The sequence below is a fragment of the Gossypium raimondii genome, chromosome 4 (assembly GCF_025698545.1).
Source record: "Gossypium raimondii isolate GPD5lz chromosome 4, ASM2569854v1, whole genome shotgun sequence".
NCBI classification, from domain to species: Eukaryota; Viridiplantae; Streptophyta; class Magnoliopsida; order Malvales; family Malvaceae; genus Gossypium; species Gossypium raimondii.
The window spans coordinates 12434530-12506618 of record NC_068568.1 but is presented as its reverse complement, the minus strand read 5'-3'; the positions used below and the strand labels follow the sequence as shown (position 1 = coordinate 12506618).

The 72089-nt window shown below is 33.5% G+C and overlaps 2 protein-coding genes and 1 pseudogene across 2 annotated transcripts; 1 reads left to right on the top strand and 2 right to left on the bottom strand.

The window, feature by feature from the left end:
* Window positions 1–46559: 46559 nt before the first annotated feature.
* On the bottom strand, window positions 46560–48406 carry LOC105779974 (pyrophosphate-energized vacuolar membrane proton pump-like; annotated as a pseudogene).
* A 145-nt stretch (window positions 48407–48551) lies between these two features.
* Window positions 48552–51053, bottom strand: LOC105779973 (hypothetical protein). Its single transcript, XM_012604007.2, has 2 exons — window positions 50760–51053; window positions 48552–50354 (listed from the first exon to the last, which is right to left on the bottom strand). Exon 2 carries the CDS (start codon window positions 50194–50196, stop codon window positions 48682–48684), a length of 1515 nt encoding a protein of 504 aa, XP_012459461.1. The 5' UTR covers window positions 50197–50354; window positions 50760–51053; the 3' UTR covers window positions 48552–48681.
* Window positions 51054–62903: 11850 nt separating this feature from the next.
* On the top strand, window positions 62904–64036 carry LOC105780995 (RING-H2 finger protein ATL33). The gene has a single exon (XM_012605555.2). It carries the CDS (start codon window positions 63018–63020, stop codon window positions 63750–63752), a length of 735 nt encoding a protein of 244 aa, XP_012461009.1. The 5' UTR covers window positions 62904–63017; the 3' UTR covers window positions 63753–64036.
* Window positions 64037–72089: the final 8053 nt, after the last annotated feature.

Sequence of the window (72089 nt, the reverse complement as noted above, 5' to 3'; positions counted from 1 at the left end):
TACCTTAGAAACAGCTTTTAGGATAGGCCATTCTTTAATTGCCTTTACCTTCTCCTCATCCACATGGATTCCTGTAGAACTTATCACAAAACCCAAAAAAACAAGCTTATCCATACAAAAGGTGCATTTTCCAAGATTAGCAAAGAGTCGTTCATGCCTTAACACATCCAATACTAATTTAACATGCCCAACATGATCATTCAAAGTTTTTCTATAAATCAGTATGTCATCAAAATACACAACGACAAATTTTCCTAAAAAAGGTCTAAGTATGTGGTTCATTAATCTCATGAATGTGCTAGGAGCATTAGTTAAGCCAAATGGCATGACTAACCACTCATACAGGCCATACTTAGTCTTAAAAGCAGTTTTCCATTCATCACCTTGTTTCATTCTTATTTGATGGTAACCACTTTTTAAGTCAATTTTAGAGAAAATGCATGCACCATTAAGCTCATCCAACATATCATCTAATCGAGGAATTGGACATCGATATTTTATCGTAATCTTGTTGACAAGACGACAATCAACACACATTCTCCAAGAACCATCTTTTTGGGACGAGAAGTAGTGGACCGCACAAGGGCTTAGACTCTCACGAATCAACCCTTTCTCTAAGAGATTTTCAACTTGCCTTTGCAACTCCTTAGTTTCTTCAGGATTGCTTCGATAGACTAGTCTATTCGGAATACTCGAACCAGGCACAAAGTCAATTTGATGTTCAATCCCTCGTAAAGAAGGTAATCCTTAGGCATTTCGTAAGGAAATACATCCTCAAAATCCTGCAAAAAATCAACAAAACAACTAGGCAAATGTGTATTAGGGTTAGTCAAAACAAAGTTTTCCCTAAACCTAATAAATACAAATGTTTGTTTTGTACAAAAAACAAATTTGATATCTCGAAACCTAGTGAATAAACTCACTCTCTCATCTTGTGACTTGTGTGTGCAATCACTCACCAATGTTGGGCCTTTAAGTTGGCTTTTAACACTAAGGGCCTCTTTACTCTCAGCCTTTTTCAATGATTTTACCTCACTTCCCTTAACCATCTCACTAGCAAGTTTGAGTTGATCATTGTAGACTTCTTGAGGAGGAAGAGGAGCCAAAGTAAACTTCTTTCCAAGGAACACAAAGGTATATTGGTTAAGGAAACCATCATGATTTACTCGTCGATCAAACTGCCATGGTCGTCCAAGTAATATGTGCCCAGCTTGCATTGGAATAACATCACACAAAACTTTATCAGAGTATCTACCAATGGAAAATGAAACTAAGCATTGTTTAGATACTTTTACCTCCCTACTATCATTCATCCATTACAAGCGGTATGGCCTTGGATGCTTCACACAAGGTAGGCCAAGTTTCTCAACAAGGGAAGAACTCACCACATTGGTGCAACTTCCACTATCGATGATCAATAAACTAGGTTGTCCACCAATCAAACATCTCATGTGGAAAATGTTATCTCTTTGTTCGCGCCCTTCCTCTTTAAACTGGACATTTAAAGTCCTTCGAGCAACAAGTGCTTTCTCACCATACTCCAAGTATTCTTCATACTCATCATGAGTATGCACATCATCAGCATCTTCCAAAGGAGGCATCTCATCTTCGTTATCAGACTCAAAATCAACCTCGCCATCTTCTCGAATCACCAATGACTTTTTATTAGGGCATTCTAGAGCATAGTGACCGTTCCTTGGCATTTGAAGCAGGTAATATCTTTTGGCTGCTTAATGGCACTAGGAGGAGTAGAAGAAGAAGATGGAGCTCGATTAGTAGAAGTAGAACCTTTAAATGAATTAGGCATACCTCTATCTTTGGAGTAAGTGCTAGGCTCATTTGGCTTGAACCGTGCATCTCTCCCATTCCACAATCTATCATCTTGTTTTTGCCAATTTCCTCTCCAAGCAGGATTAGAAACTAAACTAGCACCCCTCGTTGTCCCTTTCTTTTGTAATTGCTTTTCAATGGTGAGTGCGGTTTGAAGCATCTCTTTAACATCCATGTAGTGTTGTAACTCAACTCGATTTGCAATCTCAAGCTTTAGGCCGGCAAGGAATCTAGCCATAGTCACCTCAGCCTCTTCAACAAGATTGGCTCTAATCTGAATAGTCTCCATCTCTTTGTAGTAGTCATCCACAGATCTATCTCCTTGAATAAGATGTTGGAGTCTTTGATGGAGTTCTCGATAATAGTATGGTGGAACAAACCGTTTTCACAAGATGCGCTTCATTTCAACCCAAGTAGTAACAGGTTGCTCTCGATAAAGACTCCTTCTTTTACATAATTGATTCCACCATGTTAGTGCATAATCAATGAACTCAGCGACAGCGTATGTTACCTTTTTCTCATCAGAGTAATTGTAACAAGCAAAGACTGCTTCCATCTTTTCCTCCCAATCAAGGTAAGCATCAGGATCATTCTTCCCTGAGAAAGAAAGAAATTTTGGTTTGGGGGTGTCATTGTTTTGTTCCAAACTTTCTCTAGGTACATACACGGACTCAAAGTCATCATCAAAAACATGGTCCTCCCTTCGTTTAAAAGTTCAATCTCGCGAATTTGATCAGCTTATAAAGGCTTCGTTCAACTTCTTGTAATTATCGGCAATGTATCTCTCTTGAGTTGTAAGTTTTGTATCAAGATACTCCCTTTGCTCTTGTAACATCTGGGTCATGCGATGTTCGAATTGAGTTTGCAACTTTTCATCTCTTTTTGTAACAAATCGACCAAAGGACCGTTCTCTCTTTTTTGCTCATCCTCTTCATTTTTACTAGTTTGGGATCTAGTGAGCGTCATGGTATCTGTGAAAGATCAAACAAACAGGAACAAGAAAGAAAAAATAATAATAACCTCACTCGTTAGCTCTCAAAAGAATAATGCTCTGAATGATTCAAAACTTGTAAATATGTTTGGAGAGGGTTACTAATCAAGATCAAATAACGGAGGTGCAAACTTCAAAGAAACAATGAAGACCCTAATTGCTCTAAGAGGCCAATAAACTTGACGAGGCAATTTGTAATGAAGGCTACACGGATGAAGGAATTATGCGTGCCTTTAATATCTGCTAACACAAGAAGAAACAAAGTGTTAGAAAGCGTAAGAGAAACAAAAAAAATGTAGACCTGCAACGATCCCTAACTCTAGAGTCAAAGAAAAGCTTTAATAAGAAGAACACTTAAGAAAACTCTACCCAATTTAAAAAAAACAAAAATCGGAAACGTTTGGTGTCTTAAGATTTTCAAAAATTGAAGCTTTAATTATACTTGAGTCAAGAAAAGAAGAAGGAAAAGAAATTCAATTTTGGGAAAAATAAAAAAATAAAAATAATAACAATAATAGGAAAAGAAGAAACCTACGTATGAAAGGTAGGAAACTTTTTTTTGCGGTTTTTTTGCGGTTTTTTTTGCAGTTTTTGCTTTTTTTCTTTTTTTTGTTGTTTTTTTTTTGCTTCAAAAATAACACCGAATGGCCTGAAACTGATACCAACTGATGCAGAAACCCGGATCTAGACACAAGAGAAACACAAATTAGAAATAAAACGAGAATAAATAAAATTAGTTAAATAATAATAATAATAATAAAGAAAAAAAAAAGATAGATTTGCCCTATGCCTTGGTTAACTTGTAATCAAAAAGCCAATGATTGAACGGCTCCCTACGAAACCCCTAGAAGAAGAACCTCTAGAAACACCGATGAACGGGAAAGAAATTTGAATATTTGTAACTCCGAAATACCCTCGAAAGTATTGGTTTTGGTGTTGGTTTTGATTCTGGTGTTGGTTTTGATTGCTAATATCTGTAGCCAATATGATTACATCATGTTGTACTCAAAGCATGAGTTGCAAAAGAAAATGATATGGATAATATGCATAACAGGTGGGATAAATAATATAATGATTCGTGGAAATGGTGTAAATTACTGAATTAGTACGTCTCAGGTACTATCATTGATCTACAAATGGAACTTGTGTATTATGGAAATCGAATGGTCTAATGGAAAAGAGTTTTCCATCATCTTTCTTTCGACATTCAAGCCATGCATCGAAGCATTCTGGTACTATAAGCCATTAGCCCAAATTTATGGCACATTCATGTATGGGAGATATGAGCATCACTTGTTGTTGGCTATTGCACAGGATGGTAATAAAAAAATCTAGCCAACAACTTTTGCAATTGTTGAACAAGAAACCACTAATTCTTGGGATTTATTTTTGACTAACTTTAGAAAGCATGTTGTTTCGCAACCCAATATATGCATAATTTTTTATAAGGGACCCAAAATACAGGTTGTAATTGATCGACATGGAAGCCTTTGGGGTCATGTACACCATAGGTATTGTATACTTCATACAGGGTCAAGTTACATGGGTCGATTTCATAAAGATGCTAAGTGGCAACATATTATTAACATGGGTACATAGTGAATATTATTTTATATATCATTCTTTAACATATACATTGTTTGCATTCATGGATATACTCTTTATTTTCTTCGATGGGTTATGAGCTCCTCCAACAGCGATTCCATGAAATGTTGAACTTTTGTAACACTCCCTACCCGATCTGAACACAAAATTCGAGTAGAGAGTGCCACAACTAGCACATACAGATTGAACAACTATATTTAAAGTTTATAAAGGATTTAAGAGCTAGACGTGAACCCCAATAATTAAATGAAACAATCAAATCAATGATACATTAAGAATACGTTTTTAAACAACACATGACAAAGGCCTTATACGATTTACAAGTTTAAATATATAAAACATAAGACAGGTTATCCCCGTACAATAGTTTCAATGTACATCATCAATGGTTAAAACAATATTTAAAATCATTTAGCATATATGTTCAAAAAGGCGAACTCATAGATCAAGGGATTTATATAAATTAGATTAAATGCAAGCATTGAAGGTTTATAAAGATTCTTATAAACGTTGTCTTAACCAAAAGCAATAACGCGTTATACAAGTCGATTTCAAAATATAATTACACGCCACAACCAAAATTGAATTTCTTCCTTCAATAAGCACACCTGAGAAAGAAAAGTTAACCAAGTAAATTCATACGAACTTAGTGAGTTCCAAAGTTAAGGAGAGAGCACATACAAGTCATACACATTAATACTCAAGATAACACCAAACCCTTTAGAAGGGTCAAAACAATGTGATCATAATAAACCCAATGGCTTTTGTAGACTACAAACAGATTCAATATGCCAACTTACATAACACATGGGCGGTTACTACCCGCCAACTTAACACGATGCATACAACCTACCCTTATGCCAGCCTTATACCCAGAATTCAGATTCAAAAGCATATCAGATAATCTGTAATACCCCGAAAATTACTACAGTAAGAAAGTAAGATAATATCCTTGATATAGTAAAATAAGGAAATAAAGTGATAAAAAGGGTAATATTGAGTTATGTCAACATTGGGAAGTATATTATGACATATTAATTCAAGAAAGGATTAAATTGCAAAAGTGAGAAAAGTTTTGTTGCCCAAGAGTAAATACTCAAAATTTGAGGGGTTAAAGTGTAAATCTAAAAAATTTGAAGGACCAATAGTGTAAGTATTTAAGGGTGGAATAATCTAGAAACTAAGAAAAATGGATGAATTAGGACCAAATTGAAAAGGTGAAGAATTTTGAGGGATTAAATTGCAATTTTACCAAATTAAGTGATGACTCAAGGATGAAATTTCAAAAGATTATGAAGGGCAAAATGGTCAAATAGAGAGAGAGAATTCTAGAAGGTAATGATGATGTTTGTGATATTTTTAATTAATTAATTAGATAAATGTTATTTAATTAATATTTTATTAAGATTTTTAGTATTATTTTATTATTAAATGATTAATATAAAAGGGAGGAAAGATGATGAAAAATCATCATCTTTCCATGCAACCAACGTTAGAGGAGAAGAGAAGAAAGAAAGTTTTGCTTTCTTTACAAATTGGTCATTTCACCAAAAATTCACTATTTTCACCTAAAAATAAAAAGAATTTCCATAGCTTCCAAGAGAGAAGAATAATAAGGAGACAATGGGGAGCTAGAATGTCAAGTTAGATTCAAGAAATAGAAGCTGGAGGAGAGAGAAAATCAAGCAAAAGATTGAAATCAATAGCATAAGGTAAGAACATCAAGATTTCAATATATTTTTAAGTTTGTTATTGTTGAAAAAGTATGGAAATGATGTTATAGTAGAGTTTTCTTAAATAAAGTCATATGTTCTTGATATATTAGTGAAGGGAAATAAGTGAAAATTATGGGAAATATTATAGAGAAAAGGAAAGGAGGGTGTTATAAATTTGATTATCAACATCTTGCATTAAAACAGCTTTTGGACAAAAGCGGTAGGTTAACTTTGAAATATCACCATAAATCGTGGAAATTGAATTAGAGGATGAAAAAAATATGGAATAAATTTTATTGAGTCTAGTTTCTCATAGAAGAAATGGTGTAAGTAATGGAATTGTAAATCATGAGTTATAATAAATTTTGTGAGATAAGGTCGAATGATTTCGGGTTCCCCTGTTTTGAATTTGGAAAATCATAAAAATTGAATAAAAAAATTATAGGCTTAATTTTATATGTTAAAAATCCTGAATGAGTATATTTTCAATAGAAACAAACAAAAACACCATCCAAATTATGTACAAAGAGATAATTAATTTTTAGTGAAGAGGGGTTGGAACTGTCAAATAGTGAAACAGGGGAAATTTAAAGAATAAACTGTACTTATTGGCTAAACTAAAAATTCTGAAAATCTTACTGTAAAAATATTTGTGAGTCTAGTTTCATATAAATTTAGCGGATCTTAATTTGGAGTTCTGTTCAAGATATAAATAATTTAGTGACTATGACTCAAGTGGACAGCTTTGAATTAATATATAAATAAATGGTGGAATTATAAATAATGTTACATATAAGCATATTATACATTAAGGATGTGGAATGGAGAGGAGGAGGAGAAAATAAATGATTATTCAACTAGCATGAGTTTTCATTAAAATGGCCAATTTGCATGTTTTAGGTTCAAGGACTAAATTGAATAAAAGTAATATTTTAAGGGTAAATTAGTAAAATGTCAAAAATGACTAAATTGCATGAAATGAATTGTTTTATTATTTAAATTAATAAATTGAATGAAATATTAATTTATATCAAGATTGGGTGGAAATTCGAGGAAAATAGAAAATTACCAAAATGTCCCTAAATTTTGGTATTTTTGCAATTTAGCCTGGTAAGTTCGTGTAACTTGAATTATATTCTTAGATGATTGAAATATATATATTGGATTGAGAAATTGATTTGAATTGTGAACATGAGAAATTGTGAATTGAATGAAATGGAAATGAAGGTTTGAATTACATGAGTAAATATCGGGTCTAGTAGGCCCTATTTGTTATGAATATAATATTTCGAGGATATGTTGTAAAGAATTATAAAAGCACGTTAATAATTTAAAAGTTTTATTTCAGATGAAATTTTGTAACTCGGTTTAATAGTATGCAAATGTATGTCTTCTAGTAATGCCTCGTACCCTAGTCTGACGTCGAATACAGGTAAGGGGTGTTACAATGTGACATCGCCAGATTCGGTCATAACGTTTAGATCGGGTTTGGTGTGTTACACAATCATATTCGTGCACATACTCCTCCTTAACTCCTCAAATCGTTTCAGTTCATCAAAGTATGTTTTATTGTAATATGCCAGTCCGGTTTGCACTATAATTGCCCTACTGGAGGCATCACAAACAACCACTCTTCATTATCATCACATATAACATCACACATACCACACAAAGATGGTATTGGCTTGAGTAAGAAGGATCGTATTTACTCCATAACACAGACAAACTATACTCATACTAATGACACTGGATTTTCCACCACCTATACCAACACTACCCAGGCGATACTAAAAGAGATTACTTACCATACACAATTTATACAACAATGGAATTCGCAGCACTTGGAAGTAAGAAGGAACTCACCTGAAACTTCTAATACAGTGATCTACACAACAGGTCCTTTGCCCTTGTCGCTGGGACCTTCATTAGTTTCTTATGCTAAAAGAAATATAAATATTCCAATCAGATTATTAAACTATCAAAACTTAAAATGCATGCAAGATTCAGTATCAAATAACTCAGAATCAGGAATTTTCCTTCCTCACAAAAACTTCCAAGGTCTAAGCATGTAATACTTTCATCTATAATAACCTAAGGGTTTACCAAAAAATACCAATAAGCTGGTACAAGTGTAGGTGTTAGCTAAACACAGCGAACCCTCGTCGATGCAGCTTTCTACGCTAAGGTTTTTCAAAAACTTATAGAGTAATTCAGGAAAGAAGAAGATGAAAAGGTAGTTCCTAATGACCCACATTATCCTTATATACTCATGCAACAGAGACAAGGTTTAGTGGGAAAATAAGATAATTCCACTAACACCCTTGATTCCCGTGAGTAAACGCACTTAACAAGTTTTAAGTCTAACCATCTACAGTATTCTAGTTCAGTTTTAACTAGGACTCAACCAAACCACAACATAACCAACTAAGTTATCATAATATGCACTAAATATAGAAATAAATCTACCAAACTGCGAACTTAATGAGTTCACCTAAACATTTGGGGTAGGCAAATACTTAATAGAAGAGTTCGCCAAAACTAAGGATTCGCCGTAACCTGGAATTTGCCAGCTAACAAAACCCACATAATGCATTACTTAGCCAAAATGAATATTTTACTTACTCAATTTTACCCTTGACTTTAACAACTATACCCAAAATAGTAACTAAATATTGGGTTGCTGCCGAGCGGACTATTATAACTTGCGGGCTATAAATAAAGTTGGTGCAGAATACCTCGATGGGATACCAAAGGAGCAGTGGACTCAATCATATGATGGATGTCTACGATACGGGCACACGACAATGGGCACATGACTCAATGCATAAATTCTGTATTGAAGGGGATGCGTCATTTTTTGATAATGTTGGTGGCCAAAGAAACATGTTTTTGTTTAGCAGCCTTATTTCCAAAGCGAGCGAAAAATATGTTGGACAGATAAAGGGTGGTCACATTTGGTCCGAATAGGTGATAAAATATATTAGAGAAAATACAGAGAGGGCGAACTCTATGTCTATAGTGTCACTTGTGTCCAAATCAAATATTTTGGGTTACAAGTTCCATATACTCGAAAAAGGTATTATCAGGGGATCATACCATGTATACCTGAGACGAAGGACATGTGACTATGGGAGATTTCAAGCACTTCTTTTTCCATACGCACATGCAATTACTGCATGTGCCTCGACACTTCTATATTGCATGAGCTATGTTGATGAAATTTACAAACTAAAACACATATATAAAGTATGGAAATTTGAATTCCCATCAGTCTCAAATGAAAGTATATGGTCACCTATCTCGAGTGCTCCATTCGAGTTGCTACCGGATATTATGTTGCGTTGCAAGACAAAAGTTCAACCAAATTCTAGTCGAATACAAAAAAATATGGACATTCGGGAGAAGATAAACCAACTGAGGTTATGTAGTCATTGTAGGAACCCAAGGCATAAAAAGTCAACATGTCCACACTTGGGGGCAACATTGAGGAAAGACCTAATTAAAATATTTATTCATATTTTTGGTAAACATACAAAAAAAAAACAAACAGTTTATTCAGTTTTTTTCATTTTTCATTGCTTCTCATTTTTTGGTAAATTGTAAATAAATATATATTATTGAAAAGGCATATGATAGAATACAATACAAACAATTTTTGATTTTTTTTCTTAGATTGTAAATAAGTGTATATTATTGATATAAAATACAATAGAGTACAATACAAACAATTTTTTTTAATTTCTTCTGTAGATTGTAAATAAGTATATTATTGATATAAAATACAATAGAAAAACTTTTTTGATAAAATTGGAATAAGTACATTATGGATGAAAAAAACTTAATACAATACAAATTAAAAGTTAACAAACTAAATGATGATTTACATGAGAAAATTTTAAAGAAAAAATTCATCGGTGTCGTCGACCTGGATGTGTGTCACAACCCGATGGGTGTCGATTACAAGGAGGATTTTGTCATAGTTGGGGTTTTGGCTCCTCATCTTCTTCAACGTCATCTTCACCTCCACCGCCATCTTGATTTTGACCTTCATCTCATTCCTCCATGCTAGATTGTGTTTGTATCTTAGGCTCCTATTGTATATCGTTAGTGGTATTAATAGGTGGTTGCGAAGATGACCGACCTTTGAATAACAATGAAGCTGGGGGTGTTTGTGACACTATCGACGAAGAAGTATATAGTGTCGAATAACCCAGTTGTGGACAGAATATGGAATTGTAGGCGATGGCGGATACATTAGTGTTGTTGTCAGTAGTGGCGTGTAATATGGTCCTGTAACACCCTTAGTCCGTATCTGTCGCCGGATTAGGGCTACAGAGCATTATCAAAAATTAACATCATACAATGAACATTTATTGAACATATACAAATCATAGCATAAAATATAGCAATATTATTCAAACTCAGCATATAGACCCTTATACGAGCCCTCGAGGCCCTAAAAACACATTAGAAACGAGTTGGGACTAAATCAGAAGTATATAGGATTTTTCGAAAAAAGATACAAATTTTTAAACTACAGGGGTCACACGGCTGTGTGGCCAGGCCGTGTGACTCACACGGTTGAGACACACACCCGTGTCTCAGGCCATGCGGGCATTTGAAGTAGAGACACACGATCGTGCCCGTGCCCGTGTAACTCTCTAACTTGGGTCACACGACCAAGCCACATGCCCGTGTGCCAGGCTGTGTACCCCTTGAAATTGCATCACACGCCCGTCTGTCAGGCCGTGTGCTGGGCCGTGTAACTGTCTGACTTGCAACCCTATGTAAGCTACAGGGGACACATGGTCGTGCAGCATGGACGTGTGTCACACACGGCTGAGACACACGTCCGTGTCTTTGGCCATGTGGATGAAAAATAGGCCATTTCCAAGCCATTTTTCTCAACCAAAGTCTAGCCACTTATACCTACCAAAGGTACCTATTTTCATGCATTCAAATGGCACCTATCATATGCATATACAAGCTAAAATATCATATTAACTAACCATTCAACCAATATGCCAAAATGGCACCTCAGTCTCAACAATCAAACTTGATTAAACACTTACTAAATTCATCCATAATTCAATCAACCATTTGAATAACCTAAATAATACATTTACCATAATGTTCACATACCATTCTTATGCACAACAAATACCATTATGACCATTTCCACATCTATCATCTACCCTAATTAAATTTACCAAATGCCAAACACATTCAAGGCTATCAAAACTATTCATTAACAACTTTATGTACTATCTCATTCCATATCAACCAACATTTCATAGCATACCACTATACTCACCATTTCACTACCATCATTTTAGTACTTAGATGCCAAAATAACAACCATTTAAAGTACCATATATACATGATATCATATCAACTATTTCATCAACCAAAATAGCATATTTACAAGCCACACATAATGGCTATTTTCATCAAACAAAGACGCCTATACATGCCATTATAACCATGACTCAAAATCATCAAAATCTACTGATATAGCCGATGGATAGTATGATATAACTCTGACAAGCTTCCAACCTGAACGAGCTTCCAGTTGACTACAAAACATTAATAAAGTAACACAAGGGAAGTATTTAATACTTAGTAAGTTCATAATTCATAAACAAAGCTTACCATTTCGATATATAAGCTTAAAGGCAATTAATAATCTAATCCAAAGCTTGGCATAAGCCTAAGCAACAACAACCATTCAATTTAGTGATAACCACATAACTTAGCAAATTCATTGCATAACATAATAGCTTTTATGTACATAACATATAAGGATTCATACTTTCATGAACATAGTTAGGCATATTTTAAGCATCACCAACTCATACCTTTTTCATGCTTTCATAGCATTACATATCAAAATATCTGTCCGTCCTTCCTTTTTTATACTTGTTGAACCACTAGAATAATATCAGATACGCGAGAATCTCACACACTATGTGCTAACATATGGTCAAAATCATTTCTTTCTCTTTTCTCATATAGATTCTCTCTCTCGAGCCATAAACGGGTATGCTCATACAAGCTATCGGTCAGAACGTAGCTACACGGTGCTACTCACACAATCTGTCAAGTAACCACAACACAAGTCAGAAACTCAGTCACCAGTAGGACGTTCAGGACTAGCACCTGAAACACGGTAACCCCTAATGACATGTCATTTGTATCCTATATATTCCTAAGGTTCAAACAGGATTCGAAAGTCATCAAAACTTCATTGGATATTTCTGTAAAGTCGTAATACAGCATAATAGCATTTAATTTAAAGTGTATTAAAACTTCAATTACATGTATGAACTTACCTCAATCACAAACGAAGAAAATTGATCAATTAATCCGACACTTTTTCCTTTCCCCGATCTAAATCCGTACGATGCTTTTCTTGGTCTAAAAAATCAAATTTAACTCAATTCTATTCTATTCAATCCAAACTCATATTTTATCAAAATTACATTTTTGCCCCTATAATTTTGATAACATTTCAATTTAATCCCTAGCTCATAAAATGAAAATTCAAGAAATTTTCCATTAACCCACCATAGCCGAATTTAATATAGGTCCCTAGCAAGCCCTACATTTCATTTATTTCATAATTTCACCATGTATATTTTCTATTTTTCAATTTAATCCCTAATTGATAAATTTATCAAAAATCTCTTAACAAAAGTTGTGTATCTAACAACAATCATTCATTTTCTTCTATCAAACATCATAAAAATACATATACATTCATGGTAAAACCCTAAACATTTAAAAATTTTGAATATTAGTCCTCAACCTAGCTAGATTAAGCTACAACAACTCTAAAAACATAAAAATCATTAAAAACTGGACAAAAATGCACTTACATGCACAAAGAGAGAGATGACCGAATGTTTGAGCTTGACTATGGCTTCCTTAAGCCCTCTTTTCAATTGAAGAAGAAGGAGAAATATGATATCTTTCTTTTACTTTATTTTAATTTAAGTTGTTTTATTAATTTACCTTTTTAACCTTACTAATTAACATCCAAATCACTTAATTTAATTTCCATATTTGTCCAATTAAATAAAAAATGGTCTAATTACCATTTAATTCCATTCATTTCCAATTTCATAGCAATTTTACACATTTTACTTATAGAACTCAAATTTTGCATCTTATGCAATTTAATCCTTTTATCAAATTAATCATGCAAACGATAAAATTTCTTCATGAGATTTTTATACGACACTACTAACATGCTATAAACATTAAAATATTAATAAAAAATTATTTTGACTTCAATTTTGTGGTCCCGAGACCACTGTTTTGATTTCACTAAAAGTAGGCTGTTACAGGTCTTGTGGATAAAGGTGGTGCATAATGTGGTGCTTGTGTTAAAAAAATAGGGTTAGTGAAAGCACAAAAAAATATGAACCATACTGATCGGGACATAGTGCACCCATATGTAACAGCCCATTTTCAGTAAAATCAGAACAGTGATTTTGGGACCACAAGTCTGACGATTAAATTATTATTATTTTATTATTTTATGTCTATGGGATGTTAGTAAGGTCGTATTAAAATTTTGTGAAGAAATTTGGATGTGTGCATGATTAATTAAGTGAAAAGGACTAAATCATAAAAACTACAAAAGTAGAGTTCTACTAGTTAAATGTGTCAAATAGCCATGAAATTTTAATCTAAGGGAATTGGATGGTAAATAGACCAATTGAGTTACTAGTGGGTGTTTATGGAGTTTTGTTGAAATTATTAAAGTTTTTAAAGGTTAATTTGGTAATTAAGTAAATTAAGGTTAAATTAAGTAAAACAAAAATGTCATCTTCTTCATTTCATCAAAACCTAACCAATTTTAGCCATTTAAGAAGAGGAGGTTTCGGCAAAGCTTGCTTCTCTTGCATGGTATGATTTTGAGTCTTGTTTTTAATGATTTCTATGTTTTTGAAGTTGTTTTAGCTTAATCTAGTTAGCCTGGGGATCAATTTGTAAAAATATTAAAGATTGAGGGTTATCCCATGAATGATTTTGTGTGATTCTTGATATTTAATGATAGATTATGACTCCTTGTTGATAAATAAACAAGTTTTGTAAAGTGATTTTTGATGAAAATTGTATTTAGGGACTTATTTGTAAAAATGGTAAAAGCTCATGGTAAATTTATGAAATGATGGATTGTATGGATTGATTTAATTCCCTAGAGAATTCGGCTAGCTCAAGAAAAGGATTAAAATGTTTAAGTTTCAATTTATGAGCTTAAGGATTAAATTGTGAAAAGTTAAAATGTTAGGGGAAAATAGTAATTTAGCAAAAATATGAAATTTGGACTAAATTGAATGCTAAAGATATTAAATGGATTAATTTTATCTGTTTAGATCAAAATAGACCACGTATGGATTTAGATTGGGGAAAAGCTAAAGCCTCGAATTAGTTCGACTTCGTTTCTATACCCTAGTCGTCGAGGTAAGTTCGTATGCACGAACTACTATACTCATATTATTCAATTGCATGTTATTATGTGTTTATAATGCTATTGAACATTGTATATCCAAGGCAATGCTATAACAATTATTGAGTCTTGGTTGAACCTTAAGAATTCGTAGGATACAAATGACATGTCATTAGGGATTTCATGTTTTGGGTGCTGGTCTTGACTGTCGTACCTATGGCTGAGGTCCTGCATTTGTTGTAGACACTCCACAGCTCATGTGAGCAGCATCGTGTAGCTTACATTCTAACCCATAGTTCGTGTGAGCAAGCCCATTTCACAGCTCGTGTGAGCAACAATGTAAAGGAAAGGTTACAATTATATGTTTAAACACAGTTCGTGTGAGCTTTCCCGGGTATCTGATGATATTTTAGATGGTTCAACGGGTATGAAAAGGAATTGAAAAGGTAAGTTTATGTGTACAAAAGGTCTATAGACGTATGCATGATTTCGTGTTGGAAATGGCTTGATTTTAGGCAAATTTATGTCTACGCGGCCTGAGACACGGGTGTGTGACTCAGTTGTGTGCGACACACGGCCTGGCGACACGAACGTGTGTATCCTGTAGGTTCCTTTATATGCAAGTCAGTTAGTTACACAGCCTGGCACACGGGTGTGTGACACGACCATGTGACCCTACTCAGAGAGTTACATAGGTTAGGACACGGGCTGGGGCACGACCATGTGTCCCTAGTTCGATTTTATATGCCTTGAGACATGGGCGTGTGTCTCAACTATGTAAGGCACACGGTTTGGTTACACAGCTGTGTGACCCCTGTATTCCAAAATTTGTAATTCTTTTATAAACTTTCCACATGATTACAAGTTGGTCCTGATTTGCTCCCAAGCTATTTTTAGGGCCTCAAGGGCTCGATTTAGGGACGATGTGTATGTGAATGGTTGGTTTGTATTATGTTTATAACAATGTATGAAATGTATGTTTTATTGTTCTGTTTGTACAGTAATGCTCCGTAACCTTAATTTGGTGACAGATATGGGTTAGGGGTGTTACACCATTGGTATAGTATTTGGGGTTAGACCTGATAATGATGAAATCGACACATGTACTCCCGATTGCTGCCTCATGTGTAACACCCCTTACCCGAGACCATTGCCGGAGTCGAGCACGAGGCGTTAACTGACTTAACTTACTAGTTCGAAGCATAAAAAATTACTTTTAAAATTAATTCACTCACATTCAATCAATACGTCCCTAAAAGAACTCTCGAGACCCTAAAAATGCAACGAAAATGGTTCGGGTCCCAACCGGGAACATTAAAAATTTTCCGATTACTTAAACAAATAAAAATAATTTATTTCACTATTCACAATAAAAATGTCCACCTGCACAATAGTCACTAAATTAATAATAACTCGAGTTACAAAACTCTAAATTTAGATCTGTAAATTTTATCCAAAACTAGACTCATATAAATTCTTACCATAAAATTTTCAGAATTTTTGGATTGGTCAATTAGTACATTTTATTAGTTAAAGTCTCCCTATTTCACTATTTGACAGTCCCGACCTCTCATCACTAAAAATAACTATCTCATTTTATAGACTTCATATGGTGCTAAAACTTATTTCTACTGAAAATATACTCAATAAGGAACAAAAAAATATAAATTATAGCTTCTAATTCTTTCTGTAAAATTTTTAATGATTTTCTAAAGTCAGAATAGGGGACTTCAGAATCCATTCAGACCCTATCTCACTAAAATTCAAATATCTCAGAATATAAAATTCTTTTACCCACACCATTATTTTTCTATGAAAATAGACTCGATAAGATTTAATTCTATATATCAGTCACTCTCTAATTAATTTTATACTATCCTTAGTTATTTTTCAAAGTCACGTCACTGCTGCTGTCCCAAAACTATTTCATTGCAAATTTTTACTCTTTCATAATTTCTAGGTATAAACTATCACCTAGCTATTCATAATACCAAACATATTCTTACTTAGCCATTTTAATAGCTAAACATTATCACATATTTACACATCATCCTTTAGCAATATCATAAGGACATACATTCCAAATGACTAAGTCCCTATACATGCCATAACTCAAACATTGATCATCATAAAATACCGAGTTGTTGTTGTTGTTGATAGTGTGAGCGTTCTCCGACGTCTTTAAGATCCCCAAATTAGCTTTACAATACTATAAAATAAGGAAAATAAAGGGAGTAAGCATAAATCTTAGTAAGTTTACAAGCAAATAAATAACAACATTTAACACAAATAAATATACTCAAGTGTCATGATCTCTAATTTCCTCTTTACTTAATCTGTTACTTGTTCACTTACTTGTTTACTTAGATAACTCATGATTATAACTTACTCTTCTCTTGCTGAAATATTGATTCTCAATTGATAACATAATATGTTCTTAACTCTTATAACTCACCTGAATTTTCTATTTATGCTTTTACCTGAACTTTCATGGAACATAATTTGTTTACTAGCCCGTTGAGCCACATTGGAATAATAAGGAAACTTGGGTCTCTTTTCTGATAATAACATGCCAAATCCATGTCCCAGACATGGTCTTACATGAGATTTTTCTTGCACTACCAATGCCATATCCCAAATATGGTCTTACATGGGAGTTCTCATATCGGTGCCCATGCCATGTCCCAGACATGGTCTTACGGGGGACCTATCATCTCGGTGCCAACGCCATGTCCCAGACATGGTCTTACATGGGACCTCTCATAATCTCAATGATGCCAATGCCATGTTCCAAACATGGTCTTACATGGGATCTCATCACCCAAATAATATGACATTTGTATCTGATACATTCCAAAAGTTTCAACGGGACTTTTTAATACTAATTCTCTATCATCTCATACTTGAGTCAACATTAAATAAATTCATGAAATAAATATATAATTTCTGGAAAATAAAATAATTAATAATAATTATTGAAATATTGCATTTATTTACCGTAAACTTACCTCGGTACAAAATTTGACCAAATCTAGCAACTTAGTCCTATATCTTTTTCTTTCCCCAATCTAACTCTGAATTTCGTTCTTCTTGATCTATAATAGCAAATTTAAATTATTTAACGCTCAAATTCATCAAAACAATCCTTGACTCGAACTTTGGGAAAATTATGATTTTGCCCCTAAACTTTTGCATAATTACACTTTTTCCCCAAAGCTCGGAAATTAAACTTCATCCCTTATTCTTATGTTTTATGACATGCTGAACATTTTTCCCTTCTATGGAAACATCAAATTCCCACTCTAACATGTACTTATGAACATTAGGTATTTTTACCGATTATGTCGTTTTACTCATTTTCACTTAAAATCGCTTAGCAAAAGTTGTTTAACATAATTTCAAGCTTCATATTCTACCATAAAACATAAAAATAAACACACTTCACCTAAGGGTATTTTTCCAAATAGAAACCCTAGGTTAAATTATTGCTAGAATAAGCTAAATCAAGTTACCGGGACTCCAAAAACGTAAAAAAACATTAAATACGGGGCTTGGAATCACTTGCTATGGAGCTTGGAAGCTTGAAAACCCTAACTATGGCTCCCCCCTTGCTATTTTCGTTCACCATGGAGAAGATGAGCACATTTTGCCATCTTTTTCCCTTTTTAATTCTTTTTATTACTAAATTACCAAATTACCCCTAACTTAAAAATTTCCTATTTCACTTATCTCATGTCCATTTTTGTCTACCAACTTAACCAATAGTCTAATTTCCATATAAGGACCTCCAATTTAAAGTTTCATAACAATTGGACACCTCTAACAAGTAGAACTCAACTTTTGCACTTTTTACAATTTAGTCCTTTTGACTAAATTGAGTGCCGAAACGTCGAAATTTTCAAAAAAAAATTTCCAAAAATCATTCCTTGAAATCGTAGACCATAAAAATATATGAAAAAAAAAATTTTCCTCATCGGATTTGTGATCCCGAAACCACAGTTCCGACTAGGCCCAAAATCGGGATGTTACATCATGTGAGGTCATTTTTGCCTTCTACGATGACATCGTCTACTCCTTTCCTCTTCTGGAAATAGATATGGCTTATCATGAAGTCCAAACCATGTCATGTAATCCGAAGAGGTTGCCAAATTTGGTTGAACAATTGGTTCGTGCATAGGTATGAAATCTTACTTATGTTCCGAGATGTAGATATATTTGGCATGGAATTTAGGACAATCTTCATTTATTCTCCCTCGCAAGTCAATCTTGTGAAGTTCTTCGGGCTCTTAGGGTGACAACGGAGTACTTTGCACAAACTTGAACTAGCACATCAATCAATCAAATTCGTCCATCTCAACCATTTCAGAAACTATCAGTGGCACATTGACATGCTAGATATTGTGATTCGCCAAAATTTGGTTGGGATGCATTCTTGAATTCATGGATCATAGTATCGCAACCATTGAAACTATAATACGAAATTATAAATTTTATTACGTGCCTAATATTCAATTTCAATTTATACGTAAATATTATATAATTGAAAAATTCAAAAACCAACCTCGATTTCTAATCATTGATCTAACAATAGCTAGATATCTTTGTGCTTGTTTGATATACCCATATGACTCGCGTCATTATTCCACCTATTCAAATAATATGTTATTTCAAAAACATAATAATGAAAAAAAATATTATGATAACTATATTACTAAATGAATTTTACATTATTACGAGTGGGAACTCATAAGAGGCATTTACTAGGGAACATAAAAATGGTAGGCGGTACCATGTCTATGACTAAAGGAGTATGCAACCACCGAATTTAATTTTTGGTGCTTCCATTTTCGGGACATACAATGTTGCCAACATAGCTAATCCCCAAGTGAGTCACCTCGCTTCTTTTAAGTCAACTAGTTGTAGAAGCTACCTTAAATGTACCAGATTTCGAGATTTATCTTGCAATAGAAGACCCCTGATTAACCTCAGTATGAATGCTCGCGCGTATTGTTGCTTTTCAATGGCACTAGTGGAGTTGTCGATATATGAGAAATTGTCTTCTAACCATATGATCTATATCCAACTACCACTAAACTTGTTCGATACATTGCCTAATAATTGGTCACAAATTGCGCTCCAGTTGAAGGATTGGTGAGCATTTTCAAATTTCATCCTTCTTACCTCCTATTCTATAATACATTCAAAAATCCCCACACTTACCATACCAACTTCAGCCAAGGCCACCTAAAGAGATAATATCAACTCCTTCAATGATGGTTTCTTCATAGCCTATTTTTTCAACAATTTTGTAGGGTCCCTCCCAATTAGGGGCCATTTTTCCTTATTGTGATGTTGGGAAACTAGATTTAGTATTTCTTAAGACTGAATCACCCATTTGAAACTTTTGTTTTTCACTCTAGAGTTGTAGTATCGAGTAACTTGCTGAGCTCGCACAACATTCCTAATTTTTTTATGTTTCCCTAACTTCATCAATAAGATCTAAGTTGAGTCTAATGACCTATTGATTGGCATTTTCATCAAAATGAGATGTCTTATGGGATCGAAAGCCTATCTTAGCAGAGATTACTACTTCTTCCCCATATACCAGTGTGAATGTTGCCTTTCCAGTTGCGCTGAGAGGAGAAGTTCGAATGGCCCATATAATTCCTGGTAGCTCTTCTAACCAGGCACCTTTAGCCTCATCAACCTTTTTCTTTAAAGTCGTTAGGATTTTCTTATTCATTTCCTTTACTTGACCATTCGTTTGGGGCGTTTTTATAGAGCTTTGAGCGAGGGAAATCTATAGGTCCTTATAAAAGTTCTTGAATTTCCTTAGAATTGGGATCCATTGTCTATTATAATCAAACATGGAATGCCAAACCTACAAATAATGGATTTTCAAAGAACAGATTCCATTTATCTTTCTATGATTGTAGCCAGAGCTTGAGCTTATATCCACTTAGCAAAATAGTCCACAAATATAACTATGAATTTCTTCTAAGCTGTGCCTAATGGTAACGAACCCAAAATATCTACTCTCCAGGTTGCAAACGGTTAAGGACCAAACATCACTTGTAAAGTCTCAGCTAGTGATCCCTACACTTGAGCATGTTTCTAGTAGGAAACACAAGTGCGAACCATGTGATGTACATCTTTCTATACAGTTGGCTAATAATATCCCTACCCTTCTCCCAGTCTTTCTCCCAGTTGATCATCGTATATCCCCTCATGTATCTTTCTCATAACATATTCAATTTCAGTAGGATCGAGACATCTCAAAAGCACACCCTCTAACATGAAATATCTGAAGGTTATAGATTGAATAATTTTAATTGAATGAGGGTTAAGGAACTTGCGAATACAAGTATATATTAAATATAAATAATAATATCATACCTTGCAGCCTTATGTTGTATTTTAATAAACTCTTTTTTGTTGGGCTAGTGAGTTTCCCAATGCAGAGCTTGTATTATGGGTGTCATCCATGTTTCCTCTTGGCTCAGATTGAACACTTGTTGGGCATCATAGCTTGGGGTGGCTCTATATTCTAGCAAAATTTTCCCTCTTTGATCAATAGTTATGAAGGACGCTACGTTAGATAAAATGTCAACTTTGGTATTCTATGTCCTAGATATCTATTTGTACTCTGCCTTGCCAAATTGAGTGAGTAGCTGAACAACTATGGCATGGTACTTCTTCAGACTAGGCTCTTTTACTTCATATTCCCCATTCATTTTTCTTTCTACCAACTGAGAATCAATGCATATTATCAACTCCTTTACCTTTAACTGTAGACCTAATTTTAGTCCAGAAATTAATGCCTCATACTCAGTAGTATTGTTAGATGCTTGGAAACTACAGGAGAGTCAATATTTCCATTCATTCTCATTAGATTCTATAAGGAGAACGCCCAATTCAGATCTCGTCTTCGTAGTTAGGCTAGTTTGTTCCTGTGATGAGCTAACTACTACATCTTGTATAATCAACAGAAAAAATTTTTAGAACCAAATGTATATTTGTAATGAAATATCATGAAGTAAAACAAATACTTGTCAAATAAAATTACAATAACCAATGTGACATACTATCGTATCATTTATGTGAGTAATAGTGTTTCAAATTAAAAAGTTACCTGTAGGATTTGGCAATTTATCAAAAGAACATTCCAACATGAAATCAACTAAGCTCTGAGCTTTGATTGATGTTCTTGGGGCATACTCTATTCCAAATTCTACTAGCTTAATTCCCTACTTGGTCATTACACCTGAGGTATCTACTTTAGACAATATGTCTTTGATGGGTTAACTTGTCATGACTGTCACAAAATGGGCTTGAAAGTATGGCCGCAACCTGTGAGCTACCACTATAAAAATGAAAATAAGTTCTTTTGTCTTTGAGTACCTTTTTTCGTCATTCTGCAACACTTTGCTAACATAGTACACTAGAAATTGGTGAACCCCTTCTATCCTGATCAAAACTACTACCACTATTTTTTCAAAGGTTGCCAAATCAAGATAAATAGTCTCCCCCACTCAGGGCGACATCAAAAGCGGTGGAGACGTGAGGTACAACTTGCACTTTTCAAAGTAGTCTGACACTCCTTTTTCCAACTAAAAGAATTTCTTAAGGCCTTAAAGAGAGGTAATCACTTATTTGTCATTCTAAAGACAAACTTGTTGAGTGCAACCATCCTCCCTGTTAGGCATTAAATGTCTTTAATAGTTTTCGAGGGAGGCATATCTAGAATGGCCCAAGTATTCTCAAGGTTTGCCTCTATTCCTCTTTCTAAAATCAAGAAGCCTAAGAATTACCCTACTCTCACACCTAAAGCGTACTTTTCTGGATTTAACTTCATATTATAAGCTTGTAGAACAAAAAAAGCTTTGAAAACATCCCCAATATGCCCCTTAAGAGTAGAACTCTTTACTAACATGTCATCTACGTAGACCTCAACACTGCAACCAATCTACTCTTTCAAAATCTTATTAACCAAGCGCTAATAGGTTGCACCTGCATTCTTCAACCCAAAAGGCATAACTCGATAGCAGAACAAGCTCTCTTCTGTGACAAAGTTCATTTTATCTTGATCTTTTAGAGACATGGAAATCTGGTTATACCTTGAGAAAACATCCATGAAGCTTATGAAACTGTGGCCTGATGACGCATCTAACAATCTATTAATCGAGGGTAAAGGAAAATTATACTTCCAAGAAGCCTTGTTAAGACAAGTAAAATCCATGAACATTCTCCACTTCTCATTGGCCTTCTTCACCATCACAACATTTGACACCCAGTCTAGGTACGCCACCTCCTTGATAAATCCCACTAAAAACAGCTTGCCTACCTCTTATCTAATGGCCTCCACAACCTATGGAGCAAACCTTCTTCTTTTCTACATGATTGGTTTAACACTGGATGACACATTTAACTGATAGACAATCACCTAAGGATCCACAACAGGTACGTCTGCTGCTAACCATGCAAAACTGTCTGAATTATCCCTCAAGCACTGTAGTAAGTCCTTCTTTTGCACTAAGTCTGTCTTATCATAAAACAATTGCAAAGTCTTTATGACTTCTGTTGCTTCTGGCTTATGAATTCTTTCCTCACTTCAAACATCCAAACTATCCAAATCTAAAACCTAGCTAGCAACATCTGCTTGTTGCAAACTTTAACCCTGTGGCTCCTGCTTACACGTTTGCTTAATTGACAATATATGACACTGCCTGGTTGTTTTCTAGTCAGATTTAATGAAACCTATCATTTCCCTATAAGGGAATTTAATCTTCATATAAAAAGTGGCAATCATAATTTTAGTCATCCTTATAATAGGACGTCCAAAGTGTTGGATCTAGTGCCCTAAGAGAATTATTTTTACCTAAGTACACTTCTAATTTTTTAGAACAAATTGGTTAATAAAATTATTCATGAATTACATTAATACTTTGTATATTTTCCTCACATGGTTTTTGCACACAAAGAAAAATGGAAGTAAATGTTGCTCATTGGCTGTTTAATATTTAACTAATACTAAGCGGGTATTACGTGGTCGAATAGTAATACATAGAGATAACATGTATTAGTAGATGAACCTAAACATGTCCTTAGTCTAATCGGAAATGAGAAAACTGATTGAGAGACTAATCTGTCATCTATCAAGTCCAATTGGAGAGATGCCTTGTCTTGGGCATCAGAGCGAATGTCTCTCATAAGACAGAGACATAAATGTAACTGACTGGACTGACAGTACATCAAACAGGAACCAAGAAGAATAGATCCTAAATCTGTTTGTAGATTTATTCATTTGTGACGTTCATAGTATAGCATACATAAATCTTGAGTAGATGGTGGACTATGTATGTGTAATTCATAAACTTTGATATAAGTGAAAGCCTAAGTTCAAATAGATAAGAAATCGAAACCTGGTGCATTGGGTGTACAACTTCTGTAGTATGTAGCTTCATTCACAATAGTGGAATTCAGAGCCCAGAACATGGGTAAATGATATCCTCTCATTGGCATTAAATGGTTGATGAAAAGTAAACGTGCTCACGGACGACTTGATCACTGTTTGATAGTGATTGACTTTTCATGAAGGTATTTGTAATGGTTACTATGAGATAAAATATGATCATATTGGGAGAACAAATATTATCTCAAAGAGATCAAGGATATCCTATAAGGGTAACACACTAATGACAAGGTCATTAGACGAGCACTGAGTAGTTGCTTTTGTAATGGTATGTTGTTAGGGAGAGCTTAGTCACAATACTATAGTGAAATGACTTCATTACTAAATGAGTTTTTAATTAATAAGAGAAAAGCGAATCCTAATTATAAATCATTTGAGCCTCAACTACATATGTCTAATCAGTCCTTTCGCTAGCTCGATGAAACCTGAAATGAATTGCATGTTTCAATAGAAATGAATAGAATGAATTGAAAAAAAATGAGAAACATTTAGGAATGATTCTGGTTTTCTCCAAAATGGAGAAATTGAATCATTTGGAAATGAATGTAAGTTTCCAAAAATGGAAATAAAAAAAAATGAAAATTTGTAATCCTATATAGGATTACTTAAAAAATGATAGAAGAATAAGCTTATGTTTTGGACTGCTTTAAAGCCCAAAAATGAAAATAAACCATTCGGTCATAATGAACATATTGAGTTGCGGCATATTGAACGAATTTTCTCAAAATTTTACAGAGGTTAAAATCGTAAAATTTTACCAGGATAAATTTGGGATGAGAAAATTAATTAATATATAAATATTGAAGTTTATTTTTAGAAATAGAAAAATTGAATCAGGTTGGATCATATTACAGAGTACTAGGTCAAAAGGGCTCAGGAAGCACTCGTAATTGGACCCGACCTGAGAGGCCCAAAACCCCTCATGTAAAGAGGTGGGACGAAAAATCCCTGGTACCATTAACTAGGGTTGTCGCCCCTATATCCTAGTTAAACGAAGATATCGTTTTTCTAGTGGAAATAAAGTTTTACAACTCTACACGGGTTCTACCTTCTCTTCCTATAAATAGATGGCACTCGTAGAGCTATGAGCACGACTTTTGAGAGATTTTTATTTTGTCAAACAATAAAGAGAATTTATTCTTAACTCATAAACATATTTTTCAGAATAACAATTTTACCTGTTTCTATTAAAGAAGAGAGGATTTCCATCTTTATCCCAAAAGGAAAACTTTTTTTTAGTTTTGGGTTTTGATTCAATTGGTTCGAGCCCACATTCAAAGAAATTCATGATATGAGAATAGCGGAGAAGATCGTTTGGTCGAAATCCGAAAAACATCAAAAATCCGCTTATCCAATAACACAAGTATGAATTCAGATAAGGTTTATTGCTATAAATATCACAAATCAGGTCTGTTATCAAAATTTTATTTTTTTCATTGTGCAAGAAAACTATTTTCAAATCGGATATTTTTAACAATTGGTATCAGAGCCAAGTTGTGTTTTATATATGGTATAAATTGAGACCAAATCTCTCTCTTTATCTTATTTGATTAATATTTCATAAGATGTGACATTCTTGTAATTATTCGCATGTTCAGGGGAATGTTTGTGAATGAATGCAATATTATTCGAACCACAAAATATATAAACTTTTTTAGCACCTTTTTAGCTCTAATTCATGCAGTTTTGTAGTAATTTTTGTTGAAATTCGTAATTTAATTATAAAATAATTAATTTGCACTCAAATTATTAACATATTGAATTTTAATTATTTTTATAATAAATTTACAAAAATTTTATTTATTTTCGACAGTTTTTCACAAATGGTGAAAATTGACTCGGCAGTCAGCTCGAGAGACTTGAACCATTAGGGCAATTTTTTCGAGTGAATCAAGAGCATAGATAATTAAATTTCCAGCCATACGCGGTCCAAAAATATTGATTGAACATACTTTATAATTAATTTTGATCCAAAAAAATTGGGTTAAAAATTAATTATAAGCCTGAAGAAGAAAACGGGACCCAATTGTGTTAAGAGAACAGGACTGATCCATCAAAGATTTGGAAGCCCAAACCATCCCATATAGGTGACCCAATCAGCTCATTTAGCTAATTTTTATAATTACAAAACAACCCTTGAAGTTGCTTTTAATTCTGTTCAAACCCCTCTTCTTTTCTTGCCATCTACTTTTAGCCTCAAGCTAAAAATAACAAAGTTTGAATCAATCAAACTTTGCACCAAGCATGGCCGGCTAAGGAAGAGGGAGTGGGTGACATTTTTTTCTATTTTTAGCAGCAATCCCCACCTACAAATACCCCATTCCTTTCCTCAAAAACCATCCCTCACTTCACACATCTCTCACTCACTCACTTTCTCTCTTTCATTTTTCTTTGTTGCCTTCAAATTCCTTTCTTCCCTTGTCGAATTCCCCTCTTGAAAAAGAGTTTGCATGCCTCTTGGAGTAGTAGCAATCAAGTTTTTGTGAAGGCCTTGGTTCATCAAAACGAGTAGAGAAGAGAAGAGCGCACTAGTCTGGCTTCAAAAAACCATCGAGATTTGTTCTTTTAGTTCCCTTCTCTTAATTTGTTTTAAGCTTTGTTTTGATCATGAACATGAATATTTTTATTCTTGTTTTTCAATTAATTAAAATGACTTAAATTCATTTCGTGTTAGATTAATTGTATTCATGCGCTTAGATTATTTAAAATGTGTTTGTGTTGTTATTAAGTCTCAATAAATTATTCAATTAAATAAATCATGCCCACTTTATGCTTACATTTTAATTGTAAGGTAGAAATTGAATTAATTATTAACCGAATTGAAATTATAAATAATTGACACAATATTTAATTGAGGTCTATTTAATCTTCTAAGATAGTTGAAGCTTAAATTAGCAAATCGATATTAAATAGTACATTAGCCTTGCATAACTTCTAAGATTATTGTTATTAAATTGTTTATATATAGCGATATGTTGTTACCTCATTTAATATTATACTTGCTTATTAAAATTTGATTAATTGTTTGTATTGACATAGAAATATGTTTAAGAGATTAATGGGTTTTAATAGGTAAGTATGTCCATTAGTTAGCAACTTACTAATTTTTCGTGAAATTATTCGTAACAACATGAACACGACTTTAATTATTCTAAGATAAAGAATAAAATTGATCTAACACATTTATGTCATATTGATTAAACTCAACTTTTTAAATCATGCATTGGAATATTTTAAAACCTCTTCCAACAAATATATTTTCCAACACCAAATTGTTTAATTTTACATTTCATAAATATTTTCTTGCACAGTCCCTGTGGTTACGATAACTCGATATTACTTGTCACTTTATTGCTTGATACAATTGTGTACACTTGCACATTTTCGTTGTTTCAATTATATATATTTTTATATAATTAATATTTTTTTGGAAAGGATGTGGTTCTTAGGAAATAGACCGTGGACTATCATCTCCATGTAGGATTATTTTTTATTTATAAAATTCTTTTGAGTCGGAAACGAATATAGGACATAAATGTGATTTTTCCAAAAAGGAGTATATGAAGAGGAGAAGATGGAGTGATGGCAGTCAAAGACACAAGGAATGCCTTGTGATGAAAAAATATGTAATTTTTATTTTTCATTTTGTTTCTAGAAATATAACCATGGAAACCTTAACTGACAATTTTATTTTATTACCTATCTCTTTATATATCTATTTAATAATTTTTTATGATATAATTGTGATATATGTGTATGAGATGATTCACAATTGATCTATCAAAGATAAGAAGTATGGTGATGAGAAAATACATTTGTTGTATTATTTCGTTCACTTCTTTAGGTTATTCAATTACTGTGAGAAGTATAGTAATGAGAAGGTGCATGTCTAGGGTTGGATGTGGCAAGGAAAGGCTTGGTTTTTAAGTAGTCAAATACGACTCACCTTCTTTTCCAAAGAACCTACCTGGTGCATGATTCACCTTCACTTCTTCGAGTTTTCCCTTAAAAGAAAAATTGGAAAGAATCAAAATTATTTGATTGACTCTTGTGAATAATTGAATGTGAATATTATAAAATTGCCATAAAATGTCATGCATACATGAGATAAGCATGTCATATAGTTTAGGAAATAATGTCACATGTACTTATCATGTATATATTGATCATACATTATTGAAACTTGAAATTAAAAATATTGCATTTTTTTAAAATATTTAGTAGGAGAATGTCCCCAAACAAGACCTACGGCCTCCATCAATGATCTCTTGTGATAGCATGAAATGGACTTACCCTAAGGTAGATGTTGTCACGTGGATTTCATTGAGGAGACTTCCTGAAAGTAAGCAGACTTTTCTTATGATCATATGATAGTTGGACCGGCCCCTATGGTAGGTATTATCATGCGATAAATTAAGAAATTATTTCTTCAAAGATGACTCATTTGTGGTGAATAATGCGATAGGTGTTGAGTTGATGGTTGTACACTCAAGATCATCTAGTTAAGTAACTGCCTAAGGAGCTATGCTTAAGTTAGAATGATAATCAAATGTTACACGATTATTAGTACGTGTGAATGCCTAAGGAATTAGGTTCATGTACTAATTGGATAGAAATCCATGTTTTTACTAGTTGATCATGATCACCCCAAGGTGGCTTGATTTAATGGGTGTAGAAATTATCGTTGCAATGAATTACAAATGTTTTCAAGGTTTAATGTAAGACGCATGCATCATCTTAATACATATCGTAATGTTACAAAATATTTTCAAAAATTTGCCTAATACAAAGATATTAATATATGACTGCTTTATTTTCAATTCGAAAATCGCACTAACTCGCTTATTGAATATACTCACTAAAAATAAATTGAACGAAAATAACTATAAGGAACAAAAAAGAAACCTGATAATTGTCCTGAGTTGTGAGAAATATAAAAAAATTCTTGATAATAAGTGCCCACCGGCCACTAAAGTTGAAGCTAGAAAATGCTGAGAAGATCTTGATGAGATAGCTCGTTGCTATATGCTGGCAAGTGTGGCTAGTACTCTGTATAAACAACTAGAGAGTTGTAAGATTGCTAAAACAATTCTAGATAAGCTAGAAGACATGTTCGGAGGTCAAGCTACCTTGGCTCGACAGTTTTCCATAACTAGCTTGATGAATGCCCAACAAAAGCTTGGCACTCTGGTCAAACACCATTTGATCACTCTTATGGGATACTTTTCTGAGGCTGCAGACAATAAGGCCAATCTGGACCAGAACACTCAAATTTAGATGGTTTTCAAAATCTTGTCAAATGATTTTATTGGTTTTTGGGTCGCATATAACCTTGGCAACAAAAACCTAATACTTACACAACTCATGAAGGAGTTACAATCCTATGAGTTGATGTTGAACGGTGGTCAGCTGGTTCAAAAACCAAAAGTGAATATAATCATCATTTTTTCCTCAAAAGGGAAGGGAAAACATACTAAGAAAGGCAAGGCTAAGGTCTCTAGGCCACCACAAGTGGAAAGGAAGAGAACTAGAAAGCCTAAAGACTTATTTAAGTCTAAATGCTTCTTCTGCAACAAGAAAGGGTATTTCAAGGCAAACTATAAAGAGTGGAAGAAATACCTAGCTACTAAAGAAAAATGTATGAAACACTTGATGATAGAAGCTTGTTTAGTGGAAGACTCAATAGACCATTGGTTTATTAATTCGGGAGCCACTAATCATGTTGGTGTTTCTCTATAGGGGTTCGAGGGGATGAAATCTAAGAGATAAAGTTTATCCTTACGGGTCGAGAACGAGAGAAGTGTTGCAGCTAAAGTAGTGAGAGATGTACATCTTTATTTTGATAATTTTAGGAAGATTATTTTAAAAGACATTTTCTATGGACCAAGTTTCAAAAGAAATTTAATTTCTATTGCATGTTTATATAAAAACGACTAGACTGTGACTTTTAATAATGGAATTGCAATATTTAAAAATTTCAATCTTATCTGTAATGGATGAATGTCAAATAATCTCTATTTTATCAAACCAAAGATGTACACGATGCTTGAGACTGAAATGTCAAATAAAAGACTTAAAACTTTTCACTCTAATGAGGCATATCATTGGCATTTGAGACTTGGTCATATTAACCGAGAAAGAATCACTAGCTTGTGAAAGAGGACATCGTCAGTTCTCTTAAAGAAGTTGATTTTCCACATTATGAATCTTGCTTGAAAGGTAAGATGACTAAGCTATTTTTTAATGTAAAAGGAACGAGGGCTGGAAAACCCCTAGAACTTGTGCGCATTGGCGTATGTGGCCCCATGAATGTTAGTGCAAGAGGTGGTTACAAGTATTATGTAACATTTATTGATGACTATTCCAGATATGGGTATGTATACATAATGCACCGCGAAAGTGAAACCTTTGATAAATTCAAAGAGTTTCGTGCGAAAGTGGAGAATCAACTAGGTTTACCTATAAAGAAACTTTGGTCTAATCGAGGTGAGGAATATTTATCTGATAAGTTCTTAGGGTACCTCATAGAGAATGGGATTCTATCCCAGTTAACCGCACCGAGCACTCTACAACAAAATAGTGTGGCAGAAAGAGGGAATCGAACATTGTTGACATGGTACGTTCAACATTAAGTTATTCAAAACTGCCAACCTCTTTCTGGGTACAAACGACTTACTATATTCTGAATGATGTGCCAATTAAGGCAGCATCAAAAACTCCATACGAATTGTGGCATGGCAGAAAACCAAGTCTAAAACATTTAAGGATTTGGGGATGTCCAGCCCAAGTATTGGATAAAGATGTAAGGAAGTTGGACTCACGAATAGAATTGTGCATGTTTGTAGGATGTCCAATGGGAATAAAAGGTGGTTTCTTTTATATCCTGAAATAGCAAACTGTTATAGTGTCAACTCATGCTACTTCTATTGAAGAAAGTTACATGAATGACTTTAAACCTTAGAGAAAAGAGGTACTCGAGGAGATTTCAGAAAATATGCAAAACCCTACGAAAATGGTGTCAAAACCAACTCCTAATAGTAGACCTACAAATGATCAGCAGCATAGGGAGCCTCGTCACACTGGGGGGTCTCTCATAGGCCTGAGTTCTTCCAATCTGGCGAAAGTGCTTTTAACAGTGAGTTTGTTGAACAGGAAGATGATTACCTACTCACATATGACAAAGTGGTGCAGACTGTTGATTCTAAGCTCTAGGAAATAGCTATGAAAGCTAAGATGGACTCTATGTATTCCAACTCAGTGTGGGAACTTGTAGACTACCAGAAGGGATAAAACCTATAGGGTGTAAATGGATCTACAAGAGGAAAAAAATACGAATGGAAAAGTGGAAACTTATAAGGATAGATTTGTAGCAAAAGGTAATACTCAGAAAGAAGGCATCGATTACGAAGAAACCATCTCTCGAATTGCTATGCATAAGTCAATCTGTATATTACTATCCATTACAGTGACTCTTGATTACGAGATCTGGCAAATGGATTTCAAGACAACATTTTCGAATGACTATCTTAAAGAGAGCATCTACATGATGCAACCCACTACATATATAGCTAAAAGAAATGAGTATAAAGTTTGCAAACTTCTTAGATCCATATATAGACTTAAGCAAGCATTCAGCTTATGGAATCAAAGATTTGATCAAGCGATCAAGAATTTTGGATCTGAGTAAAACGTAGATGAACCTTGTGTTTACAAACGTTTAGGGGATGGAAAGAAGGTTTTTCTCATTTTATATGTCGATGACATTCTACTCATTGGAAATGATGTAGGGACAGTGCCATCGGTTAAACTGTGGTTAACCCAACAATTTAGCATGAATGACTTGAGAGAAGCTAATTTTGTTTTAGGCATTCAAACCCTAAGGAATCGAAAGAACAAAATGATAGCACTGTCTTAGGCTTCATACATAGACAATACATTGGAGCATTATACACTAACTGATTCGAAGAAGGGAAATCAACCCTCCATATCAGGATTTCATCTCTATTTAGAGGACTATCTTAAGATAGCGAAAGAAAGAGAGAACATGAGAAAGGTTTTTTATGCCTCGACAGTAGAAAGTCTCATGTATGATATGCTATGCACATGCCCAGATATTTATTTTCCAGTGGGATTTGTAAGTCAGGATTAGGCAAATCCAGGACCAAGGCACTGGTAAGCAGTTAAGCATATACTCAAGTATTTACAGAGAATGAGAGATTATATGCTTGTGTATTCTGGAAGAGACCTTACTGCTATTGGATATACTGATTCTAACCTCTAAACGTGTTGAGATTTAAGGAAATTAACATCAGGCTGTGTTTTTATCCTAGGCGATGGGTCAATTATGTAGAGAAGTGTAAAGCAGACTAGCACTGCTAACTTCATTATGAAGGGCCGAATATGAGGTATGAAAAAAGCTATGACACTATAATAGTGGGGATATAGCTAAACCCAAATAAACCACATAAGGACATAATGCATTAAGGGAGATGGTAGTGTTTGACAGAATAGTGGATATAGTCAAAGAACGCATCTGAGGACATACCCTGGAGTTTGTTTTACCAAGACTCTACTAGCTAAAGAGTTCTCTAGGAAACATGTGGAGGGGCATAGGAATGCAAAACATGAATCATCTACTTTATTAGGACAAGTGGGAGATTGTTGGATCTGGTGCCCTGAGAGTAGAATTTTCATCTAAGTACACTTCTAATTTTTTTGAACAGAATGGTTAATAAAATTATTCATGAACTACATTAAAAACTTTGTATATTATCCTCACATGGGTTTTGCACGCAAAGTAAAATGGAAGCAAATGTTGCTTATGGCTGTCTAATGTTTAACTAATACTAAGCGGTATAACGTGATTAGATCGTAGTACGAAAAGAAAACTTGTATTAGTAGACAAACCTAAACATGTCCTTAGTCTAATTGGAAATGAGCAAACCAGTTGAGAGACTAATATACTGTCTATCAAGTCTAATTGGGAAGATGCCTTGTCTTGGGTATCGGAGCGGATGACTCCCAAAAGATAAAGACATAAATGTAACTGACTAGATTGATAGTACATCAGACAAGACTCAAGAAGAATAGATTCTAAATTCGTTTGTGGATTTATTCACTTGTGACATTCATAGCGTAGCATACCTAAATCTTGAGTGAATGGTGGACTATGTATGCATGACTCGTACACTTTGATGTAAGTAAAAACCTGAGTTCAAATAGATAAGGAACCGAAAGTTGGTGCATTGGGTATAAGACTTCTGTAGTATGTAGCATCATTCGTAACAATGGAGTTCATAACCCAGAACATGGGTAAACAATATCCTCTCATTGACATTACATGGTTGATGAAAAGTAAACGTGGACACGGGTCATTTGTCTTTGTGATAGATGACTTGATCATTATTTGATAGTGATTGACTTTTCATAAAGGAAGATATAATGGTTAACCTAAAATAAAATAGGATCATATTGGGAGAACAAATATTATCCCAAATAGATCAAGGATATCATATAAGGGTAACACATTAATGACAAGGTCATTGGACGAGCACTGAGTAGTTTCTTTCGTAATGGTATGTTGTTGAGGAGAGCTTAGTCACGATACTATAGTGGAATTACTTCGTGAGTAAATGAGTTTATAATTAATAAGAGAAAAGTTGAAACTTAATTATAAATTATTTGAGCCTCAACTACATGTATCCAATTGGTCTCTCCGCTAACTCATTGAAACCGTAAATAAATTGCGTGTTTGAATAGAAATAAACAAAATGAATTGAAAAAGAGAAATGAGAAACATTAACGAATGATTATGATTTTCTCTGAAATGGAGAAATGGAATCACTTGGAAATGAATGTAGGTTTATAAATATGGAAATAAAAATGGAAATGGAAATTTGCAATCCTATATAGGATTACTTAAAAAATGATGGAAGAATGAGTTTGTGTTTTTGGATTGTTTTGAAGCTCAAAAATGAAATTAAATCATTCAGTCATAGTGAACATGTTGAGTTGTGACATATTGAACGAATTTTCTCAAAATTTTATCGGGATAAATTTGGGATGAGAAAATTATTTAATATGTAAATATTAAAGTTTCTTTTCAGAAATAAAAAAACTGAATCAAGTTGGATCATATTACAAAGTACTGAGTTAAAAAGACTCAGGAAGTACTCGTAATTAGCCCCAATCTGAGAGAGGTCCAAAACCCCTCATGTAAGGGGGTGGGATGACAAAACCCTAGTATCATTAACTAGGGTTCCGCTCCCTATATCCTAGTTAAACTAGGATATCATTTTTCTAGTAGAAATAAAGTTTAAAAACTCTACACGGGTTCTACCTTCTCTTCCTATAAATAGATGGTACATGTAGAGTTATGAAAATGACTTTTGAAATATTGTTATTCTATCGAAAAATAGAGAGAATTTATTTTCAACTTATAAATATATTTTTCAGAATAACAATTTTACTGGTTTCTATTAAAGAAGAGAGAATTTTCATTTTCACCCCAAAAGGAAAACTTTTTCTAGTTTTGTGTTTTGATTCAATTGGTTCGAGCCAACACTTGAAGCAGTTAATGGCACAAGAATAGCAGAGAAGTTCAATTCGCTTATCCAAAAACACAGGTAAAAATTCGGTTAAGTTTTATTATTATAAATATCACAAGTCAGGTCAATTTTCAAAATTTTAATTTTCCGCTATGCAAGAAAATCATTTTCAAACAGGATTTTTTTCCAACACAAAGATGGTGTTGTAAGCCATTGAGTGGTCTACCACAAAGAATTAAACGTATTCCATAATGATGTGTTCGTCACCTTCTAATGTAACAGGCAGGGTAATACACCCTTTCACCTCGACCGACGGTTCGGAAAACCATCCAAAGGGTTTAATTCTTCAAAGCCTGCTCTTTCAGCCCCATCTTCTAATATGCGTCCCAAGGCAACACCTCCACAGTACTTCCACTATCAACCAAAATTCTTTTAACCTCATATCCTGTTATAGTTGTTGATAAGACCATAGGGTCATTTAATTCCTCGTAACATATCGAATCCTCATCCTCTTCATTAATTTTACTTTCCACTTCTCTCGTTGACGCAACCCCTTTGGGGAACTGACTGACATCATACTTCTAATATGAGCCTTTCTCTTTATGTTAGAGGTCACCCACTCTTCATCTATATCAATTATCACATGTATTATGCCATGTGTACCTTTATCAGTGCCCCACGAACTCTGACCTGATAGCGAGGCATCCTGACCTATGCCTTTTGTCATTGTGAAAATTACATCTGTCTTTTAAGTTGGTTCTTGATTGATTGTGACGCATAGGTGGAGGGCTTGGTAGAATGCCCAAACTTTTGACCCGATTATGAATGTAGGTATGCGAAGCATTTAAGGCAGTGTAAGCTTCAAATTTTCCATGAGGAACATACCTTCTAGTGTGTTCACCCTTAGGTTTCTGAAATGCCCTTGGCGATTCATTCTACAAATAATTTCTCTGTTGTCTCTCACCTTGTATATGCAGACTCTAAGAAGGAGGACCCTGTTGGTTGCGCACACCTTGGCGACTCCTAAATTGCCTGTTACCCCTCTGAAAAGTGTTATAAGATGCTCTTTTAATTTCTTCTACCACAGTGAACTTATGTGCTCTCTCATACATGTTTGCTAAACTCTGTGGCCTATTATCAGTAAAAAATATTGTACATGCCTATTTTGGACTTCCATAATGAAGGCATCAATGGCCCACTGGTCCTCCAAGTTCTTGGTGTTCAATGTGGAAATATGGAATCACTTGACATAATCTTGAAAATATTCTCCATCCCTTTATTTCATTGACATCAAACTCATAGGAATGCTCATTATTGTCTTATGGACTCGAAATCTTCGTGCTTTGAATGGAGCCTTGAGGCAAGGATTAATATCAATCCTTCATGCTTCCCCTAAGAGAAGTCGAGAAAGGTTTACACTATGCAGCATCTGAGGCCTCTAATACATTCATGTAATCATTATATTGTATAAGATGGGCTCTGGGATCCCTTCTACCTTTAAACATCTCTTTCGGCACTTTAAACTCGGATGGTAAGCTCACAGCTTCTACTTTTGGATATAAAGGGTTGTTAGAACAGAACAATCAGTCCATGTCTTGTACATCGAGTGTAACGTTCAAACATCTCTATGCAAAACATCCATCTCATTATGTCATGGCTTTGCATGTGCTCCCACAACCTCTTTTTGAAGAGGCGTAACATGGTCCTGAAAATCAAAGTGGCCAAACTACACCTTTCTCCTCAACTCTTCATTCTATCTTAGGAACTCCTGCTAAAACACTTGCTACTATTCAAACCTGGCACTTTGTTGGGTCATTTGTTCCTTTATCAACCTCAGCTTCTCCTATAAATCAAACAGTTGTTGTGGCAATGCTCCTTGATCAGAGGGAAATAACAGTCTTGAACCAGAAGGAGCATTGAGTTCAAAAGAATTAGAGGCACTTGCTTGTCCTAAGTTGCCCAAATTTTCTGGTCGGTCAGCAAACCAACCAGCAAAAAGGTCCATTTCACTAGGTCGATTGTCAGTGCCAAAACAACTGTTTGATTTATTGGGGAAATTCTGATTAGAGTGAGTCATCTTGATTTTTTTTATTTTCTAAAGATCAGAAGTCTGTCCATGCTTATCGCACCAAATTATTGAGTATTTTTGTGTGTGTGTCATTTTCAAAAAAGATAAATTTTCTATTTATACGATATGGTTACTATTCATGAATGTGATGTTGTAGGTAAGTCCCTATGCATGCCAACATGTACCCTACTTTAGGATTAACACATGTTTTCTATGTATTGGTTTGCCTGCATGGTAGTACGAACCCACATTATGCGAGGTCATTGAAGGATGTAAACACCTCACGTGTAAACTCAGGGTGCGAACAATGTAGGCTATGGGCCGGAACTCGATCGGGTAACCAAGTAGTGGATTAGTAATGATGAGTACCATAACACTAATATTTAATTTTCACCATCTTAAATGTGAAAAAGAAAATAAAGTTGGAATCTAATCATTTGCAAATTTTTTTTAAAGTTCCTCAAATAGAGACTTTCTTTGCAAAATCATTTTTATTCAATCATAAACTTACTTTGTTCATATCAGAACTAATGTGATGCGATTTCCCGGACTTGGATAGTTTGGAAAATAGCTCGAATGGAAGGACCGTCTTGAATAGGTTCAATTGGTGGAAACCTTGACCCGTAACATTTGAATACTTTAAGGAACCGTAGCTATATTAAAACAACGCCCACTTAAACATGACAAAATACTCGAACCTTGGTTAGCGAAGTCGCCACACTCCATGATGGGAAATAGAGTGATAAGACAATTGGGTAAATGCCACAAACTCGTAAGAGTTTGATAAGTTCAGTTTAGTTCAATGAAGAACTGAGAGAGGATAATCTCACCAACAAAGTTTATATTCAAAATAATTGTCTAATCTTACATAAGTAACTTAGGCCAAATTTTATAAGCCTCCAAAATGACTTTTCAAATCCTATAAAGGGCCTTTCAAATTCAACATTCAACTAGCTATTAAAACAAATATTTAAATTCGGTTATAACTCATGGTAGATAGCCCAAAAGTCATGTCTATTCACTTGATTCATGTGTAACTAAAAAGACATGTCTCTTCTGTAACACCCCTTAACCGTATCCAACACCGGAATAGGGTACGAGGCATTACCAAAACACATACACTTGTAAACGTATTTAACCGAGTTATAAAATTTCATCAAAATTAAAACTTTCAAAATAATTAACATGTTTCTATAACTTTTCACAATATATCCTCAAAATATTATAATCATAATAATTAGGGCCTGCGAGACCCGATACATACTCATGCAATTTAATGCTTCATTTCCATTTCATTCAATTCGCAATTTCTCATGCTCATAATTTAAATCATATCACTAGCAATTTCCATTTAATTCACGTACAATTCAATGACATCAAATTCAAAACTAATACGTATTTACCATTTAACTCAATGTTTATTGATTATACCATTCAATAACACATTTATGAAATTCTCAATTTAGCAATGAAAATATCACTTTAGTTTGAATAACAACATCGTCTGATATAAATACACTACCACTTATCCATTTACTTTAATTCTTTCGGGCCCATTTGTCACTTACCATCCTTAATCAAATTAGGGAACAGTCACGGAAAATTGAGTACTTCACTTTCACTTTGCCATAGTATAACTATGGTCTTACGTATGATCACTTATCACTTGTCCCGATCGATAAGTGTAGCCACCTATCACTTTGTTTCGATCGGATAAGTGTAGCCACTTATCACTTTGTTTCTTGATCGATAAGTGTAGCCACTTATCACTTTGTTTCTTGATCGATAAGTGTAGCCACTTATCACTTTGTCTCTTGATCGATAAGTGTAGCTAAAGCTATTACTTATCACTTTGTCTCTTGATCGATAAGTATAGCGAAGCTATCACTTATCACTTTTCACTTGTCACTTGATCGGATAAGTGTAGCCAAGCTATCACTTATCACTTTCCACTTTCCACTTGTCACTTGATCAGATAAGTGTAGCTGAAGCTATCACTTATCACTTTGTCACTTGATCGATAAGTATAGCGAAGCTATCACTTATCACTTTGTCACTTGATCGATAAGTATAGCCAAGCTATTACTTATCACTTTCCACTTGTCACTTGATCGGATAAGTGTAGCTAAAGCTACCACTTATCACTTTGTCACTTGATCGAAGTACTCAAATCCGCGTTCGCTCAATTTGATCATTTATTCATATATCAGGCTTACCAACATGTGTTAATTCATAAACCATTCATGGTATTATTTCATGCCAAATCATATACTGAATATACCATACACACATACTATGAAACTTTATTTTCACACATGAGCTTAAACCATGACCAATAATGCACAAAAATAAGCATCATTCATATTTCATCGTTTATGAGTTATAATCAAACATATGACCATTTATACACGAATCATTCATATATTTCCCAATTTTCCTCCTCCTCCTCTCCATTCCACATCCTTAATGTGTATAACACACTTAAACAACATTAACCATAATTTCAATATTCACTAACATGTATATTCAAAGCTGTTTATCCGAGTCAGAGTCACTAAATTATTTTTATCCGGAGCTACAGAGCTCCAAATTAAGATCCGTTAATTTTACCTGAAACTAGACTCACATATCTTCATACCATAAAATTTTCATAATTTTGGTTCAGCCAAATAGTACAGTTTATTCTTTAAAGTTTCCCTGTTTCACTGTCTGACAGTTCCGACCACTCTTCACTAAAATTAATTATCTCATTGTACAGAATTCGGATGATGTTTTAGCTTGTTTATTCTAAAATAGACTCATTAAGGATTCTAACCATATAAACTATAACTCATAATCATTTTTTACAATTTTAATGATTTTCCAAAGTCAGAACAGGGAACCTGAATTCATTCTGACATTGTCTCACAAAATCTATTATATCTCATGATTTACAATTCCATTGCTTACATCATTTCTTTTATAAGAAACTAGACTCAATAAGCTTTAGTTTCATATTTTATTCATCCTCTAATTCAATCTCTACAATTTTTGGTGATTTTTCAAAGTTACACTACTGCTGCTGTCCAAAACTGCTTTAGTGCAAAATGTTGATTTCCATTTTGCCCCAAATTTCACAGTTTATACAATTCGGTCCTTTCTCAATTAACCCTCAATTAATCTAATTTTCTCAATTAGTACTTTACTAGACATTATAAGTTGTTACACAACTATTGAAATTCAGAATTTCCACATATAACTCTATCTTCAAACTCTTTTACTATTAGGTCCCAAACATTCACTTTCTATTCAATTCTTTCAATAAAATCAGCATATGAACAATTTAAAGCTCTAATTTCATGCTAAATCATCATATACTTCCAGCACATATTCATATCAACTTTCAACTTCTTTCATAAAATCAAAAACTAATGAATTTAACAAGTGGGCCTAGTTGTAAAAGTCATAAAAATACAAAAATTTCAAGAAATAGTCAAGAATTGAACTTACTTGTAATAAAAATATGAAGAACCAGCTTGAAGAAGCCCTTCCATGGTGTTTTAGCTGATGAGAATTCAGAAAAATGAAGAGAAATCTAGATAATTCCACTTGGGTCCTAACTTTATTAAGCAAATTTTGCAATTTTCCAATTTTGCCCTTAATTCTCCTTACTTTCTTGCTGATTTCATGCCTCTGCCGTCCAGCCCAAATAGACCTTGGGTCTATTTGTCTTTAAACCCTCTTCCTTTTATCATTTAAGCTATTTAATCATTTCCCAAAATTTTGCATTTGTTACAATTTAGTCCTTTTGTTCAATTAATTATCGGAACTTTAAAATTTCTTAACGAAACTTTACTACTAACTTTTAACACTCCATAAATATTTATAAAAATATTTATGGCTCAGTTTAAAATCCCCGAGGTCTTGATTCCTCATTTCGATTCTAATTATTTTAATATTTATTTCTAGTGCACTATTCACTATTTCAAAAATTTTCCTAACTTCATATTTAACTTATACTTACTAAATTAATAATATTTTCTACCCATTTGTCGAATTTAGTGATCTCGAATCACCGTTCCGACACCTCTGAAAATTCAAGCCATTACATTTTTTTTTCGTCGGATTTGTGGTCCCGAAACCACTGTTCCGACTAAGCCTAAAATCGGGCTATTACAACTCTCCCCCCCTTTAGGGATTTTCGTCCCCGAAAATCTTACCAGATGGTAGGTTAATGATTTACTTCCACAGTATATTTCAAATTCACACATGATTTTGGATTTTCATATCTTTTACAGATAATCACATAGATTCATAAGAAAATCAGGATAGCGATATTTCAGCATCTGAAGCTACACAAAGTATCGAAAAATTACAATCCATATAGAATGATATCCATTTTGATAATCTGAGTAGTTTTCAGAACTATCAAATATTTCTCTCTTTTTATATTGTCCTCATTTTCTAATTCATTCACTTTTCCGACCACATTATTATTCTCCGCATACACGAACTTCGTAACACTACACTCGTAAGCTTATTCAACCAAAATCTCACAAATTTCATTGTAACATTTTACTAATATGGGGTGAGTGTAGTAAAGCCTCAAATTTATTTTACACATAAATGCGCATAACACATACCATCACAAATAGCCAATTCATTACTAAGTTCACATTCTCAAAGCATTTAATAAACATTTGCTTTTAATCACTTTTGTTCTCAACACAAAATTCTAACTCAAATCACTAATTCACAATCAAAATTTCTATATAGCATCATAATCCAAATATCATAACTCATATGCTTGTATAATTATAACATTCATCAATAAAAAAATGTTTTATTCTTTGATCCATACCTTTATGAGTTTCAACTCATAATCAATACATTTTCACTCAAACATTTTAGTATTTATTTCTATACTATTAGAATTAACTCGGTTGAAAAACATATCTGTCTCATCAAGATAATTTTCGTCATAGAACAATCTTGATAAGGGGTGATGGTGAAGTCATAAATCTTTCAACTTGCTCTCATAGATACATATATATATATGATTTTGTATTCATCATCAATGTAATACCATCATAACCACGTAATTCATTCCAAGCAAATTAACACATCTATTTATTACAAATGTTTTCATCACTCACAATTTCACACAACAATTTACTTACTCAAGCTCAATGTTAATATCTAATTAAATTCCAATACTTGGCTTCTATTTTACTTACCGACATTTGCCAAATTAGAGAACGTCTTACGGAATTGAGTACTTCGTTTTCTCGATGCCATAGTCCAACTATGGTCTTACACGTAATCACAAATCACATACCGATGCCATAGCCCAGCTATGGTCTTACACGAAATCACATATCACTTACCGATGCCATAGCCCACTATGGTCTTACACGAATCACATATCACTTACCGATGCCATAGCCCACTTTGGTCTTACGGAATCACATAATCACATGTTCACATGTTGCCATGGTCAAACCATGGTCTTTTCCGTCAATTCATCACATATCACTGAACGAAAGTACTCATTCCTGCGTTCTACTCAATTTGACTTCCAATTCAATTTTTCATACTATTATAATATTCATGGTTTAGACATAAAACAAAATATCTTATTATCTTTAATTTAACAATTAAACATAAGATTCTATCATATGAACATACTAATTTCACTTATTCAAGCGGATGTACATACACACGTTCCATCTATTTAAGTAAATTTGCTTATCATATTCACTTAATCAAATATGTTGAGCACATAGCATTATATAATCACCAACATACTTGGATGAGCTTATCACAACATAAACTTTTTTTAACTTATAGTCATCTCTTTTCATACATGAACACATCCATATCACAAATTTTTATACTTACCTTTCCAAATTCCAACATAACGTGAGCATATTTCATTTATCTCAATATCATTTTAGCATTATCGAAAATAGCTCGATTGAAAATCATCTCTGTCTTAACAAAGCAATTTCGTTAGAGCAGGAGATATCACATCATCAAGAGTAATAACGTGGCATGTATAGCTAGGCTCACATATGCTACGTTTGGTCCGAGAACCGACTAAACCGTAGCTCGATACCACTAAATGTAACACCTCTTAACCGTATCCAACACCTAATAGGGTACGAGGCATTACCAAAACACATACACTTGTAAACGTATTTAACCGAGTTATAAAATTTCATCAAAATTAAAACTTTCAAAATAATTAACATGTTTCTATAACTTTTCACAATATATCCTCAAAATATTATAATCATAATAATTAGGGCTGCGAGACCCGATACATACTCATGCAATTTAATGCTTCATTTCCATTTCATTCAATTCGCAATTTCTCATGCTCATAATTTAAATCATATCACTAGCAATTTCCATTTAATTCACGTACAATTCAATGACATCAAATTCAAAACTAATACGTATTTACCATTTAACTCAATGTTTATTGATTATACCATTCAATAACACATTTATGAAATTCTCAATTTAGCAATGAAAATATCACTTTAGTTTGAATAACAACATCGTCCTGATATAAATACACTACCACTTATCCATTTACTTTAATTCTTTCGGGCCCATTTGTCACTTACCATCCTTAATCAAATTAGGGAACGGTCACGGAAAATTGAGTACTTCACTTTCACTTTGCCATAGTATAACTATGGTCTTACGTATGATCACTTATCACTTGTCCCTGATCAGATAAGTGTAGCCACCTATCACTTTGTTTCTGATCAGATAAGTGTAGCCACTTATCACTTTGTTTCTTGATCAGATAAGTGTAGCCACTTATCACTTTGTTTCTTGATCAGATAAGTGTAGCCACTTATCACTTTGTCTCTTGATCAGATAAGTGTAGCTAAAGCTATTACTTATCACTTTGTCTCTTGATCAGATAAGTATAGCCGAAGCTATCACTTATCACTTTTCACTTGTCACTTGATCAGATAAGTGTAGCCGAAGCTATCACTTATCACTTTCCACTTTCCACTTGTCACTTGATCAGATAAGTGTAGCTGAAGCTATCACTTATCACTTTGTCACTTGATCAGATAAGTATAGCCGAAGCTATCACTTATCACTTTGTCACTTGATCAGATAAGTATAGCCGAAGCTATTACTTATCACTTTCCACTTGTCACTTGATCAGATAAGTGTAGCTAAAGCTACCACTTATCACTTTGTCACTTGATCAGAAGTACTCAAATCCGGCGTTCCGCTCAATTTGATCATTTATTCATATATCAGGCTTACCAACATGTGTTAATTCATAAACCATTCATGGTATTATTTCATGCCAAATCATATACTGAATATACCATACACACATACTATGAAACTTTATTTTCACACATGAGCTTAAACCATGACCAATAATGCACAAAATAAGCATCATTCATATTTCATCGTTTATGAGTTATAATCAAACATATGACCATTTATACACGAATCATTCATATATTTCCCAATTTTCCTCCTCCTCCTCTCCATTCCACATCCTTAATGTGTATAACACACTTAAACAACATTAACCATAATTTCAATATTCACTAACATGTATATTCAAAGCTGTTTATCCGAGTCAGAGTCACTAAATTATTTTTATCCGGAGCTACAGAGCTCCAAATTAAGATCCGTTAATTTTCCCTGAAACTAGACTCACATATCTTCATACCATAAAATTTTCATAATTTTGGTTCAGCCAAATAGTACAGTTTATTCTTTAAAGTTTCCCTGTTTCACTGTCTGACAGTTCCGACCACTCTTCACTAAAATTAATTATCTCATTGTACAGAATTCGGATGATGTTTTAGCTTGTTTATTCTAAAATAGACTCATTAAGGATTCTAACCATATAAACTATAACTCATAATCATTTTTTACAATTTTAATGATTTTCCAAAGTCAGAACAGGGAACCTGAATTCATTCTGACATTGTCTCACAAAATCTATTATATCTCATGATTTACAATTCCATTGCTTACATCATTTCTTTTATAAGAAACTAGACTCAATAAGCTTTAGTTTCATATTTTATTCATCCTCTAATTCAATCTCTACAATTTTGGTGATTTTTCAAAGTTACACTACTGCTGCTGTCCAAAACTGCTTTAGTGCAAAATGTTGATTTCCATTTTGCCCCAAATTTCACAGTTTATACAATTCGGTCCTTTCTCAATTAACCCCTCAATTAATCTAATTTTCTCAATTAGTACTTTACTAGACATTATAAGTTGTTACACAACTATTGAAATTCAGAATTTCCACATATAACTCTATCTTCAAACTCTTTTACTATTAGGTCCCAAACATTCACTTTCTATTCAATTCTTTCAATAAAATCAGCATATGAACAATTTAAAGCTCTAATTTCATGCTAAATCATCATATACTTCCAGCACATATTCATATCAACTTTCAACTTCTTTCATAAAATCAAAACTAATGAATTTAACAAGTGGGCCTAGTTGTAAAAGTCATAAAAATACAAAAATTTCAAGAAATAGTCAAGAATTGAACTTACTTGTAATAAAAATATGAAGAACCAGCTTGAAGAAGCCCTTCCATGGTGTTTTAGCTGATGAGAATTCAGAAAAATGAAGAGAAATCTAGATAATTCCACTTGGGTCCTAACTTTATTAAGCAAATTTTGCAATTTTCCAATTTTGCCCTTAATTCTCCTTACTTTCTTGCTGATTTCATGCCTCTGCCGTCCAGCCCAAATAGACCTTGGGTCTATTTGTCTTTTAAGCCCTCTTCCTTTTATCATTTAAGCTATTTAATCATTTCCCAAAATTTTGCATTTGTTACAATTTAGTCCTTTTTGTTCAATTAATTATCGGAACTTTAAAATTTCTTAACGAAACTTTAATACTAACTTTTTAACACTCCATAAATATTTATAAAAATATTTATGGCTCAGTTTAAAATCCCCGAGGTCTTGATTCCTCATTTCGATTCTAATTATTTTAATATTTATTTCTAGTGCACTATTCACTATTTCAAAAATTTTCCTAACTTCATATTTAACTTATACTTACTAAATTAATAATATTTTCTACCCATTTGTCGAATTTAGTGATCTCGAATCACCGTTCCGACACCTCTGAAAATTCAAGCCATTACATTTTTTTTTCGTCGGATTTGTGGTCCCGAAACCACTGTTCCGACTAAGCCTAAAATCGGGCTATTACATCTTCACTTGATGAAAGCTTAACTGTTCCTTAATTATGTTGTTTTGTTGTCCTTTCATCTCCCTTAGAACCGAATGTTTGAATGCTTGGGCTGACAACTCTTTAATTGGCACTATAATGAGCTTTAAGTGCATAAAACCGACGAGATTTGAAAAGCCATTCTTGGTCCAATGAACAGCCACAATGCATCAACATTGAATGCTGATTCTTGAATGAATTTTGTGCATTTATCCACCTTCTACACCCAACAAAACGTCCTCTTCATGCACCAATAATTAAGTGATCGAATACACACTTTATCATGCCAAAATCGAACAGCCTTTGTGTGTGAACGCCTCTAGACCTTCTTAGTAGCCATAAATCGTCCCTAAGACACATTAAACATGCTTTTAGATATTAAACATTTGCAACTTTTAATATTCTTATTCAGCTAAAACATTTAATTAAAACACACATATTTATGATAGAAATCAGCATACTATAAATACACATTTATTTATAAACATGTAACTCAAACCCATGCTTAAACATAATTAACATATAAGACATAATTATAATGCATGACATAATTAAATGCAAATTGAAGTTAAACTTAATTAATGACACACTCCACACATATGACACAAACTCACATAAATATAATGCATGACTTAATTAAATGTAAACTTTTTAAACTGAAAACTTAATTAAAAGTCCTTTAAATTGTCTTATAATTATTTAAAACCCATTGGAGGTTTCATCCAACCCTTGGATCCGCATTTGATTTGGACTTGGCCCAATCAGGACAAGATTAATTTGGACTTGCTTCCAACGTCCACTCATAGGCCCATAGCCTTGGTACATCACAACGTCGAAGCGAGGCTCGACTTTCCTTTACATATCTTCTTCTTAATACAAAAGTTCCCCATATCCTCTAGCATACAACTCTACTGTTGATAGATACATAAATATATGCATGCATGTATGTATTGTTAAAAGAGGCTTGAAATTTAGATGAATTTGAAAAGCAAGCCTCCATGACCGGCGAAGAAAAGAGCAAAGACGAAAGGTTCAACAGCCATGAGCTTTATGAGGATGTTGAATGATGGACTTGACGTGTCTTTCAGTGGATCCCCTTTTGTGTCTCCTTTCACTGCTGCCTAGTGACATCTTGAACCTTCTGGTTCCAATGACTTTGCATGTTCACTAACACCCGCCTTTTAGCACACAAACCATTAAATGCAATAAAATCCAATGCTTACAACATCATAAAACAATTTGTTGGCTTACCTCAATGTATTTCTTGGCATTATTAAACCATGATCCTGTGTTTGAAGCTGAGATGGCAACCTATGGCAACAGAAATTTTGATCATGGTGTTGTTTAGATGAACTTAGACTGGTAAAAGTAATGGATAAGTTTTGTACCTGGACACTGGCGAGAGTTTCGACTCCAAAAAGGGTTCCTACTGTAAGTGGATTAAGCATAACAAGTGCACCGGGTGGGATTATTTCGCAGAGTGAGGCATCGATTGATATCTTGACGCAGTAGGTGTAGTCTGGTTTCGCCTTGCCTGTAGTCCCGGAATTGTATTGAATTGCCGATGAACTTCTTTAACCATTTTGAGAGCTGCGCTTCCAACACTTTTCATTGTCATACCGGAAAACCAGTATGGGAGCACGGCTCCGACAATGAGACCATGAAAGCTTTAGGTGTCAATACATCTACAATCTTGATGCCTGTTCTGCTAACATAGGCACCAAATAAAGCAAGTGAAACAAAGGCCGCCGATCCTATTACGGAACCTGAGAAAAAGATCATGGTATTAACATATAAATCTTACCTTAACAATAGCTGCAGTGGTCTAAAGCATCATTTCTTTAGTGGATCTTGTTTTTTATAATTTATATAAATCTTACACCCACGGTTTTGATTATGCAAAGACAGCAATGAAGAGAACAAGGCAGAAATCATAGCACTATATACAAATGACATCAAAGTTAATGCACAACCCAATTCCACTGGGAATCTAAAACAGAAGCATCAAGCAAATACACTCACTCAGAACTTATACTAAAAAAAATACAATAAATTTTCACTGAGATATTTGTTCCTTTCATCATTTGCTTTTGGCTTTTAACAGAAGAGGCAAGAGGAAATTGGACATTGGAAGTTTGTTGGTAAGCAATGAAAGTGTCTATCTAAGAGGAAAGAAGTGGAACTGCCACCTCCACTCTATTGACTTTTAGCACCCGCAATACCTTGTAAAATTATCATCATTTTGAGATATTTCTTAATCAGTGTGTTCCAGAAGCACACAAGCTTAGTCACTGTCAAAAACTCTGTCCACTCCACTACCCCATTTTAATAATTCATCTCTGAATGCGTCCGAGAGGTTCTGATGGAAAATCCAACCAAAATCCCAAGAAATACAAGAGAAGATGGCTGCAAATTAAGTCCAAACATTAACCCTTACCTGGAATAATTACATCGAGAGAGAAGCATTGCTACTACTACTAACACAACCAAAAGGTGTTAGTTTCTATTTTCATATTAATTAATGACTATAATCAAATGTAAGTTTGAATAACAATTGTGGTTACAAATCGAATGGTTTACCAGAATGTTGGGACAAAAAAAAAATCGTAGAAATTAGTGAGAAAAAAATTGCGAAAGGTAAAATGTGAGATGCAGATATTTGTTTCATAGATTACTCTGTATGATACAAAGTCAGTAAAAACAATGTAAGCACCAATCATAGCAACTACCCTTCTATAATGCTTCTATAACTGCTACTTCATGTCAACATGAGATCACTCCCAATAAGCTTAGGCCGGAGGCAGACAAGTACTTCGTGTTCTTCAGGTACCACACGCAGTTTTGGCACCATAATCTCAAGGACAGATCCTGGTCCATCATGATACGCTTCTATGTTGGCGTCTTCAGGTATTCGAGTTGACAGTGGGATCTCTCTAACAAACTCCCCAGGAGAGCAATGCTCAGAAGCAGGATCTGTTAATTTGAAGGTCCTTTCATGTCTCTTGATGAAAGGCATGCCAGATGTGCTAACACAAGATATCTTTATGATACCATGAGTGAGAGTATTCCTCCAAGAGACTTTGACCCTCTGAAGATCGACAAACGGCAAGCTGATAATGATCAGGTAACCTGCTTCATCTTCGTAGATAGTTTTCGCAGCGGTCACGGGCCCATACACATTTTTCATTATCCCACTGAAGTCTTTTAACCAGTGTGGCTCACTGGGATGAATTTCCATATCCAGAATTCGGTCAGATGGAGGAACGGCAGGCAAATAGCAATCATCATTGTTTCTATGCCGAAAAAGTTCTTTCCTCCTTTTGTTGCTAACAAGTGTTAAGTCCATCCCATCTCCATTGCTATGGCTAGATGGTTGACTACACAAATTCAGCCCAGATCCATTAAGAAGCTTTTTTGAGTGAGAATTTGAAACACTCTTTATCGAAGGAGGAGGAACAGGCCTCTCTAGCTCAAAATCTGTGTTTGGAAGGTTCCTCCATGAACTAAAATCACTCGCTTCAGGTGGAACTGTAAAGTTTAAATCCCTTCCAGTAAGCTCCATCCACCTTTTCCGGTCTTCCTCACTCAGAGCCATGAGATTTGGTGCTGGAACAACCTCAATCCCATGTAGACATTGGGGGTTTGACAATCCTCTGTATTGCTTCCGCTGCATCCTGTGTGAACGGACAAATCCTTTATCCACACTAAACGGAAATGGACGCTCTCCTTGGCGAGAATGGCCATTCATGTAGCTTCTGAGTTGCATCTTACCCAGAGCATTCTCGGGTCTCTCCTTGAAAACCCACATGTACATATTCTCCATATCGTGTTGAACCATAAAAATATCCAACTTCAGATCTGATTTGTCAAAACCAGAAACACCGTTGCTATCACGAATAATCTTGCCCTTTGATTTGTCATTCAAAGCAGGCTTAAAGTAAAAGCTAAAGAATAACCAAGCACCCCATATGCTGTCTACCCGCTTGGCAAATTTTCGTTCCACTTTGGGTGCAGCAAGGAAGCTCTCAACCTCAAATGCTTGTGAACTGAGCCCAACATCCAAAATATCACACTGGTCTGAGTTCCATGGCTGCGGGGGAGGGCTACGCTCGGCAGAGAGAGGCAAATTGATATCAGGCGGCCGAGAAAGAACAGTTTGCCTATTCATTTCCAAATCCAATTCATCATGAGAAGAAGCACTTGAATCCATAGATAAGAGGGTGGAAGGGTGATGATTTTCCATTAACAAGGCTGTGAGCAAAGAATCTCCCATTTCAGCTTATCCGGTTGGAGAAGGAAAGTACTGGTGTTGGTGGTTTAATTTTTTCCATTTTTACCACCCCCGAAAACAAAGATTTCAACAAAACAACGACATTATGAACACCATCATCATCATATCAGTCACCACATGATCTCCCTTCCATCAAAACCCTAAAATTTATCCATCAGAACAAACAACAATCCGCACAAAAATTCACAGATATTAACAAAACTATATCAATCCAATAACCCTAACTTACTAAAATACAACAAAAAGAACATTCATTTGAAACAAATATATTTTTTTTTAAAAACAGAGAAAGAAAATCCCTTCAATCTCTACCTGATTATAGAGAGAGACAAAGATTTTCCTATCAAAAAGCTGCTAAAGAAAGACATTATCTAACACTATCTAGAATCTCCCCAAATCCTCCAAACACAGGTGGGAAAAACTGAATCAAAAACATCAAAAAAAGAAACAATTCTTATTTCCTTTTCCACGAAAAAAAAACCAACTTTTTTAAAAAGAAAAGGAATTTTTTCTAGAAGAGAAATGAAGGGATCTTAAAAGAGTACCTTTTGGGATAAGCATCGAGGAATCGAGAAGAAGAGGGACCTCTACGAACGATTATCATGCTAATCTCCACCAAATCATCATCTTCCACAACCTTACACACCATTTTTTCCCTTTTTGTTCCGTACTTATTATTGTTCTTTATCTTCCCTCTATTATACGTTTACACTTTCTCGTTTTCTTCCTTTGTTTTGCCGTAAAGGAGAAAAGAAAAAAAAGAAAAACAAAGAAAAATGAGAAGCAAAAAAAAAAAAAACCCAAGTGAATGAGGACTGGAGAGAAACAGAATTGTAAGCAACATGGAAATATAGAGAGGTTTTCGTCAGTAAAAGCCTACACCAGATACCACCGATTCAACTCGCTGTTACTTAACGGTAACGCTACACTTTTTTCCAGTGTCATCTTTTTGAGAGGTCAATACTCCACGGTTCCCTGCAACCAGGTATTACTTATCTTTTTCATTTCACCCCTTTTTACCGTTTTTGAATATTATTTAATATTTACAAATAGATCAATTTAAACGAAAATTACCTAATTTTTAGATATTTTAATCTTGAGTCACCTAAAATAAAATCTTTACAATTTCGTCAGTCAATTTTTAAGACGTTTTTATTTTTATTACACAATCGTTAAATCTCCAAAGGCAGCTAACTTATACACATCATATCAAGTTTATACTTTCATTTTTAGTCATTTGACTTCTAAGTTGCTTTTATTTTGGTCCCAAAAATATCCTCTTTTCTAATATTGATCGGTTAAAAAACATTAACGATTAATATGAAAAATGGTAAAAACTAAAGAATGTTTTAAAATTTATCAAATTGTATTTGTTTACCCTTGCCGAAAGTTTTATTTTTTTCAATATTGAAATTTTAAATTTCAAAACATTAAAATCAATTAAATAAGTTATTGAAAATATTTTATACCTTAATAGTGTCAACCGATTAGTTATTATAATATTGAAAATAATTAAATTAATTAATTTAGTCTCCTTTTAAATCTTAAAATTTTATTTTATGTTTTTAAAAACCAACTCAAATAAATCATCTTTACTAATTGTACATAAAACTCAAAATTCTTTTGATTATATGATATCGAGTCTTTCATACTAAGTTAAAAGCAAAGAAATATCTTTACAATTAATTAAATCAATTAATTTTATCTTCCATGGCAAACAAACTCAGAATATTTTCATCATTTTTTACCCAAATGAAGAACAAACAATTAATTTAATTAATTGTAATGATTTTTCTTTTCTTTTAGCCTAACTTAGTATGAAAGATTTGAGATTATATAATCAAAATAAATTTAAGTTTTGCAGCAATTATCAAATATGAATTATCGAGTTGATTTCATTAAAAATAATATGAAAAGATAAAATAAAATTTAAAAGAGATTAATTTAACTAATTTAAATATTACAATAACAAATTGGTTAACATTGTGTTTTGAAATATAAAATTTTAAGGGATAAAAATTTTCAATAATTTATTTATTTAATTTTATGTTTTGAAATTAAAATTTTCGGCAATGTGATAAATAAGTATAATTTGACAAATTTTTAATATATTATTTTAGTCTCTACTGCTTTTTTATTTTTTTTACCCAATCAATACTTTAAAAAGGATTTTTTTTTGTGACTAAAATGAAAGCGACCTAAAAGTTAGGTGACCAAAATGAAAATGTGAACATGATATGACGAGTACAAGTTAACTGCCGCAAGAGATTTAATGATTAAGTGACTAAAATGAAAGTGCTCTGAAAGTTTAATGACGAAATTACAATGATTTCATTTTAAATGACCAAAATGAAAGCACCTTAAAAGTTGTTCACCCAACTAGGGAATTTACCCTTAATTTAATTGGTTTTAATAATAAGTAACATCACATTGTATAGAGATTTATAGGTAATTGATGAATATCTTTAGAGATCTTTTATTTTGTTGTTTTCTTCACTTATTTTGATAAATTTCGTGGATTTGGTCGATAAATGGTTAAAGGCTAATGAAGAAAGTGTTTCCACTGTTCCACTCTTTTAATGGTGGGTGTGCCTATCAATCCTATCTCACACATATGTAAAGGCAAGTCACCAAAGATTATAAATTGAGGCAAAGTAAGGAATTGTGGAATGGAATCAACATGAAATTTATTTTATAATTGAATTTTTAACATGCAAGAGAATATTTTCATTTGTAAATAACAAAAATTAGGGAAATGAAGTAATAATGAAATCATTTTTGGTAAAAATATTATGAAGGTATTTGTATTAAGAGCTAGATTATGGTTTTATCTCTTCACTAAAAAAATGGGTAAATTAATCCATATATGTTAGATCATAAACCGACAGTGACATATGGCGTACCATGTGTACCTCACGCTGACAAATATGGACCAGTTTTTAATAGTAAAAATTGATTTAATTTATTAACAAAATAATCAGTTTGCTCTTTGATCTAACATATACGAATTATTTTATCTATTTTTGAGTAAAAAAACAAATTATAATCTGACTCCTAGTGTTTGGTTTCTAACTAAAGAAACCAATATTATATATATGGTTTAAGTTTAAAACAGATTTAAAAAGTGGTAGATGACATGATATGTCACTAAAACTAGACAAATATTTTATGTTTCCACTGATCTAAGAAAAAGGAAAATTGAGTTTTGCTTATATGCAAAAAAAGTACAGATTTAAATGTCACATTCCTTATATAATAAAATGTCCCAAAGTTTGCCTCAGATATCACCTAGTTAAGGGTTTTTGCGTTGTTCATTCGTTCCTGTTGTTTTGAAAACAATGTATCCGTACGAGTAAAATGGAAAGTGGGGCCAATGCTACTTAATATAACACATTTATTATATTTAGGGAGAGCTATGGATGCCCGCCTATAATCTCCGCAAGGTGCTTGATAATTTGACTTTGTTCATCGTCGGTATACGGGGAAGGCAAAGTCTAAGGCCGGCTAGATCTATAACATTAACCACAACAACAACAGCACAATTTGTGCTGTTATCACACATGCAAACTTGTTATAAACTATGAACTATACCTTTTTAATAAATAGTAATTTATTTTTTTTAAAGTGAATTCATTAATTCATTCAATAATCATATAATTCAGAGAAAAAATAGCAAACACACATCATAGATGGTAAAGGACAAGCTTCATCAACACAATAAAGATTTTAGCCTCAGCATGTTAGAGTTGTGTGACCCAAATTCTAAAATATTGCTTGCAAGTCAAGTTAAACAAAATATATTTTCTTTCTACAAGATTTAATATTGATTAGTATAATATATTTAACATTTATTAGCATAATATATTTGACATTAATTAGAATTAGGTTTTTTCAACCTATAAATAGATGTAGTTGAAACTCCTCTTGTATCATTCGAATTCAACATTAGAATTTTCTTCTCCTCTACCCGTGATTTTTTCCCAAAAGGGTTTCCACGTAAAATCCGTGTGTTCTATTTTTTCTTTCTTTTTCTTTACGACCTTTCTATATTGTCATTATCGATGTTCAGTTTTTAACAAAGTATCAATTGAATATTATGACACGTTGACAATTGGTTTTGTCACAACTCAAGCACGACATATCTAGAGTGATTGCAAGCACTTAATACGATAAGGAAATCATCCCGGATGGTCCAAAGAGACGAGCAAAAATTGACAAAAGAATCGAGCATTCACCAAACTATAGAGAGGACAACAGCAAAATCATCCCTAAAATCACTTGTAAAACTAAGATTACATGCATAAGCAATACTAAAAAACGCGTTACAAGAGCAGACAAAAACTTATAAAACTGAAGTCTTATTAAACAATAGAAAAACAAACAAAAAAAATATAAAACTTATGACAACACGGGTCCAAATCGACACGTGAAATCATTTATTATTCTAAAATACTCTCAAAACAAAAATAGATTAAGAAGTTGATGAAGAGCCACCTAGCTTCCAAGAAAAACTACTGGTGGCCGGTGGAGTTTTAGCGAACGACAAGCATCGTCATCTGTCCATTACAACTTGTAAAGACAACAAAGATACCCACAAAATAGATCTGTAAACTGAAAAGAGAGAAAACATGTGTAGTGAATGAGAAAAAAAGAAATAAAAGGTTAATGGGAGAGGAAAAAGGTAGGCGATAGCAACCCGAAGGTTGACACTGTCGCTGGGTAAAACAAAAGATCAGAAATAAATAGATTGGAGAAAAAAAATTTAGGGTTTTTTAGTTATTTAATAAATAGTAATCTATTAAATAATTATAACACACATCATTGTTTATGCAAAACGTTTTTTTTTTAACTATTACAAATATGGCTTAAAAATAATTATAATTAATAATTGGAATAATTATTATAATGCACAAATTAATGGAATAAGATCAAAGTATATTTAGATCTAAATCAAAATAAATTTGGATAAAATTTACTTATATAAAGATTTAAACTAAAATAACTTTAAAGAGAATCTGCACATAATTTACAAATAGTAAAACTTGAAGATAGGATCTCAAAGTTCAACCTTAGTACTATATTGGCTTGGAAAATGTATTATATACTCGTACGGGCACGTATATGCTTGTACATAAAGTTGAAAGTTTTTATTTTTTTTATCCATTGTAACGTTCTTTTTAAGTGTCATACTGGATATGAGATCAACCCCGTTGAATCGGGAGTGTTAAACATAAAAATCCTTTCAATAAGCATGCTTTTCAATATTCAAAAATATGTTCTCAAAGTTACGGAGGCGAGGTCACTACCACCTCAACAAACATCGTGTTGGTATTTATACCCTATTTAAGTATTTAATTGAGTTGATGTTATAACACAATTATTACTTAGTATCTACACTATATTAATTGATATATATTGTGTTAATTAGTACCTATACTATATTTAAATATATATATTTTTATAAATTTAGAATAAAATAATTTTCAAAACCTCAGCTTTATTATTTCAAAAAATTATTTTTTATAAAAGAATTTTCATGCACCTTCTGCTGTCTCATAATTTATTATATATTTATTTTTCATCAATATGAATGATGGTTTAACCTTTGAAAACGATTTAAAGAAATGGGAACTTTGATTTCTATTTGAAAATGAGTCCAAAATGTAAATGGATACCATATGGCATCTGCAACTTAATTGATGTTGTAAGAGTTCTTATCATCACCATTATAGGAAAACTTTGTCCTTAATCAACATAATTACATTTCTACTAATTAAGAAAACTCAATAAAAGGAATATGTAATATAATAATAATAATAATAATAATAATAATAATAATAATAATAATAATAATAATAATAATAATAATAATAATAATAATAATAATAGTCAAGTGATATTGACTCAAATAAGAAAAATATAATAATATAAAAAGAATTAGTATATTATAAAAATCAAATTAGTAGTCCAACTAATTTCATCATTAGGTATTGTTTTAATCGATTGAATCATAATAAAATAAAATTAAAAATCTAAAAAATTAACAAAAGTAAACAATTAATATATATAAACATAAATATTTATTTTATAAATCATAACAACAAAATTGAATGTTTAATTTTAAACAAGTTTCTTAACTCTTTTTTTTTTTTCCTTTCATTTTCCTTTCCTCTTCATCCTTAATTTGTTAGTATGTGGAAAGTCCATGCCAAGATTTTTTTTTTGAATGGAAAAGAGCGAAGATGCTTACAATCTAGATAAGTCAACTTCAAAACTCGAACATCAAGACATTGGTAAAGTCAGAAAGTGACACAATTTGCCTCCCGTAGCACATGCTTCACCAACACCTTCCTAATCACACCCCATAGTGTTGAGATATGATGTACCAACTCAAAGGGATTTGCATCAGCCATGTGGTCATTCAGTAACAGCATAGCCTACTTAAAATCCAACTCAACAACCAACCGATCATAGCCTACTACATAGGCAAGCAACAACCCATCCACAACCCTCTAAAGCTTAGCTTGAAGAACATCAACTTTACCTAAATCTCAACATAAACCGAGACACCACTAGCCACATGATTGCGAAATACACCTCCAACTGACCGATTCCCCAACAACATCACCACAGCGCCATCTGTATTAAGTTTGAACCATCTAACAGGTGGCACCTCTCACCGAACAACCCTTGGACGATAGTGAGCAACAACGCCTAGAGAAGAATAAATCGTAGAAATATGCCTCACCCAGGCCCAGCTACGACACAACAGTGAGCCCCAACTAGAGTCCTCATTATCAAACACCCTAATGTTATTATCCTTCCAAGCAGACCAGCACACGACCCCAAAAAGCACATCCCAAGTTGAACGACCATCACAACAAGAAAACGTCAGCCTAAGGTTACAACATATGCTTGAGGGTGTCGCGACATCGACGAGACGTGGCCACTTAAAGAAGTAAGGGTGGTTTCATTCGTACAACACAACTTAATGATGTTTAGTCAGCCAAATTAGGTCAAAAGGAGGTTGCTAACCTAAGGTCTAGAAATACCATTACTCAGAACTGTTTAGGGACTTTGGCTTCCCTTTTATTTTCACTTTTTATTCTTAGTTTTTAGGTTTTTACTTTTAAGTTTTAGTTTTAGTTTTTGTTCTTGTTTTGTTCTTCAGTGGATTCGGATTGTGAATCACTCAGACGCTGTTAAGGATTGCACTTCAGTACAATATTTAGGATTTTTCTATTCTCTCTATTTGATTTTGCAATATTTATATATTTCAATTCAAATATAAGTTGTCTGTTAGATCCATGAGTAAATAAACCCTTAGGAAAATTAACAAATGAATGTGGGATTAGTTGATGACTTTTTAGGGTTTTTTTAGCGGATCAGTTGGTTTGGAAAGGAAGAACTTAAACCCTAAGCTTGACAACCCTAGGAAGTCATTTAGGTATATATGTACTCAAAATCAGTATAGTCTACCGTGAAAACCTTAACCCAACCCGATCTAACCTATGACATCGAGAGATAAGTAGTGTTTTTCGACTCATTAGGTTAGTGGAAGGCCGAGATGCCCTACTAGGTTAATGACTAGCTGATTGGATAGAATCCAAAATAGGCATTAACTATGAACACTGAACCGAGTTAGTCTTCTGCCTTTAGAATATGAGAAATGCATAATCTTTTTTCCTCTTATTTTACTTTATTTTCATTAGTATTAATTTCACCTCTGTTATGAATCATCATAATATAATTTGGTTAAAGTACTAGTTAGACCTATTAGCATAGAAATTAGTATTAATTTAATCAAGTCTCCTTTGGGTATGATCCTCGAAGTGCTTCCTGTACTTCGTTGTACAAAACTATATTACAACCTCACTCATATACTTGCAGACACCACCTTAATTCCTATCCTTAGTTGCAGTATTCTCACTTCAAACGTTAGTATGTCAGGAGGCGGTCAGCTTTATTAATGTGAACTTCATGATTAGGGTGTTGGCTAATGGCTTTTGAGAAGTTTTGAATTTTTTTCTCAACAATCGTTAATAATTCTTGATATTCTCATAATGTTCAATTGAGCCACGAACATCAGCAAGAACTTTACTCTTTATGAACATGATACTTAAGCGATTAAATCGCTCTCATTTTTCATATAAAGTAAGATCAACTTGAGTGCTGGTTTCAGTAATATGTGGCTCAAATTTCCTTATGGCATAGTCAATATACAAACACTCCAATTGGAGAAGAATACTCTCCTTCCATAACTTAAAGTTCTCACTAGTTAATTCAGGGATATCTACTCTATTATCAGACATATTGACAAATTGTAAAACTGCAAAATAAATGAACATACATGTTTAACACAAATTTAAGGCAAACATAAATCATAATTTACCAATGCAAATTATGTAAATATTGAATCTAGTGACATAAAAATTATTTGTGAGCTAAATTTTTAATTCATTTATATCCATTTTATGATAGAATTATTTACTATCTTTTTTTCTATGAAAATTATTAAATTCATTTCCATAACTCCTATGGGTAATTAGGGGTGAGCAAAATTCGATTCGACTCGAAAAAATCGAAAAAAATTCGAATTTCGAGTTAAACGAATCGAGTTATTCGAGTTAATCGAGTTATTCGAATCAACTCGAATTTTTTTTTCGAATTTCGAGTTCGAATCGAGTTGAGTTGTCGAATTCGAATAACTCGAATAATTCGAATAATTCGAATATCAAACTATAATATTTTACAGTTTTACCCTAAACTCCCAACCTTTTTTACTTTTCCCTCAAAACTTTTACTCCTTCCCACTTTTCCCCCAAAACTTTTACTCCTCCTCCCAACCCCAATCTACCCAAAATACATTTCCCACCAAAATTTTACTCTTCCATTCATTTTTTCAAAATTTTACTCTCAAAACCCTCAAAATTTTTATTTTCCCCAAAATTTTACTCCTCCCACTTTTCCCTAAAACTTTTATTCTCTTCCCATCCCACCTCCCATCTACCCCAAACCCTCCCTCCAATTTTTTTAATATTTTCCTCCAAAATTTTACTCCCCTATTTACTTTCCTCAAACTTTTATTCCCCAAAACTTTTATTTTCCCCTAAACTTTTACTTCTCACCCTTTACTCTCAAATAAAAATCAAAATTATCCAAAAAATCACTAAACATAAATAGTAATAATTTTATTTATATATACTATTTATATTATTAAATTAAATTTCACATTTTATATTATTTATATTATTGAATTGTTTAGTCATATTGAATATTTATATTAAAATTGAATTCTTAATTATGCCATAAAATATTCGTGTTAAAATTTTATATTGGTATCAATTTCAAATTTTATTTTTAAAATAAATTTTATTAAAAATCATATTTTTATATTTAATATATTTTAATTCCAAAATACATAGTGACAAGAATCCAAGATAATTGAAACAACTAAGCAAACAAATAAGCTAACCAAGATATAAAAATTAATAAATAAATTATGAGGTGATGAAAGTTAATAAAAATTTGATTAAGGTGGGCAAATTTTATTACGATGGGTGACAATGGTTACAAGGACCCAAAATTATTTTTAAAATTTAACTCGAACAAATATATTCGATTCGATTCGATTCAATTCCATCTCACTCGACTCGATTCGAGAAAACTTCAAATAAAGTTAGGATGATAAAATGAGATTCGAAAACTCGATTAACTCGAAAATTTTCGATTCGATTCGATCGAATGCTCACCTCTATGGGTAATTATGAAAATTCATTTAATAATTTTATCTTAATAAATTATGCAATAGAATTTAATATCTATGCTTTCTGTATGTGATTTTTAACTTTAATAATTTTATTTAACTAAATATGTTGTAGCTAGTCTTTAACTAAATAAAATTTTGAAAATCACTTAGTTAGATATTAATCCTTAAACTTTATTCAAGATCATTGTTAAGTTATTATTCAACATCTAATGTCTATAAACCTTATGAGATCTTTACTATATATAATAAATAATTTCATTTAATTAAAGTTATTATGGATAATTCTCTAAATAAATAAAATTATTTAGATCCCTAGACATATATTCTAAAGTTTTATTGCAAAATACCTTATGCCATAAGTCTAAAAATTTAATGCACATAAAAATGTATGTAACTAATAACCAAATAATTCACATACAACCATTTCCTCCAAGCATAAATATTCAAACAACAAATTTCTAATTTTTTAAACTAAATTATTGATAAAAATCTTAGAAATTTCATTTTAATAAAATCTAACGATTTTGCAGAAAAGTTAGCAATAAAGACTCTCAAAAAATGTTTAAAAATAATAATTCAAAGAAACATGACATCAACATTTTGAGAAAATTATAAACTTTTAAAACCGGACAAGATAGAGATACACCTGGCTCGGATACCAAATGTTAGCATAAATAATAATTTACAATATAGTGCAGCAAAAAAGATCGAACATAAATGTCTCCAGTTATCGCCTGAACCAAATGCCAAAATCAAATGTTGCGGCACCACTGACAAACACGTCAAACCACAGATGAGGTCATCGAATTTAGCCGTACGAAAAATTGAAAATCGTCAAAGTCTTCTAAGCACTTGAAAACCTCACTAGATGAAGTATTTTTTGTTTTTTTTTTATTTTCGGTGCTTAAGGACCTTATGCTAGTTGGTATTTATAGTGATAGTTCCCATAAAAAACCACCAACTACACATCCCATTATCTCACATACAAAGATGTGGAAGTTGGGGGCAACAAAAATGGAAATGGGCAACAAAATGTGGGGGTTATTCTCACGAACCAATAATGATCCCAACATTTAGGGATATCTAAATATTTTAAATTTTAATACATAAATTTCTTAAAACTAACATTATTACTTTACCTTATTAAAAATATAATTATAAATAAAGAAATGATATTGGTAAGATGCAAAAGTAAATTTTGTATGTGAGATAATATTAAAAACCTAAAAGAAACAAAAAATAACCATTGTTACTATTCAAAACACAATGATTGAAACAAGTTATAGAGAGATGTTGAAGGAGATTGGCAGCAATTGGGGATCCTACTCCTCTCACTAACCCTAAAGTGTTTTGTTTAGTGTTTTTTGAACATATGAATAGCAACGTCACAGCCCATGTCTAATGAGTTTGGTGGAAATCACAGCACATGTAAATTAAACTCTTTTTTTATTATATATTTTTTAATTATGTCCATAGCAAACAAGTTATTTGAGCAGTTTGATATCTGCTATGTTATCATTGGATAGCAAGGGATTAGAATTTTGGGATAGTGGAGCAGTAGGTTTCTTTTTGGATTTTGACCATAATACGTCTTCTATGTGTTCTTTTCATCTCGGGTTTCTTTTTAGCATATTGCATATTATATATTATTAATTTGGATAACCTTTTATTTCTTTTAAGGGCAAATAGTTATACATCCGTCACATATCTTTTAATTAATAAAAAAGACAAAAAGTTCTTAACTTTACTTTTGATGTTAAAAAACGGTTAAAAGAAAAGAGAGTCTATTCACAATAATGCATTATATAATAATCTTTCTTTAAATATTTTTGTACCCCTACATTAGCTTACACAGATGGTAACATTAGAGGCAACTTAGAATGCATTCACGGATGGTCTTCTGTCTTATTTTTACTAGGTGATTCTCATTCACATTTTTTATATCACCCGCTACAGATTATTTAAAATCTCTTAAGTCTCTTTTTTTTCTCCTTTCAACTTATTCTTTCGGCTCTCCACTTGTCATAGGTGATTTAACTTCTTAATAACAATCACCTTTTCTTCTCTATCTCCTCCTCGTTGAAATAATTTACTTGTGAAATTAAAATAACTAGTATACCTAATAACAATAATTTATTTAAATTCTTTTTATTGCTTAATACTGAACAAGTTGATTCACATTCCACAGCTCGTGACAGCAAGCCAAACAACTGTTTTGGTTGGCATTTAAGTAATAAAAACTCATTTAGTTGAGTACGTAAGAAAGCATCAGCACCAGATCATCTTTCAGTTACATTAATTCTGCTGGAAGAATAAATCCATCAAATGAATTTATAGAAAGAAAACTTGATGATTTTTCTGACTTGTTAGAATGAGAAATAATGATATGGAGCATAGGCTATAAATTCTATAGTCCACGATTCCATTTGCAATGATGATGGAAGTGTTATCTCATCAATTACAATTCTTCTTTGGATTCACACCAAGCAACTGCCTACTTTTCTAAACATATGATAACTGAATTATTGTTATTATTATTTGATAATGGAGTTGAGTTATCTTAGTAGAACCTAATTTCAATTTTCAAAGAAAACAGGTGGGTTTCTTCAACAATATCATTGTTAATTTGCTTGGAAGTGACCCAAAGAGAGAAAGGCAGGTTAATCAATGAAATTCCACTCATTCTCTTATGACTTGGATTCTTGCCTAATATAAATTTGGGCCTGAATAATGTGGGCAACGGGTCAAGAACATAAGTAGGTCGAGTTGCATTCATTTGGGCCTCCTTTCTTGACTTTTGCAGTCAAGATTTTAATTACCTTTATGCTTAAAAACAAAATCCATAAACCAATAACATGCGTTGCTTTCATAATTTTATATGAAATTTGTCCCCACATTTCCCTTTCAATTCTTGCTTTTTCAGAATACCCGAAAACTACATCTCCATTCCCCCACCACCGCCCCTAGCACCATTTCTTCCTTTACCTGCTCAATAAAAAATAATTCAAGTTTTACCATTGTTTTCTCCTTTATCATGGAGAACTCACCAACCGTTATCATGTCACAACCACCGCCGCCGCCGCCGTTCTTTGTGTCGTCGCCACCGGATTTCCAGCCTGACAACATGACCAACAGCACTATTATCGGCTCACCTCCCCCATTACCTTTCTCTTCATCACCCCAAATATACCCTCTTACAGATCAAAACGCATCCACTGTTACTATAGTGACAATCAATCAACCCCCACCTTTCCCTGATTCACCGAGAAGCGTTGATTTATCCCCTCTTGAATTCATTCTCGCTCTTATGGCTGTCATAACTATCCCCGCTTTAATCTACTCTTTCTTTTTCGCCGTCAAGTGCCCTCCTTGGTCTTCCGGGGAACGTCATCACGACAGCCCCGAAGACCTTCCCGGTTACAACCATGGGAGTAGTACTGTTGTTGAAATAACCGAGAGGAGGAGGGAGCCTGTTTCAGGTGTCAAGTACCAAAAAGAGACTCATTCTAAAGAAATCGGGAATGAGTGTCCCGTTTGTTTATCAGTGTTTGCAGATGGGGAAGAAGTAAAGCAGTTGAGTGGATGCAAGCACTCGTTTCATACTACTTGCATTGATTTGTGGCTTAACAATCATAACAATTGTCCAATTTGCCGGGCTTCTGTTGCTGTAAAGAGGCCAAACAACAACCGTACGCCGCCGCCTGGTTCAGGCTCAACTAGAGATAGTGATCACCATCAAGGCTTGCCAGATGCAGCTAGTTTGGTTTGATTTTTTTACAACCCTTTATTGCTCAAATTTCAAGAACTGGTAGTACTATAGAATCATAAGTCCAAAGTTGGAAATTGAGATATATTCACTTAGATTTGTCTGTGACTCTGCTATGAGAAGAACCCTTTTTGTGTGCATATTCCTTATTCTTCCAACTAGGGGTGGCCTTGTGTTGATAAATTGCAGCAAAACGCTTGTTTTCACCGACTTCATCAGTCTTGTAATTCTTTACTTGATTTACGAAAAGGATACCTCACACGCGTGATCCACGTTTTATACTTTTACTTCTCTCTTTGACACAAGTTGTATTTGCCGACTGACCATTAATGCTCAAACTCAGTTTACATGATTGTTCCGGAAATAATTTTAAGAATACTTTTAATTAAATTTAACTTAAATGTATATTATTTTTAATTTTAGATATTTTAAAGTAAGTATAAATAATTTATGAATTGTATTTGTTTTATAAAAAAATTAGTGCATTTAAATTAAATTAAATTAAATCACAACACAATACAAAACATAAAGGTTTCCTACGCTTCCGCTTTATCTAGGCACAGAACGTAGGCCCATTCATGCTAAGGTATTTGGGGCATTCATTACCCGAGAGTGTAACTATTAGGTAGTAAATATATTTTTTAATTATAAAGAATTATAATTTTTTTATATGTGTTTGACTGATAAAGTGTAATCGTACCGTAGTTTTTCGTGTCATGTTTGGTAATATAAATTGTAATTACATAATTATATAATTTATAATTTTAAAATAATTATTATTATAAAAATTATTAGTATGATAAAATAATTTTAGTCAAGTAACACAAATTCAAATCAAATCATCATATATATTATATTAGTCTAAAAAATAGTTGATATTATGATTACTAATGGAAATAGCAAGAAAATAAACATTATATGCAATTTTATCTAATTGTTCTAGTGCATATTTGTTGAGTTATTTCCTCTTTAATATTTAACACGTGCTCTTTATTATCATATGTTAGTCATTGATCGAGTTCATCATCATCTAAATTTGAACCCACATCATTAAAATTATCAAGATCTCATTCTTATTTGTATAATTAGCATCAACCTTATAATACTTGAGTTCACAGTTCAAATAATATATAAATAAAAACTTATATAAACTTAATTTGGATATATGTTCAATCTTTTTCTATAATATGTAAATTAAATCAAAGTTAATCGAAAATTTATAATATCTAATCTTTATAAAATGTATCATAAATTGTCCAAAACTTTCATAGCACTTCTTATAAATAATATAATTTTTTTCCGTAACTTTAGAATTTTTTTATAAAGAAGTTATGATTAAAAAACTATAACATTTTTTTATGAGTAAGCATATTATTTTATAATATATAACGTGAACACATAAATAACTCATGTCCATATTTGGCCATAATTTTTTATAAATAAATATATTAGAACACTTTCATAACATGAAAATTACTTTTTATAATAAAAGTTTTTCCATAACTTTAGAAATTTTTAAGATTTAAATAATATATTTTTGTTATAAGTTTATAAAATACACAAATTATTTTTATAATATAAGATATTTTTTCCATAACCATCCCAAATACTCGTACGTGTTCATGCTTATAATATAATTTTTATAACTTGTATTAAAATAATCTTTTAAAAATTGGATTTGGGTGTTGTAACACCCCTTGCACGACTCGAGCGTCGGGTCCAAGCTAAAAGATGTCACATTCGTTGCCGAAGCAACTACAATCAATTGCAACATAATTTCTATTGATTCAACACATTATCTCTACCAACATGATCAATACATCGTTATCTTATAATATATTATTTTATCTAGGGTTTATACGAGCTTACGGAAACTCTTTTCATAACCCGAGACCACTGGAGGACTAAACTTCAAAGTTTCAAAATATTTCGGGCTGGAGTTGCAACTTCAACGGTGCAATGTCGCGACTTCCAAAACAGTAGGTTGGTGACACAACTTAAGGACTAAAATGTAAAGTTTCTAAACTTTATCGAGTTAGTGTCACAACCTCAAATAGGAGATGTCGCCATCAAAGGGGTGGTGTCGCGACTCTGTAGGAAGAATACAATAATTTCAATCCCCTTTTTGGTTTCAACCAATCATTTACACAATATGTAAAATTTTAGGACCTATAATGATAACATTCCAAAGTAAGAGTTATCTCAATTTAATCAAATCACCATATCATGCTAAGTTATGCAATTTAAGCTTAGGAAATCTTTAAAAACCAAATGCTCAAATGGAGCACAACTCATGAGCCAAAAAACTAGCCACAACTAGGCCATATGTCAAGCTTAATATCCACATAACCATAGATACAAATTCAACATTTGCATTCATAATTAGGAATGACAATATAAGATACCAAAATAATCTTATTTTGTAACCATTTTATACCTAACCCAATTTGATGGATTCGAATATAAGATGTCATAGTAGTTACATATTTAGCAAATTTTTTACAATATATGAAAGCCATACTAAATGTACCTTTTATTTATTTAAAATCCTTTCTAGGACAATAAGTTCGAATAAAACATTTATCATTTGTCACAGACCTTCAAAGGCAGTATAAAATCTTACAACATAAATATTTAATTTAACAGAAATATTCGTAGCATGTATTACTATTTTTCATTTGAATAACATATTTCTAAGAATGTCCCTTAGTATGCATAATATTGCCCTCGGTCTACCACCATGGCGCATCCCTGGCTTGATCCCTCCTAACGCACTAGTTCGATTTTCAGACTTGCATACCAAAAGACACATATAAGTTCAAAGGAACTTATTGGGCCTCACTCATTATTACCTTTAAACGGTGTTGTAGAATTCTTAGAATCAAGGGCTTAGATTCATTTTTAGACCTTGGCAAATACTTTTCTAATTCTTGGTTGGTGGATAACCATACTCTATGCCTAACTGTCTTATACACATTTCACCCGACTAACGGATCACATACCTCACACCATATTTTGAATCCCATTTCACAATTTCTTTGCAAATAATAGTTGGTTACACTTTCCAGAATGATACTCAGCGGATGCTACTATTAACATATTCTTTCACATAATCCAACTATTATCAGAACACCAATTAATCATATTGTCAAATCAGTCCCGACAATTAAACTTGCTTTGAAGAATGTAATGTTTAATTCAAGCGATACAATCCCAAATGAATTCAATATCGAACCTAAGAAATTCCAAGTTTGGCGAACACTTACACCACCAACATTTCAATTACCCCAAGTTCCTTGTCATGGGGGTCACCATGACTAAATCATTAAACAGGTTCACTACCGAGAACTCTTTCAGATAATGCCTCATAGGCATGCTCATGTCTTACTACAAGGATGGAATAACAACTCATTACAACGACTTTCTAGATGATTCGCTACAAAAGCTTTCCAAATGATACACCATAAAGGCTTTCTAGAGAATTCGCCATAAAAGCTTTCCAGAGAATTTGCCACAAAGGTTTTCTAAAGAATTCTCGAGTTTACAGTCTCGGCAGACCTTGTGTTTATGGTCCCGACGAACTACATCTTTGTCGTGCTGGCCTTCGTGTTTATTATCTCGATAGACCAACACAATGGATGCCATGGAGCCTCACTCACATGGTTTTACAGGTAACACCCCAAACACAGCCTAGACGTTATGGTTGCATCTAAGAGTTTTACGAAGAAGGGTTTTGAAATCGATGATACTTCGATAAAACCATGATTAGTTACTTGATAAAACGTCCCAGTTTTATAAAACTTATTTATATATATATTACTGAAACGTTATATGTTGTCCTTTAAAGTTAACCAATTATTTCGTAGCAGAAGTTTGAAAACTATTTAAAAACAAAACTATACTCGTGTTTTCAAAAATAACATTTGTTCGCGTAAAATCGGTATTTTGTCGAATTATTGCAGTTTTGAAATCATACCCCCAAAAATTCAAACCAAACAGTCCAAAAACTCCAGATAATCCAAAAATTACAAAACTCTCATGAAAATTAGAAATTTTAGTAAAATCGTTGAATAATTATAATAATAAAAATAGTTCCCTTCAATTGGTCACCGCTGAGCCTCCGTCGTACCGACCCGCCTATGTCTGTGGATTACCTTAACAGAACAGAAAAACAAATGTGAGTTTTCGTAAACTTAGTGTGTAACCCAACAGAGATAGTCATGCAACATATACAGAATTTCCTATATAGTAAGATATAGATTCGGGCTTAAGTCTATAATAGAAACTAATATAAGAATCAGATGTACAGAATCCTACCCCCATCCTCTACACACCATCTCTGACCATCCCATCACACAATGTGGGGTTAAATAGTCTCACACATCCCTACACACTATATAGTGTCGATGCGGTACGTAACAGATAATATGCAGTCAAACTGCCAGAATATAGGCGAAAGGTCGTCATACAGATCATTTCCTCCACATATACAAATCCTACCCCAAACACAAATACAGAATACATATGCAAAAATAACAGAATACACATGCTTAACATGCTTGTATACAGATAAATACATACTTAATAGTACAATCAGACATACATATTAGTTTCCTACTCAAATCAAACTATCAGAGTATCTGATCACATGAAATAGGGTTTGGTTAGCCTTCACCGACCCTACGATAGACGCACAGTCGATCAGAACGACTCATACAACCCTAGGGAAATTTTTAAAATTTTAGGCCTACATGTCCGTGTGGGCCCACACGCCCAATCTGGCCTAGCCCGTCTGGCCCACACAACCACACATTCACCATCACACGGCCCTGCCTCACACACGGCTATATTTACAAAATTTACACGATCGTGTTTTGCACACGGCCAACCACACGGCCTGGCACACGCTCGTGTGACGTTGACAGTACCCTTTTCAGCTTTCTTCAAACCTCGATTTTTCATGTTTAGGGTATACACTTGGTTTATTTTTTGAAGAATTCACACCCTCGGAGTGAACAACACCCAAAATTGTCAACCAAAACACCCACAATTAACTTTAATTCACAAATCCAACCAAGGCACCTCTTGGGCACAATTCGAAAAATACAACAGAAAGCTGCACAAAAACGATCCAAAAGCTTACCCTTGAAAATAGCAGCTTCGAAACTTCACTATACCACTGAAGGGTCTCAGTTTTCCTGAAGAGCACCTACCAAAATGGTATACCGGATTAACTCAAACATCAACAGAAACAAAAGTACAAAAAGGACTCCTACAACACCACAACGAACCCTTACCTTCAAAATCGTACGACAAAAAAAAAGTAAAACACCGTGATTGGAAGAAGAAATTTCGATAGGAATCAAAAAGGAAGAAAAAAAGAAATTTTGATAGGAGAAGAAACGTTAGAAAGAGAGAGTTTTCTTTTTTTTATTAGGAAAAAGAAAATAAAAGATTTTTAACTCAAATTAACTTTTTTGTAACACATCCCTAAAATCTCTCTAACCTCCCACTAATCCACTAACCCAAACCAACCGCTTTAGAATTCCAGCCCTACCGAAACTCTGTCAGACAACCGAGACAAAAATTGACATCCATGCTTGTACAAGGATTCAAACATAAGACCTCAGAGAAAGCTAACTCCTTACTACTCGAACCAGTAGGCTCATTCTGATATGAGTTTACAAACAATATTATATAAGCCCATCCAACAGGGATAAGGCTTGGATAAAAAATAACAAAATTTTCCAAATGTGAAACTTGAACCCAAGATTTCATATACACACCTAGAACACTTAACCACTGAAGTAGATACACATTTGTATCAAATTTCACAAAAATAGACTTAAATTATTTAGGGCGTTACAACTCTACCCCCTAAAAGAAATTTTGGCCTCAAAATTTACCTGATTTGAACAGATGGGGCTACTACTACTGCATCGAGTCCTCAGGTTCCCACGTGGCCTCCTTAGTGCTATGATTTCACCACAGAACCTTCACTAATGGTATGGACTTCCTCCTCAGAACCTTAATATCTCGATCCAAAATCTGAACCGACTCCTGCTCAAAAGTCAAGTTCGGTCTAACCTCGATCTCCTTAATAGAGACAACGTGAGATGTATTAGACCGATATTACCTCAACGTCGAGACTTGAAACACATAATGGATACGGTTTAACTCTAGAGGTAGCTCTAACTGATAACCAACCGGTCCCACACGTTTCAGAATCTGATACAACCCAATGAACCTAGGGCTTAACTTGCCCTTATAACCGAAATGCAGAACCTTCTTCCACGGCGATACCTTAAGGAATACGAAATCACCCAGAGAGTACTTGATGTCCCTTCTTTTTAGATTCTCGTAAGATTTTTATCTATCAAAAATCGTCTTCAAACGATCTCAAATTAGTCTAACCTTATCTTCAGTCTCAAAAACCAACTCAGAACCCAAAACCGGTTGTTCACCCAACTCAGTCCAACATAGCAGAGTACGACACTTACGACCATACAGAGCCTCGTAAGGTGCCATATAGATACTAGACTAGAAACTATTATTGTAGGCGAACTCAGCTAACAGCAGAAAATCCTCCCAACTATCTCAGAAATCAATCACATAACTCTAAAGCATATCCTCTAGTATCTGAATCACCCACTCAGATTGACCATCAGTCTGAGGTTAGAACGCAGTACAGAAGTCCAATCTCGAACCCAGAGCCTCATGGAGTTTCTTTCAGAATCGAGAAGTGAAGCATGGATCTTTATCAAAGTTATTAAAATTGGAACCCAGTACAGTCTTACAATCTATGAACTGTAGAGCTTTGCTAACTTTTGCAGAGAATAGTCCGTCCGAACCAGAATAAAATGGCTAGACTTGGTCAATCGATCCACGATGACCAAAACCGAATCCTTCTTAGTAGGCGTTAAAGGTAACCCACTAACAAAGTCTATCATCACACATTCCCATTTCCACAAGGGAATCTTAACGGGTTGGAGCAAACCTGAAGGCAACTGGTGCTCTACCTTAACCTGCTGGCACATTAGACAATGGGTAACAAAATCGTTCATGGAGATCCCGATACATCTTATTACCACCGGGATGCATAGAATAAGGACTATTATGTGTTTCCCTCAAAATCGATTTTCTCAAATCAAAATCGTTCTGTACAAAAACTCGTCCTAAAAAATACAGAACCTCATCTTTATTCAGCCCAAAATCAGATGCACTACCGCTCTCAACCTGACGGAACCGCAAAACCAGAGAATTATCCCCTAATTACTTATCTCAAATCTGATCAATCCAAGTCAGCTTAACTTGCAACTCGACTAACAGACCTCTATCATCAAACAAACTGAGACGAGCAACATTGCCTCAAATTAGATATTGCTTTACGACAGAGAGCATCGGCCACCACATTAGCCTAACTGGGATGATACTTTATCGTACAATCATAATTCTTAAGCAGCTCAATCTGTCTACGCTGCCTAAGATTCAACTCCTTTTGAGTAAGGAGGCACTTTAGGCTCTTATGATTAGTATAGATGATACACCTCTCACCATACAGATAGTGCATCCAGATCTTTAAAGCAAACACCATGGCAGCTAACTCAAGATCGTGCGTCGGATAATTCACCTCGTGTGACTTAAGTTGACGGGACGCATAAGCCACAACCTTACCATCTCGCATCAGTAAACATCCCAAACTGACGTGCGACACATCACTGTAAATGACAAACTCTTTACCAGATTTAGGCTGTATCAGAACAGGAGCCTGAGTCAAAACAAACTTGAGCTTCTCAAAGCTCAATTGTTGCGCATTGGTGCAAACAAAAGGAACATTTTTTTTGTAAAAGCTTAGTCAGAGGAGCTACAATCAATGAGAACCCCTCAACAAATCTCTGATAATAACCCGTAAGACCTAGAAAACTACGGATCTCAGAAACGTTCTTAGGATGTTTCCAATCAAGCATAACCTCAATCTTTCTAGGATCAACTCAGATCCTCTCAGTAGAAACCACGTACCCTAAAAATGTTACCTCTCGCAACCAGAATTCACATTTGCTCAACTTAGCGTAGAACTGTTTCTCTCGAAGTATCTGAAGCACTACTCTAAGATACTCATCATGCTCATCCTCAGTCTTAGAGTACACCGGAATATCATTAATGAAGACTACGACAAACCGATCTAGATACAACTGAAAAACTTGTTTCATCAGATCCATGAATGCAGCCGAAGCATTCGTTAAACCAAAGGGCATAACTAGGAATTCGTAGTACCCAGAACGAGTTCTAAAAGCTGTCTTATGAATATCATCTTCCTTAAACCTAAGCTGATAATACCTA

What these genes read in the sequence shown, in the direction of transcription:
- LOC105779973 (XM_012604007.2), bottom strand. Translation starts at nt 50,196, where the DNA reads ATGGGAGATTCTTTGCTCACAGCCTTGTTAATGGAAAATCATCACCCT.
- LOC105780995 (XM_012605555.2), top strand. Translation starts at nt 63,018, where the DNA reads ATGGAGAACTCACCAACCGTTATCATGTCACAACCACCGCCGCCGCCG.